At 43.0% G+C, this 70,848-nt stretch overlaps 6 protein-coding genes across 8 annotated transcripts in view; 2 read left to right on the top strand and 4 right to left on the bottom strand.

The window, feature by feature from the left end:
• The window catches only part of slc23a1 (solute carrier family 23 member 1), a gene marked incomplete at both ends in the record, with an annotated part of 14,359 nt that extends 10,533 nt beyond the window's left edge, over nucleotides 1-3,826 (top strand). The window contains 3 exons of the mRNA XM_083789620.1: nucleotides 1-142; nucleotides 982-1,077; nucleotides 3,513-3,826. The exon at nucleotides 1-142 is cut by the window's left edge and continues 2 nt beyond it. Coding sequence (XP_083645746.1) covers nucleotides 1-142; nucleotides 982-1,077; nucleotides 3,513-3,826 — 552 coding nt within the window. The remainder of the gene's footprint in view (nucleotides 143-981; nucleotides 1,078-3,512) is intronic.
• Nucleotides 3,827-4,999: 1,173 nt separating this feature from the next.
• Nucleotides 5,000-12,530, bottom strand: LOC310875406 (uncharacterized protein). Of its 2 annotated transcripts, XM_083788627.1 has the most exons (6): nucleotides 12,287-12,530; nucleotides 10,913-12,096; nucleotides 10,127-10,357; nucleotides 9,725-9,841; nucleotides 8,429-8,648; nucleotides 5,000-8,207 (listed from the first exon to the last, which is right to left on the bottom strand). In XM_083788627.1, exons 2-6 carry the CDS (start codon nucleotides 11,150-11,152, stop codon nucleotides 6,250-6,252), a joined length of 2,766 nt encoding a protein of 921 aa, XP_083644753.1. In that variant the 5' UTR covers nucleotides 11,153-12,096; nucleotides 12,287-12,530; the 3' UTR covers nucleotides 5,000-6,249. The 2 variants fall into 2 exon arrangements, with proteins under 2 accessions (XP_083644753.1, XP_083644752.1); XM_083788626.1 differs by having other exon boundaries at nucleotides 10,913-12,530.
• Nucleotides 12,531-18,962: 6,432 nt separating this feature from the next.
• On the bottom strand, nucleotides 18,963-20,786 carry fabp6 (fatty acid binding protein 6, ileal (gastrotropin); the record flags this gene model as incomplete). Its single annotated transcript, XM_083770733.1, has 4 exons — nucleotides 18,963-19,013; nucleotides 19,644-19,733; nucleotides 19,822-19,997; nucleotides 20,720-20,786. The coding sequence occupies 4 exons, from the start codon at nucleotides 20,784-20,786 to the stop codon at nucleotides 18,963-18,965; spliced, it is 384 nt and encodes a 127-aa protein (XP_083626859.1).
• A 7,617-nt stretch (nucleotides 20,787-28,403) lies between these two features.
• On the top strand, nucleotides 28,404-48,564 carry pwwp2a (PWWP domain containing 2A). 2 transcript variants are annotated; one of them, XM_083782175.1, is made up of 3 exons: nucleotides 28,404-29,748; nucleotides 37,128-39,491; nucleotides 44,521-48,564. In XM_083782175.1, the coding sequence occupies exons 1-3, from the start codon at nucleotides 28,469-28,471 to the stop codon at nucleotides 44,543-44,545; spliced, it is 3,669 nt and encodes a 1,222-aa protein (XP_083638301.1). In that variant the 5' UTR covers nucleotides 28,404-28,468; the 3' UTR covers nucleotides 44,546-48,564. The 2 variants fall into 2 exon arrangements, 1 of the variants encoding a protein (XP_083638301.1); XR_014570268.1 differs by having other exon boundaries at nucleotides 28,405-29,748; nucleotides 37,128-40,721.
• Nucleotides 48,565-50,008: 1,444 nt separating this feature from the next.
• Nucleotides 50,009-54,448, bottom strand: ttc1 (tetratricopeptide repeat domain 1). The gene is made up of 9 exons (XM_083769697.1): nucleotides 54,380-54,448; nucleotides 53,836-53,970; nucleotides 53,229-53,727; nucleotides 52,474-52,534; nucleotides 52,135-52,256; nucleotides 51,641-51,677; nucleotides 51,406-51,554; nucleotides 50,744-50,798; nucleotides 50,009-50,513 (listed from the first exon to the last, which is right to left on the bottom strand). Exons 2-9 carry the CDS (start codon nucleotides 53,958-53,960, stop codon nucleotides 50,380-50,382), a joined length of 1,182 nt encoding a protein of 393 aa, XP_083625823.1. The 5' UTR covers nucleotides 53,961-53,970; nucleotides 54,380-54,448; the 3' UTR covers nucleotides 50,009-50,379.
• A 2,838-nt stretch (nucleotides 54,449-57,286) lies between these two features.
• Nucleotides 57,287-66,324, bottom strand: LOC310859066 (cilia- and flagella-associated protein 298-like). The gene is made up of 8 exons (XM_083765435.1): nucleotides 66,238-66,324; nucleotides 65,685-65,858; nucleotides 65,051-65,218; nucleotides 59,601-59,668; nucleotides 59,322-59,480; nucleotides 57,800-57,931; nucleotides 57,562-57,657; nucleotides 57,287-57,406 (listed from the first exon to the last, which is right to left on the bottom strand). Exons 2-8 carry the CDS (start codon nucleotides 65,821-65,823, stop codon nucleotides 57,296-57,298), a joined length of 873 nt encoding a protein of 290 aa, XP_083621561.1. The 5' UTR covers nucleotides 65,824-65,858; nucleotides 66,238-66,324; the 3' UTR covers nucleotides 57,287-57,295.
• Nucleotides 66,325-70,848: the final 4,524 nt, after the last annotated feature.

Raw genomic sequence — 70,848 nt, 5'->3', positions numbered from 1 at the left:
ATGATCACAGCAGTCGGGCTGTCCAACCTCCAGAATGTAGATTTGAATTCGTCCAGGAACCTGTTTGTTCTTGGTTTCTCCATGTTCTTTGGCCTCATGCTGCCTAGCTACCTCAACGAAAATCCCGGGAGCATCAAGACAGGTATGACATACAAGCTCACACACAATCTGCATGTTACAATCTGTGCGTGAACCGTCTCCCCACCTTTCTGTACTTGAGAGAAGTCGTTGTGTAAGCCTAACCCATTTTGGGGCGGGTAATTTAGCTATTGAAAAATAGCAGATCTACAAGCTCATAGCGCGCCACCGAGTGGTGCGCTACGAGCTTGTAGGTCTGCTATTTTTGACTGACATGGAAATATAGCTTTTTCAGAAAACTGTCAGGATGTAGAAGACATTTATAGAATCTGATCTCAGGTCAGAATGGCCTAAGGTGTTTTCCTTCATCAGTGCTACCAAATGTTCCTACATGCAATAGAACCCGCTGACGGATTGTTGCAGCTTGTCAGTGATGCCACACAAGTTCTGTATTCATGCCAAGAAATACAAGTTCTTGTAAAGATTATTTTCACAAATCTAGTCTAGCAATTACTGCTGACCACAGTAAGAAAATAATTATGGTAAATGCTCTTCACAAGTTATCTGAACCCAATGCCCAAGTATTAAATTAACTTTTCAGGAAATGAAAAAATTAAATTTGTATCTGCCTCATCAAACAGTTTGAGGATCCAATGGAGTTATGCCATGAGGTTTAGTCAGAAGCGCTTTTTGAATACTTTTTTATAGCCGTTCAATAGCACTGATTTAAAAAAGAAATGGTTTCTGCACAGCGACAATATAATAATCTGTTTCGAAAATATAAGAATGTTTAATATATTTCCTGTTGAGTGATGGTGTAACTTTCTTTCATACATGTTGGGGTAGATTGTGGTCGGCGTGTGAATGGATTCAAAGCTCTTCCATCTTCATGTGTTTGCGTAGGAGTTTTAGAGTTAGACCAGATCCTGACTGTTCTCCTCACCACTCAAATGTTTGTTGGAGGATTTCTCGCCTTCTGCCTGGACAACACTATCCCTGGTACAACACACGCACACACGTGTGCACACACACACACACACACACAGATCGTATTAATAATTAATTTCCGAAAAATGGCTGCTCTAAAAGCTCACAATGCGTCACGCTGTGATGTGTTGTAAGCGTGTGGATCGGCTATTTTTAGGTGTGTGGAATTGAAATGGCGGCACCACAATGTGCTGAAAACTAACCCTAAACCTAACCTCTAAATGTCTAATCTCAATCATAACCCCAATCTGAATATTTTACTGATTGTAAGCCTAACTCCCCAAATCTTTTAAACCATGAAACAAAATAAGTCTTGTGAGTTCCAGGAAAATGGTCCTCACAATGTTTATTTCTCACATTCTCTCTCTCTCTCTCTCTCTCTCTCGCTCTCGCTCTCGCTCTCGCTCTCTGTATACTGTATGTATGTATGTATTGTATGTACAGTATGTATGTATGTAAACAGACATGCACGCACGCACACACACACACACACACACACATGCACACACCCTGTTGAGGAAGCTTGGCGAGTTGGAGTGCAAGCATTTCATTGCCTGCAAGCTGTATGGTATGTGGTTCAGTGCTTGTGACACTTAACACATTAAACCTTGAGCAGAGGCACATGCATGCGATGCAGCTCATAAACACAAATTGTATGCACACTTGCTAGAACGTGGGCTTATACCACACACAACATGAGCACATGCACGTGCATGCAGCCGCACACACATTCATGAATGCATCAATGCACATTGTTGCAAACACACAGACACACGCCCACGCACAGGCATGCACGCACACACGTAGATTATTTTTATCTACACAATAGATCGCACTATCCCTGGAATCATAGCTATGTGGTCTGTCTCTCTCAGCATATTAACACATTACACACACACACACACACACACACACACACACACACACACACCCCGAGTATTTACATAGGCACTAATGTAGCAACATACACACAAACGCAGCTATAAATACTGTATATGCGTTAGGCTATATACACATAATCAAGTTTACTGGAGTGAGGTTAAAGTTTGCATACAAGGTCAGGTCATTTGAATTAAGAATAAAGTACTCCATTTAATGGACAATTAATTAGGCAAAATACTAATAGTGATATAATTGTCCTAGTCATTCAAACTCAGGCGTTTGTGCATTGGTTTTACTTGTTGTGACGGTCAATAAAGGCTTCATATAGTCATGTTTAATGACCATTCCATTAACCAGACATTAACCGACTATGCCAGTCGCCATTCTCGACCTCGCTCTCGCTGTAAACCAGACCACTCTGTTATACCCAGAAGTGTATCACAGATACAGTACATGAGTGTAACTCATCAACCCAGTCTTATACTGACCACTGAGCTGATTCACTGGGGGATAATAAGCTCTCCAGGTGATCATGTGTTACTCTTTCATGGTTAACTCATTCAGAATGTCTGTCCTCTTGAAATAAAACCAGCAGTCTTCCAGTCACGAGCCTCTCTTAACGTCTTAGTAACCCGTTGCTTCACAATGACCATCAGCCACTGTCACTCAACCTCTTCAGTCTGTGCGAGTCTCTGACCCATGAACTTACCAAAGTGTTTTTCCTCCTGCTGTTTGTTAGACAGAGCTTTGCTGTCTAAACACATGATGGCTCTGACACACACACTAGCTGTTCACATTCTCATTCTTCCCTTCTTTCTTTCTTTCTTTCTTTCTTTCTTTCTTTCTTTCTTTCTTTCTTTCTTCCTCTCTCTCTTTTCTTTCCTCTCTGTGCCCCTTCTGTCTGTTTGTGTTTTTCTGTCACTATGGCATTAATCTGTCACTACACTGTCGCCCAAGGCAACAGTGTTTGTTTTTGTGTGTGTGTGTGTGTGTGTGTGTGTGTGTGTGTGTGTGTGTGTGTGTGTGTGTGTGTGTGTGTGTGTGTGTGTGTGTATTTGTGTTACCTTCATATAGTCTAATCATAAGAGTACTTAACATGTCACGTACACTGTGCATGAGGATTCATGTTACAGTCTGCACATTTGATAGTATGTCTGCGTTGCATGAATGTCAGGTATTTTGAGGTTCATATGTCTCAAGTCTCAATCTCCAGTTTCTTACCTGACTGTGTGTGTGTGTTACATAACAGTGGTGATATGTTTAGGAGCACTACATGAGGTTTCTGCAAATGGTGTCCTTAGTCAAGAGACTCTGATTCGCGGCTTAAATGAATGCTCAAAGTTAGTATCTATTTACTGTAGTAACCACTCACCATTTTATGGTGAGTGGTGCATTGCACGCACGCTGCGCGCCCCCCTCCACACAATCATTCTACAGTTGTAGCCCCCTGCCTAATCTAGTTGAATACCCTTGGCGTATACTGTGAAAGTGAAACACTGTTCAAGTGACTATAGTTTCGACTGTAAAAATCCTGTCTCTTTCCTTATCCCACTAACCGAATCCAGGCACCAGAGAGGAGCGGGGGCTGCTGGCAGGCTCTGCCTACTCCTCCTCTGGCTCCTCTGTCTCCGTCTCCACCACCTATGACTTCCCCATGGGGATGGGCATGGTGCAGAGAGCCCGCTGGCTCCGCTGGATCCCCATCTGCCCCAGCTTCCAGGGCTACCAGGAGCTGTTTCAGTCCACCACCACCACCAGCAGTGAGTCACACGATGTGGAGGAGTGCAAAGGAGGAGGAGTTGGAGACGTGGGAACATGTGGAGAGGAAAGAGAGGAAGTGGACGCTTCTGATGCCGGCATGCCGTGCACTAAAGTATAGCACTGCTGTCGGGATCCAAAAAGTGAGTATCAACAGTGGACATCAAGAAAAACATTAAATTCCACACACTGGTAATAATGTGCACACGGTTTGCTCTTCTTCGGGAAACTATTCCTATAGAAGATCCAGATATAGATAGCTAGATAGACTGAAGCCATATCTTCCCTAGGGATTATACAGCAGCTGATCATTCAGCACAGCTGAAGTGACAAAGCAATGATAGCGTGGTACAATTCTCAGCGGAGAAGACACTGGAGTTCATCCAAAGGAAGCAAAGCTAGCGAACATGCTGAGCGTAGGCCCACACCTTGTCAATCGCAGCGGCTCTACAAACTGTACCATTTAGTTCGCCAGGGACTGTCACCGTTGACAGTGTTAATCTATTAACTTCAATTGTTGATCAAATGCTGTTTTCTCATTGTGTTTGTGAATGCATCAGGCTAATGGGGATAAACCAAAATTGTTACCCAGCATTCCTTGTTGCCCTCTCATCCAACCTAGGGCAACGACAAATGCCAGGATGATAATCTATATTTATATAAGTACCGTATGTTTTGTCCACTCAAAAATGTCTTTCTTAAAAATAATTGTATATTTAAAATATGATGCATATTTTTCCATGGTATTGGTTTACAACATTAATTTTAGATGACCCAGTTGAAAAGTGTTTATGCTTGAATACAGATTAGTTACGAAACATCAATTTTGTAAAAGAAAAAAAAATAGTCTTGTTTGACGAGGTAGTTATTTTGAAAACAAACGGAAAAAAAGAAATCTGTGATCAGTGATCACAAGGAGTCACCAAAGATGTATTTTGATATAATCTTTTTTTTTTTTTTACTGCGATTAACTGTAAACTACTATAAAGTAAAGTCATGCTATCTGGGACATTTAGCAATGGATTAACTGTAAACTACTTTAGTAAAGTCATGCTATCTGGGACATTTAGCAATGGCGCAGGTTTCTTTCTTTCTCTAAGCAAAGCCAATCAACATCAGTAGGTCCATAGAGTTCTCCTCCTCCTAATGCTATGGACCAGAGCTAGTATTTACCAGGCTCTAGCTGTGAAATGTCATTTTCTGATTGAATTCATTGCCGATTGTCTGATTTATCTTTCACAGAAAGCGTCTGTATTTTATGTGCTGGATATGTAAAAAGATGCATAGACAAAAATAACTTTTAAAATTGAATATGTTTATTGTGTGTAAAAATGCAATAATTTATAGTCTACTAGTGCTTTTCAAAAATGTACATTATTTGAACAAAATCTTAAACTGAGGCATTGCTGTTGTGACACTAAAAAGCAAGCAAATGTATATATTTGAATAGAAAACAATTATGGCTGTTTACATTACAAGTGCCAATGAAATGTATACTGTAACAATGAGGTTGTTGTGTGGTGTCTCATGTATATAATATATTCATTATCTAACTTCCAAGTGCTATGAATCATCCACCACCCACTGAGCATCAGAAATGGTTTTATCGTACTGTATGTTGTATGACACTCCTCACCGAGAAGAATCCAATTACATGCAACTGGATTACAGTCATCTCAGTACAAACTATATTAAAATATATTGTGTCATTTTTATAGTTGTTAAAGTTAAAAAAAAAAAATCAGATGACTGACAGCTAACTCAGACAGGGCTGCAAAGTCATAGATTAGATGTGAAGAAGCTATTGAAAAGGATGTAATCTAAATTTGGTCATCTTCCAGTCCGGTATTTGCAACCCGCTACGGAGAACGTCAGTCACTTCCTTATAGCGTGTGCACAAACAGCCTGTCGGTATCACGTTGCACTAAAAAACAAACTCTGTTCTTTTAATCAGCCTTTTCTAATACAACCGTGAGACTGTCACAGTAAGTACACCGTGTTTGCTATCAGACATCGAAGTCATGTTTAATATAAAATGATCAGTGTAAAAAAAAAAGAAGCTATGAAAAAGGAAACCACAAGAATATCACTCATTAAATTCGGCCACTGTGCGAGGCGAGGCAGAGAGGTGGACACAGTAGAAAGACAACACAAGCACAAACTAGTCTAGAAGGGATCAGCATAAACATTCTATGTTGTCGACTCTCCCTCCATCAGACGAGCCCTGGCTGTGGGGCTCCGTCGGCTCACAGACCTGATTCTTTATTTCTGCATTCTATAAAACCACAATAGTAAATGATTGTAAGCAGGCTGTTTAGAGTTTGATAATACCTTGCAACTTTTACTCAGGTCGCCTTGGGTGAAAGTGGTGTTCTCCTCTGTGTGTTTTCCTGTTTGGAACTCGGATCCATCCAGTACATTGAACAAGATCAATATATTAAACAACTCAGAACTCCTCGAATAAGTATTGTATCCGCAGACCATATCTAGACCCACTTTTTAGCTCAAAACTCATTTGTTGATTCGGGTGCAGTGGGCCCGTTCTCATGGCGCTGTGTGTGTGAGATTTAGTGTGGGTGTCTGCAGAGTGAACGGTAAGTATTGAGGGGCATACAGCGCAGACATGGCCAAGGACGGATGGTAGGGCACTGCCCTGCAGCCTACGGGCAGGACTGTAGTGGTAGGGGCTGGGTTCGAAGACGGGAGGAAAACCTCGACATAACGGCCAGTCTCTGGATCAAACAACATCTTCCTCTGTGGCTGGGGAGGCACGTCCATGTAGAAGCATTGGCCACTCTCGGGGTCCACTAGCACATGGCGGGTTGCATGGCCGCTGTAGAGGCCTCCAGGGGCAGCGGGAGAGGGAGCCATGCCAGGGTACACAAACTGTGTCCTACCCTGTTGGAATTCGCCTCCTGCATTCGTGGGAAGGAAACCCTGTACGTTGCACATGATCTGCTGCTGCTGCTGTGGTTGCTGCTGTGTTTCGGGGGGGACTTTGCTGCTCTTGTTGTCTTGACTCGCTATCTTGTGAGGAGGAGAGTATTTAATGAGACCTTTGTAGCCATCTGGGTGGTAGGAAGATACACCTGGTGTTGTTCTTTCCTGCTTATCCTCTGACTGGGTCCTCTTCAGCGTGTGAATGGTTGAACTGGGCTGGGCCTGGACCAGGGTTTGTGAGAGCTGGACCTGGGGGGGAGGAGGGGCCTGGATATAGCTCACAGGGCCCTGGATGTAACTCCCCAGATGAGCCTGCAGAGCAGCCGTATAGCCAGCCAAGGGGGTGGGGGTATAGAAATAAGAGGGCAGCATAGGTTGACCCGGATAGCCCAGGATATGGTTCTGTCCCTGGGGTGTAGGAGGCAAGATGGTCTGCTGGGGCTGACAGGGACTGGAGCTGGGTGGGAGAGGTCGCTGTGAGTCCAGTGTAGAGGAGATAAAGCTGGGAGCCGTATGACGGGAGTTTGGGGTCACTGCCTGGGGAGGTTTTTGCTTCGGACCAGAATCTGAACGGATGGGCTCTGTAGACTGATCGATGGTAGATGTCTTGCTCGGCATGTTTGACAAGGTTTTAGGCCATGTCTGATTAGAGGGTTCTTGTTCAGTCTGAGCCACGGCTGGCTGGCTGGCTTTTCTTTGTTCTGGGATTGGATGACTGAATCTTTCACACTCTCTTCTCTCCAGTGATTGGCCGAGAGCTGCGGTTACCCTGGCAACATATCCTCTCGAAGCAGGAACGGGAAGTGACGGCTGAGGACCTGTTTGAGATCCCTTCCTATTTGTTATGGTTTCATCATGACCTTTAACCCCTACAGCCTGCTGGTAGCTCGGAGGTGGACTGTCTTCTTGGCCAATCACCTTGTACATTACCGATGGACTGTGATTCTGACCAATGCCGTTGTCTGTCGTCATAGCTGACGAGGCAGCCTTGTTGTTGTTGTTGTTTCTGAAGGACAGGTTGTAGGTGTTTTTCACCAAACTCCGCATGTCCCTCACCACGTGAACCGGAGCCTTGGCTTTAAATACACTGGTTGCTTTACCTCCGGGGCAGCTGGGAAACCTGAGTTCCTCTCCTCCAGCTTCCCCCTCCCTTTCCTGGTCTCCAGGCTGTGTGTGGCTATTGGCCTCAGGCGGCCTGCCCCCCTGGCTTGGTGGCAGAGGCCCTGAGCTCTGTCTAACAACAGGTTTCGTTTGGACCTGTAGGGGCTGAGCGGTCACGTCAGTGGAGTTGGACTGAGAAGTTAACTGCAGGTAGTTTTTGGTGTTGTTGGTACTTGGCTCAGTTGAGTTTTTCACATCGTTGTTGACTGAGTTAGTGTGTTTGTTGCAGCTGTTGTGACTATCTGATGAAGCGACGACGGTACTCTGCTCCACCTGCATCTTTTTCGACAGGACACTCTTGATGATACAGGAGGCCATCTTGGTTTTGGTCTCGTCCAATGAAAGGGACTTTTGTAGACGTTGCCGTGGGTTACTTTTACTGCGGACAATCCCGGGCAACCCTAGGAGCAGGAGACGGGGTTAGATCAAGCAGCTGTTAATGGTACTTTCAAATGCTAACATTCAAGTGGCAAGTGGGACCATTTGATGAGAGACATTAACATAAAATGTTACTATTATTACTGTAGGTGCAAATGTGATGAATGTGAAGCCCGAGCAATCCTGAGAAAGAGCAGGCATGCTCTCCGTAAACATTCCCAGGACAAAATTACCCTTTAATCACCTTGAGTCTGAGTGGCCCCTGCTATTATGCCCTTGTAGACCCTGTTGTTGTGGCTGTCCTCAGGGTTGGCCTGCGCCGAGCGCTGGTGGAAGGAGGATGGCATGCTGTGTTGCCGTAACAACCCCTCAGGACGATGATGTGGCTGAGGGGAGTGCAGCTTATTGGCTGACTTCTCTCCCTGAGCTCCTCCCCTTTCACAGGCTTCCTCCTTGTCTTTGACCTGCTCAACCAAAATCAAAACAGCCCAAAATCAAAGGTTTTGACAAAGCCTCTTACTGCTACAATAGAACATTAGACTGTATTATGTTATTTAAAAGATAGACTATACTGTTGCTAAAATAATGGCCTAAGTAAAAAATAAAAAATTGGCCTACAGTAAGTAATCCTCTGATGTTACATAACCGACAGCGTTACTTATATGTCAACTCAACAGTCATACATGGGTATAAAATGTTTGGGTGAAATGATTAATAAATATAACGTTATTGGTTCAGTTGTTTCTGTTTAATGAAAAACTTTACAATTACAGAGGCCATTGTTTTAGAAAGACGTTGATACGGTATACGGTATTCCACGAATCTCTGTTTGTCTGTGTGCGTATCTGTCTATGTGACGTGTCCTCGGCTTTAGGCCAAATATGGAGATGTCTGATGTCACAATACTGGAGAAGTACTCACACACTGGTAAAAGGTACTGCACTAAGCACCACTTATAGTACAGAATCAACTATTGAGCATATTTTGCACTTATTGTTTGACATCCCCCCTCTGTCCTTTTCTCCCTCCTCTGCCTCGATAGTCTGCCCTCAAATTTACTATTGACTATATTTTGCTCCCATTGGTTGCCATGTCCCCATTAGGTCTTTCCCAGAGTGAGTATAGGCAGTTGGTAGATGCATTATGAGTGTTTGGGAAGAAGGTGTGAAAGTGAGCCGCCAGTAAATGGGCCAAGTAGTAGTAGTAAGTAGCCTTGCCGAGCCATGAGGCCCATAGGGCAGGAGCCTATCTCCTGTTTCTGTAGCGTGAGGCAGCTTGATGTACAAGTACACCCCCTGGACATGACGCTAGTATGTCACAGGGACTTACCCCCGATCCAACCCTTGATGCTAAGTGTCAAGCAGGGAGGCACTGGGTCCCATTTTTAGAGTCTTTAGTTTGGTATGACCCGGCCGGGGATTGAACCCCAACCTCCCAGTCTCAGGGCGGACACTCTAACCACTAAGGCCACTGAGCTGGTCGAAGGGGACAGAGAAAAGGAAAGAGTGGAACAGAAGATAAGATAAGAGGTAGGTAATACCACAGATTTCTCCTCGCCGGCTGGGTTGAGGTTCTCCTCTGGCTCTGAGTCCCTCCTCCTCAGCTGAATCTGACGTTTAGGAACCATCCTCTGACCCGGTTTCTCCTGACCATTTGCCTGGGAAACAGAACAAAATCAGTAAAAGCAGTAAAATATAATGTTGTGAGATAGAAGAATGTATGTATACACATGCCCGCCATAACTGGGACTGCAAATATTTTTAATTTGTATCATTTGTTCTGCACTGTCATTTTAGTTTACTATTTAATTGTACTTCTTTTCTATTCAAACGTATTTATTGTGCACTCCTGTGGCCTTAATGCTTAATGTTTTGTGCAAAGCACTTCTAATTGCACTTCTTCTTGGTCATTATAATATTGTTATAATAACAAAATGAATGACCTCTTTCTCCATGGCCACGTCCACACATTCAAAGCCGCGGCCCACGTCTGAACCCTCTTCGTCAGATGAGAGGATGACAGAGGGAGAAAAGTGGAGGGAGAGGTCCTCCTCTGACCAGTCGCTGATGTCGCTGCCCTCGTCTGTCATCTCCTCTTCCTGATCTTCCGCTGAGGGGCGCGAGGAGGAGCGCCGGCCGGAGTACACCTCCATGTAGTCGGCCTCCGCCGAGCTCTGTCGGAACGCAGAGTCACAGACACAGGTTTGGGCTACATTACGCAATCAAGTCCTCAGTGTAAAACTATTGACTCCGAAAATGGGATGAAGCAATTTACCCAAAGCCACCCGTAATGGTGCATTCACACGGGCAGATGTAAAAGATGCAAAGCTACACGGTGTATTTGTAGCTGTTGTAGCCTTTGCAGCAGCTTCAAGCGTCGGATTTGCTTCGTAGCTTCACGTTGCCGGCTTCCATTGACAATGAATGATAGACTGCGTCTTTGCATCTGCCCGTGTGAAAGCAACATCAGTGTTAAGTTAACACTTGTGATTTTGCTGTGTGGTACATGGAAAATGTATTTAATCCCACATGGTATAATTATGTTTTTATATGTATACTGTAGTAGGTACATAATGTAAGAGGAAATAATCAATCTGTGTGTGTTGTGTGCATGCGTGCGTGTGCGTGCGTGTGAGAGAGAGAGAGAGAAGAAACACTGAAATGAGATTCATTGCACATGCACAAGCTAACTTGGCAAAGAAATAGCTTTCCTAATTCTGTTCTCTGACCTGGGCTTTGCGGTTGCTGTTGCTCTGGACGTCCCACTCCTTCACAGTGATGTCGAGATGGTCTCCTTGCGTGTCCTCTGCTTCTCCCTGCATGTCGTCTGTGGCATTGTGGCATGGTTTGGTCTCTGTGAGGTTCTGTGACAGCCGCTCCACCTCAGGGCAGCGGTGAGCGCTGAGGAAACGTCCCTCTTTTCCCTTTCCTCCTCCTCCTCCTCCTACTGTCCCTACCTTACTGCTCATGATCCACCTTATACACTCGGTCTCTCTTTCTTCTTCTCTTTCTCTGTTCTTGACTCAGTGTCTCCTTTTCCCCTGTTTCTCTTTCTTACCTACTCATTTATATCTTTTTCAAACTTTATTCTCTCTCTCTCTCTCTCTCTCTCTCGCCCTCTCTCTAAAACGTCTTGAACCTACTCTGAACCCTGAGATCCCACTGTCTTGTCTTCTTTCCGTGCGTTCTCTCTCTCTCTCTCTCTCTCTCTCTCTCTCTCTCTCTCTCTCTCTCTCTCTCTCTCTCTCTCTCTCTCTCTCCCTCTCTCTCTCTCTCTGTTCTCTCTGAATAAGGACCAGTCTTACCTGGTGTGAGAGGGAAAGTAGGATGACGAGAAGCTGTGAGGAGGAGGACCTGGCAGATGTGGGCCAGGGTGGACGTGAACACAGCAATGGCACCTGAGTCTTTCCTCTGAAGCTTAGCTTACACAGCCAGCTGAGCTATAGTGTCATGGATCCCCAAAGTGCCACATACAGGCTATATAGCACAATGTTCAGTGGCCCTGTTTAGGGAAAGCACTCTCGTGAAGAAAATCTAAACGGAGGTACACAATAGCCCTGTTTACAGCGCACGTTTCTACTAGTAGAAGCACCTAGAAAGAGGCTTGCTCTGGGGCTGCAGATCAGATGAAGCGGCTGTGCGTGTACTCCAGTAAAGAGAGGGTCACGTGTGTTTCAGCAGGGGAGAGTCCCGGGTTAGAGACTGCAGCAAGTGAACCCGGGCCGGCACCACATTCACAGGAAAGTCTTCATTGGAAAATCAGCCTGAAGGAAATTCTATTTTTCATAATCTCTCTGTCTCTGTCCCCACATCTGAATCTGGCTCCGTATAAGGCCACTTCACATACAGGTTTAATGTCGCCGAAGGCCCAGTTCTTGTGCACATAGGTTAACGTCCACATCTACTTCAGTGCCTGTTGAAAACACCACAGGGCGAATAAATTAAGTCAAAATAAGTTTGGTCATGGGTTTCTGTCATTGGAGTACATGGTCTGCTGGACTCGACATAGAAAAGTGCCTGCTGGAGCTTAAGATTTCTCAGAAGACTTGAAGTCTAAATTCAAACTGTGAATGCATACATTTTCTGGATCATTCTTCACTTGCCTGTTATTCCAAATTGCCAGCATGATTCCTAAGTCAATAAGGTTTGCATCCAAGTTGTGTCCACTGTGTAGGAATCTAGTCAGACTTCTGTATCCAAAATGTCTCTTTTCCTGTAGGTTTTAGCATAGTTTCAGCCCCAAAATTGACTCTGATTTGAGCCTGATCCAAGATGGAGTTTGAGTCTACATGTGTTCAGTTTCAGTAGGGTGCCGCACAAAATAATCCTGCTGTGATTGAGCTGAAGCCTCTGGAAGTTTGACTGCTGGCAGGTTGCAGAGGCAGTGGAATAACAAGCCTGGCAGAGGGGAGAGACATTCCTCAGAGCAGAGAGAGAGAGGGGGGGGGGGGGGGGGTGTAGAGGAGGAGAGAGACAGACCCAGGGGGAGGGACGGAGAAGTAGACATGGTTGTTGATAGGAGATGCAGTGAGTGATTAGAGAGCGAGGAGAGGCAGAGGGGTAGAGAGACATTGTGTTGGTATCAGATCACAGGCTGAAGGAAAGGAGAGCGTCAAGAGACGTGTTAGATCAGATAAGATACTGTAAGCTAAAATAATATTAGGGGAATAAGTTAAGATGAGATATGATACGATAAAAGACAAACATTTATTGATACCCGTTGGGAAATGCAGGTGTCATAGCAGCAACGGCAGTGAGAATGAAACACAGGAGTGGTACAGGTATAGGCACTAGTCAACAACAAAACTACAATTAATATGGTCAAATAGTGGGCTACTGCCTCTAGATATTTATACTGGATGTCCAGGTGAATGAGTGAACATGCAGTATACAGTCTATTCATCAATTCATCAATCCCTATGCATCTATCGCCCCTGAATATATGAATGAATATAATAAGTACAGTCACAAAACAGTTATCCTTAATGGTTCGACAATGTACCACCAGCTAATGGTTCATGTGCAAGTGCGCGTCAGTCCATGCAGGACTCAGGTAGTGTCAAAAGTCAACTCGGTAGCAGACAGAACATGTCTCAAAGCTGTTAAAGTCTTAAAGTAGAGGGAGAACGTGTCGGTGTACCAGAGGCGGTGGAGAGTGTTGGTGTCAGAGAGCAGGTTTCAGACACTCTGCTATTCCTGGAACTGAGTGACAGAACAGCCTGCTCCACACTCACTTTCTCTGCACTCTCTCGCTCTCTCTCCACCCCCCCACCTCTCTCTTTCCATCCCCCATATCTCTATCCTCTCCCTCTCTATTGACAGAGGGGGACAAATCCATGTGAATTATGTTTATTTGGTTTCAATGGAGTGTGCGCCTGCAGGGACCACCTGAGACAGAAATAGTCTGCCTGTTAATGGGTTGTTGGGAGAGGAGAGGGAACAGCAGGGTTGAGGGGTCCACTGCTGATATCCCATCTCTCTCTTTACCCCCCCCCCCCCCCTACATCTTCCCTCACTCCTATAACTGAAATATCAACTAAATCCATCTGTAAGCCAGTGGTAATTACAACAAAATATGATGTGCAATGTGCGTGCGTGCGTGCGTGCGTGCGTGCGTGCGTGTGTGTGTGTGTGTGTGTGTGTGTGCGTGTTACGTTTTATGTACTGTAAGTGAGAGGTTTAAGCAATCCCTCCACCTGATCTGACTTAAAGGCATTTTCTGCTGAAGTTTACGTGTGAGTGAGTGCGTGCACGTGTGCGTGCGTGTGTTGTACGGGTACATGAGACAGCAGGTTGTGAAAGAGTGTATGACAGCAAGTGTTGCACATGTGTGCTTTCATGCATGTTTGTTTTAGGCCTGATCTCTATTTGTTTCTATAATGCTTTCCCAAACCTCAAGAACACTCAACAGAAAACGGAAGAATGAAACCAAGTTTGACCCGGACGGTTAGCTCAGCCGTCTGGGCGCCTATGGGCTGCGGAGCCAGCCTGACGGCGTGCCGCCGGTCTGACTCCCGATCCCGACGGCCTTTGCCGCGTGTCTTCCCCCCATTTCCTCTCAGACTACTTTCAACCTATCAATAAAGGCAGAAAAAGCCCCACCCCCCCCAAAAAGAAAATGGAACCAAGTTGCAAAACAGTCAAAACATTAAAATGTACTACAAAAAGAAGAGGCCAACATTGGAAGGAGAGTTTCTCAATCTTTGATAATGTACTTGTATGTCCCTACCCACAACTGTATTGCCCACAAGCCATATTTAGATGAAAATATCACATGGCATGATGGCACTCAACTTCTGTTTTTGGAGGGGTTTTCCTGTAAAGACCCCCAGGGTTGAAATGTCAGCAAAGGCTTAGGGAAGTGAGTGGATATTTCTTTAATTGTACGATGATTCAGCTTCCTGGTTATAAATAGAGCTGTTTCAGATCACATGTGGGTCAGGGACATTCCTTGTCATTGTCATTGTCATCATCATCATCATTGCTGTTAGTATGGAAGGAGGTTGGCCTATACTTTACTATTTTTTTGTCAGGTGAAACTGAAACCTGACTAGTGAATGCTCATGAAATGTAGAAGACCTATAGTCATTGGTTTCCACACACGCTGCTGTCATGTAATGGTTACTCAGGTCACATGACCAGGAAACAGGTAACAGGAAGCAGGTAACAGAAATCTTTAGAGACACTCAGACACCCAATGTTATGTAACGTAATGTTATGATTGAGACCGGCCGGTTGAGAGGAGCGTTTGTTACTAAATAAAGAAACTAGTGCTTCTTTCACCTGACAAATATCACTACGTGATCCTTTCTAGTTTTAACATTACCTTACAAAGTACATCAAAGCGGCAAATTTAGCATGACGCTACTTTAGGACCCACTGAAGGATTCTACCTATATCTATTCGCCACGTCTCTGTTTGTATACGTAGTTACGTACGTGTGTACGTACGTCTGTAATCCCCATAACTCGAGAACCGTTTTCCCCACCGACTTCAAATTGAACACACACGCTCCACACCCCCACAGCGACGGCAGTGTCTGGTGTCGAGTCCGTCGGAATTCCGGTTGTCCAGAACCAGCACAAAAGCCTCTGCCCGGGGTCCGGACGATTGATCACACCTGATCTCCATATATGGCCTGTTCTGACATCACAGTGATGTTCTGACGTCTGCATAGACTCCATATTTGAGCATGCCTGACAAAGGCAAAAATCCATGTATGGGCATAATAGGGACACAGACATACCGGTAATAACTGGGTGGGTCATGCATTTCCAACTTGCATCGTTCCAAGTATAAAAAAGCAAATATCAAAGTAAAGTAAAAGTACCTTGCGTGTGTGTGTGTGTGTGTGTGTGTGTGTGTGTGTGTGTGTGTGTGTGCACACGCGTGTGGGTGCGTGTACAGCTAGTATTTAAGAGATGTTGCTGGATTATTTGGCAGTCTCTATTGCATCTGTCAGTAGGTTATTTAGCCAGTTCACCTGCCAACGTGCCAGCCGGTCATGCCAGCATGCCGGTCACTCAGTCCAGCATGACAGTAATTCTTCACAGGATTATTGGCCGTTATTTGTTTGTTTTTATCTCTGTGCTGCCTTGGTTTTCCAATCTGGGGACCAGTGGTCTCTGGTCACATGCCTGCTACTACTGCTTCAACGTCATCAACCCATCAGCACAGGCTCCAGTACAGTTAGCTATCAGCAAAGAGAGAGATAGACTGAGAGCTCTGTGCGTGCGTGATAGAGCCATTCTATCAAATGTATATGTAACCAAGATACACTAAGGTCTCGTGCTCTTCCACTGTAAGGAATGTGTGTGTGTGTGTGTGTGTGTGTGTGTGTGTGTGTGTGTGTGTGTGTGTGTGTGAGAGCGAGGCCAGTTCCCTCTCAGCAGTGCATGCAGTGCACGTATCGTGTCATGTATGTGTGCGTGGGTGTGCATGTGTGTGTGTGGGTGCGTGCGTGCGCGTGTGTGAAACAGAGAGATTTGCTGGCTGAACCTGTTAACCTACTGAGTCACACTCAGCATGGCAGCTATCAGGCCAACACTGGTCCTCTGGGGGGGACTCTGTCCTTCTGTCCCTCTGGAGCATTATCTCCTGACCTATATCAAAGGCCTGTATGTCACATACCAGCCATGGTGGACAAAGTATACTCAAGTAAATACTCACCAGTCACCAGGTATTCAAAGTACATTTTATTTTGTTTGTTTACTTGAGTACTGTAAGTACATTACATGCATTTGATGTACAATACAGTACTCAAGTAAGTGTATTTAGTTACTGGACACCAAAAGGAGGTCATTGTGATCCCAATGAGATTTGTAATTGGGTTTTTTTTTAAGGGGCCTATGCCTATTGTGTGTGTACCACATAGCGATGATTTGATTGGCTGAGGACAGAAAAGTGAGGATGCCAAACATGATTGGCCGAAGTGTGTGAGTGTGATTTTTTTTTTACCAATCAAAAATTGGCGTTGCCCATCTGCTGACCATTGGCAGAAGAGAGATGAGAATAAGAGAACAGAAGAAAGTTGATCAAACAGCTGTAGATCAGGATTTTGTGCTTCTCTTCTTAAACACTTTGCCTTTTATAATGATTCAAGTATGGTTGCATTTTACTTTTCATTCATTCATCGCATAATTGTAGTTCATTTGTTTACCCATTTACTTTCTCAAAAGCACTTTGCAACAGCTGCATTGAAAAAATGCAATGTAATTGGAATGTATCATCATTGTTGTTATTATAAACAACAAGATTAGATAGCATAATGGAACTGCACAGTACGTACTGTGAGGTCCTAGCTGGCCTTTCTGGGTCACACTTATTAAGGCCAGGCTAATTTAAGCCCATCTATTTATCTTTGGGAAATATTTTAGCAGTCCATTTGGCTCTGTTGCAGCAAACACAGAGCATATCATTATACCCACTGTCAACAGCTTGCATAGCTACCATACTATTCCCAGCCGGAGCCATATAGTCGATGCAGACACGCTGAACTATGCCACAATATTATTTATCCCCCTATACTCACTCTCTAGCACTCAAGTATTGGCTCAAGTAATATTAAAGTACTGTCCAGATGGCAAACATGAAGTATTCCAGCTGGCATATATTCCCCACTTAGCAACAGTAGTGGAGTGCAGAATGTGGAGCCAACAATGGCATCCAGTGAGAACTGTAATAGCCACCAATTTCTGTGAATGGACCGTGAATGGACCATGCTACAGGATGTGTTCAGGTTTTAATTACATATTATGCAGAGTATGCACAAACGGTTCTAGAGCATTTTCTGAAGTCGTGGTGTAAAACACTCCCCAGTGACAGTGAGAAGCCGAAGAATGCAGACTATTTGACAGTCATGTGCGGCCCAGCTGGCTCATATCAGCAGCTATCAACTGCTGTCCATCAGCAGAGCAGCTATTGTAGTGGTTTTCAACCTTTTTCATATCGGTCCATTATTTATTCATCATTTGAGCCACGGACCACCATTTCCTGAGATTTAGCCTCAGCTCACACTCACAACTAAAACTAAAGAATAGTTTGTTATCGTTGGATACGTTTTTGTCAACAATTCCATGCTGTATTGATGTGGTACCATAGGAGAGACAACAGGCAAACATTTATCAAAATAACAAATAACAATAACATAATTCTTCTAGAGCATAAACCCCTCCCGGGTCCATTTGGTTTCATTTTACGCTCAAGAGTTAAAGATTTATAAGGGTTCATTTGGTTACCAACTCTCCATCATTTAGCTGGGGCCCACCTAACCAGCTCAAGTACCACTGGCTGAAAACCACCTCTCAGCTGTCTGTGCTTCTGTGTGTTCTACTTTTTATTTTCCTATAGTGGTACCATTCCAAACTCAGAACTGTAATACCACTGGCGGTACACTAGTATACACATAGTTATACGTTGCACTATTATATTATTATTATTTTAAATGAGCAATATTATATTTACTGGTACACATATCTGTGTTTTGTTTGAAGCCAGTCGAGTGGTTTTATTTGACCTGCTGGTTGTGACCATAGAGTTATGGTTCATGTTGTAACTTGTTTCTACAGTTTACTGGAGGTCACAAGTCAACGATTATAATCGGTGCATTAGATTGGTAGCGACCTCCAGTGGTGAAAAGAGGTAGCATCAACCATGGTCACCATCAGATCAGTGATCACTCCACCAACCTCTTTCTCTTTCTCTCTCTCTCTCTCACTCTCAGGGCCCTTTTCCACCCAAAGAACTTTGGTTCTAGAACTGGTTCCATTCCAGATTCTTGGAACCTTAAGGTGCTTTCATGGAACCAGCGGACATTTTTTGGTTTCAGTATATTCAGTTCCAAACCAACGTTTAGGGTTCTGAACCAATTGATTTTCAGTGGAAACACTCTGAACTGGTTCAATATTAGGCGTGGAAAAGGGGCGTGCGTTTGTGTGTGTGTGTGTGTGTGTGTGTGTGTGTGTGTGTGTGTGTGTGTGTACTATGGACTATGAACACACACATGCAAAGTTGCACGGACGCAAACACACACACGCACACACGAACGCAGGCACACACACACACACACACACACACACACACACACACACACACACACACACACACACACACACACACACACACACACACACACACACACACACACACACACACACACACACACACACACACACAGAGAGAGAAAGTCACAAACATGAAGGCATGCTGTCTGTACGTTCTTTAGTTTATTTAGGTCTCAGAGGGTGAAGGTCTCTGGTTTTGGACTTGAAAGTTCAGGCTTTAGATCTTCTTACTGGTCCTCTTCAGAACCACTGAGCCAGCTGTGGAGGTCTGGAGAGTAAAAGGGACAATTTTACGTCGCTGTTGGGAGGAAACCTCATTTTAGATTTTTGTTTTGGCATAAATCAGTGCTATTGAACACCCTTTACTTCTGTGTACTCCACCACCTCTCCCCCTCTCATGGAAGTAATTGACAATATATAAAGTTACAACACCAACTTTGATGAGGCTGTATTGCTTTGTTTTAAAAAATATAAGGTTTTCTTTATTTCCTGAAAGAAATTATATTTTTCATTTCCTGAAAAAATGTATATTTTGGAGTTATGAGGTTTCCTTCCGACAGCAGAGATATCCTCTATTATTAGAATGGTTTATTATTTACATGTCATGTCATGTAATTATATGACATGACATGTAAAACAGTAAATAATAAAATATTATATCATTAATGATATAACAATATCATGTTAATAATAATAACAACAATATGAAAATATTAACTAACTACTAATGCTATGAAGGAGTATCCTGGCTAATAAGCCAGACTAATATCACACTATTCGGTCTGGCTTATTAGCCAGGCTATTGAAGGAGGGTGCTGCTGCTATAAAGGTTTATGTTTACAAAGCCAAACTCTCAGCCTCTATAGGTAGCCTATAAACAAGGTTAAAGTGTGTTGACCTCTACAAGCTTGTCCCCACAGATCTCTGAGGTGTGCTGATAGTTGGGGAATGCGCAACTCAGCTTGCCTCCCTCCATGTGCACTGTGGCCTGGGGAGACATATAACACAGCAGTAAGACACACAGACCGTATGTCATAAAAGTGAGTTAAATCTGAAATGCTAACTCTAAATTCTACCTTGAATTTTTTCCCTCCAATAGTCTCCATGTCAGCCTCTTTGTCGATGGTGAACTTGTTGGTGACAGTGGCGTTGGTGGGGTAGACCTGAATCCAGCAGAACTCATTGCCGTCCTGTGTGATCTCAGTGATTAACTTGTAGTTTCGCCCCTTCTCAATGATGTCAGCAGGTATGCCTGAAAGACGGCAGATGTGTGTGTGTGTGTGTGTGTGTGTGTGTGTGTGTGTGTGTGTGTGTGTGTGCGTGTGTGTGTGTGTGTGTGTGTGAGTGAGAGAGAGAGAGAGAGAGACTTGTACTTTTATTCCACTACAATTATTTGAAAACTTTAGTTTAGTTTACTTTGTAGATTTTGATATTACAAAACATGCATTAACCAATAACCACTTCCTTATTGCAGGACTTTTGGTGTGGGAGGATTTAGGGCAGGACTGTTTTATGGAAAGGCCTCAGGTATTTACATTTAATATTTTACTTTTACTCTTTCCAGACAAACTTAGAACAGAACAAATCTCAATCAAAGTGCTCAGCAGAGTAGACAAAAAAAAATCCCAATCAAGATTGAGCAGCATTGGGTTGTTTGAAATTATTTCACATATTTAATTAAATGTTTGAATTAAAGTCTGCAGCCTACTCTTATGAACTAGTTCACAACAATGTGATAAAGTACTTTAATAATACAGTAATTAAAGTTTGGTGGGATATAGTGATTGGCACAGCTGTATACCTCAAAGTAGCATCGACTAATGGGCCAAACCTAACTGGTGTTTTTTTTTAGAGCTGGTGTGCTACTGCTACTACATGCCTGCTGCTCAGTAGCTGCCCAGCTAGTAAACATCACATTTCTATACAGGGATTAATATAGTAAAAGCTAACTAAAGATGTCTTCTAAGTTCTTACCGACCAGCTTGCAGAATTCGTCATATCCCTCCTGGGTCTCAGTTTCCCATTTACCAGCGAAGGCCATGGTGTCTTGTGAGTAGAATGGTGGTTGGAGAGGAGGAAGAGGAGGTGCTGATGTGAGCCTGGGAATGGTTCAAGGTACTGAGGCGTGAAACGGCTTCTACTTATATACAGCTCTGGCCACCTCTCCTCCCCATTCACCTCCCTCCTTTCATCTCCTCTCATATTGAGATGACTATTTTTATTTGATTGCATAATAATGTTGTATGTTCTACAATGATGATCCCCCCTCCGTTGTAAGATTTAAAAGTTATGTATGAGATGATAAAAATTAAAAGGATCTTGTGAGCAAGCTGCAGTTACAGCATATCCACCTAGACCAGTGGTTATCAAACCTTTTTATTTTATTTAAAGTACTCCCATGACTCTCAGAGTTACAGAAGCTAGGGTCCATTTGGAAACCCCCCAAGGAACCCTGAGGGTCCCTGAACCCCACTTTGAGAACTGATGACCGAGACAAAGGTAAGGACAAAGAAAGGCAAAGCTCTCTGTCTACCGAGCAATCTTCATTCCTACTCTCACTTATGGTCATGAAGTGTGGGTCGTGATCGAAAGAATAAAATTGCAAATACAAGTGGCCAAAATGAGTTTTCTTTGACGGGTGGCTGGCATCTCCCTTAGAGATAGGGTGAGAAGTTCAGCCACACGAGAGCAACTCAGAGTAGAGTCGCTGATTCTTCGCCTGGAAAGGAGCCTTAGGTGGTTCGGGCATCTGGTTAGGATGCCTCTCGGGCGTCTCCCTACGGAGGTCCTCGAGGCACGTCCCACTGGGAGGAGACCCCGGGGCAGACCAAGGCGCAGTTGGAGGAAACACATCGACTCAGTAGCCTTGGAACATCTCGGGATCCCCCAGGAGGAAGTCACTAACGTTGCTCTGGAGAGGGAAGTCTGGAACACTTTGGTGGAGCTGTTGCCCCTGCGACCTGACTATGGATAAGCGGTTGAAGATGGATGGTTGAATAGATGACCGAGACACTAGTGGTGCCCAAGGGCCATAAAGTGATTGTAAAGGTTTATTAAGCCATAGAACAATGAGGAAATTGAGTCTGCAGTGTGTCACACTCTGTCCTCTGGGGCAATAACCTCTCCTCTGCAGTATACTGTGCAGTGCCTCAAAGTGTACTGCCAAGAGTCGGTACAAAATGAAATGTCACATACTTAACTTGAGGAGTTTGAATCAAAAAGAGATATGCAAAATCAGAAAAACTAAAAACTATTGGAATGTTCTTTACTTTTGCTTGTAATTTTGGTGATTTAGAATGAAGCAAATTCTTGCAAATGTGTGAAACAGGTTTAAACTCTGTAAAAAAAAGATTATTTAAAAGTTCCCCAATACCCATTTCTGAGCATATTAGAGCCAAAATCACCGTTACTAGTCAATAATATATGTTGCAAATAAAGTACATACTGCAGGCCACTGCCCAAGAAAATTGCAAAAAATGTATTTCTGAGATTACTGGATGAAGCCATTAGTTTCACTCATCCACGGGGCTGTAGTATTTGAGTTACTCATTCACGTTCTCTGATTTCATCATTGCAGGGTCACAGTGATTTGATTAGACAACGCAACAATCCATCATATCTTGATTAGACAACGCAACAATCCATCATATCTTAAATGTAAGTTTAGTTTTAAGGTATTTCTGCTTTATTGGAGTACTGTAGAAGTGTACTCATCTGCCCGGGCCCTCACCCTCTGAATACTGTGTAGAATATTCAGAGGATGAGGGCAGATAGTTGGGATAAGGCCACACAGGTTTCAATTCAATTCAATTCAATTCAATTCAACATACGCAGCTGAAAACAGTACTTGTGCTCTGCTCACGCAAATAATAAAAAAACCATGACAGGATTTTAAAGTAGTTTTTCCATGGGGTTAAACCATTTAGATTTTTCTAGGAGTGCTAGCCCCTCCTATGCCCAGCGCTGTGTGTCTGTGTGTGTGTGTGTGTGTGTATACCACAGAAATTATATGATTGGCTGAGCATGGAATGTGATGTATGATGATGTATGACAGTGGTTTTCAACCTTTTTCATCTCATGGCGAATGATTTATTCGGAATTTGAGCCACGGACCACCATTTGATGAGATTTAGCCTCTCAGACCCAAACTAAAGAATAATTTAATATCGTTGGATATCATTAATTGTCCACAATTCCATTGTTTATTGGTGTGGCACTGGTACCGTAGAAGAGATAACAGGCAAACGTTGATCAAAATAACAATTCTTCTACATACTCTAATTGTGTAGACTTCTTGAAAATGAAGTTATGCAGATGTTTAAAAATAATTAATAACTAGAACTGCACTCTGTCGAGTGCATACTTGCTTGTTGCACACTATATAGGCCATAAATGGCCTACTAGTGCGCAAGCAGAGCGCGCAAGTACTTTCGACCGCTACAAACTGTCAAATCTCAGTAATGACTACTTGTGCCTGATACGGCAGTGGTGCCAGATTACATACATGTATACTGTACATAGGAGCATTACCTTTAATCCTCCCAACACTAAAACATATCGTCATTACGTCACCATCGAAAACCAATTACACTCTGGCATTGGGTCCTTTAATCCACATCTTTTTTTACGTCATCATTGAGAGCTAGTTATACATATACTATGTGTATATGTAATTTGTAAGTTGATTAGCGGTATACTGTGGTTACTTTGCGCCGTACGCACCGTCCCAGCCGTCCCGCCAATTTTGATGCGTATGCACCGTCCCAGCAAATTGTGCCTGATACGGCAGTGGTGCCAGATTACATACATCTGTATAACTAGCTCTCAATGATGACGTAATAAAGATGTGGATTAAAGGACCCAATGCCAGAGTGTAATTGGTTTTCGATGGTGACGTAATGACGATATGTTTTAGTGTTGGGAGAATTAAGGGTAATGCTCCTATGTATACAACTCGCCGTCATTTAGCTGGGGACCACCTGGACCCCCTTTAGGACCACTGGTGGTCCCCGGACCACTGGTTGAAAACCACTGATGTATGTTGATAAGAGTGCACTCACTGTGCTTTCAGCAGTGAAATGATCTGATCTACATTACTTGGGTATACCAGTGACCAGCCTATACTCTATACACTCATGGTGACACACATGCACCCACATACAGTACGTGTGCAGAGATTCTTCACATTTATTAAAGGTGGAGTGCTGTGATTTTTGTCCAGTTTTTCATGTGTCTATGAGGTGACAGTACTTCATTAGACCCCTTGGTGTGGTTATTATGTGCAATGATGTCTTCCAAGAGGCTGAAACCTTGACCTTTATCCCCCTTTATCATACAACAACAGCTGTGGGTGCGGCTTCAGTTAAGGTTAAGGATCACCACCCATCACCACCCACCAGGCAAACCAGGCATACTTGATGAACTGGCGTCGTGTCCACATAAAAACGTCATTTTAACAAATACTGTACACTTTTTTTATATTTTTTGATATTCCTCCTTATTATAATAATAATACCTAATGATCATGTTTTAGGGTGGAAAATAATAATGGCACTCCATCTTTAAGTTATTAACTTAGTTATTATTATTATTAGTAGTAGTAGTATCACTACTGTATCTGTTTCTGTATCTGCAGTGTTTCATAACTGCGGTAAACCTACTGCTGTGACAACTGAATTTCATCAACCTACTGTATATCTATACAGAGAAAATTCACCTGCTAAGCATGTCCAAGAGAAGTCAAAAGGCAGCTTTTTGGATGATTTATTACAGAAAGAACTCAGTTTCTTCTTTTGCTTCACTCCAATAATCTTAGAATAGAGCTTGACAATTATGTTTAGCTAGTCAATTCATGTTTAATTTAAGATTGTCATTAAAAATAGTACACTTAAGTATTCAAGTACATTCTAGTTACATGAGCAATACTCTTTCCGGATCAGACACTAAACTCAGACTTGTGAACTGGTATTCCAAATGTCAAATTGTCAATGATGTGCAACTGCAAATGAATAATGAAATAATGGCAAACAATTATGGAAACCATTGCATCAAATAATGGGAAGATCATCATACCGGCGGCCACAACCAGTGACTTGCGTTATTGGTGCAACCACACTTGCAATTTCCCCAGAATTGCACCTTTCTGGTTCATTTATTGAAATCAATGGAGCTTTTCTGACTAAACGAGATTGCCACCGACTTTAATAAATACTTCACAAGCAAGGTTAAAAATATCAGATCAATAGGCCTATACAACTCCCTATGCTATAAAATGCCCTAAAAGAGATTAATATCTGGCCAAGAGATTAAATTAAAGAAGGTGAAACAGGGGAAGAAACAGGAAACATTAGGATATAGATAGAGATAGACGATACATAAAATAGACAGCAAATGTTGGAAAAAGTAGAACATTAAAATAAAATAAATACAACAGTAATCATAAACCAATCAAATAGTTAAACAAGAAGGTGAAATGGCAAAGGGATTAAGACTGTCTTATAAATGTACATTTTTAGAAGAGATTTAAAGGACGGTACTCTGTTTGCTAGTGTGAGATTCGCAATATGTAATTATGCTACAGTATCCTGGGTGTGGTACTTTAGTGAGCCATACTCGATGCCAGGTATATTGTGTAAAACAATTTAATTGGTATATGTGACAAATGTCACTGTTCATCAAAGATGTTGACCTTTGTATCATAGATGTCCCACTAATCATTATGGTTGTTTTATATTTACTTTGGCAGAACAATTCTCATTTAGCTTCTTTATATCCAAGCCCATTAAAGTGATAACACTTTATGTTATGTTCTCTGAGAAATTTACATTTGATATACTGTATCTACCATTCTGTGTACCATTTAATAGATGAGCCCTTATGGTACAATGCATGCATTTAATGTTTTTGTATTAGATAAGGTAAGATAAACCTCATTGCATACAGGAAATAATTAGGGGTCTTTTCTGTTACACAGAATCTACAACCATCTGAGTTATCCGGTGCATCTTCCAAAATAATGTTCTTAGAATTCTTAACATTTTAATTTATACACCCTATTCAGCCAACAAGCTCCCTTGAATTTTAACCTGTTCCATAGTTGCATGGGTCATGGATTACCTCACATGTAGACCTCAGTATACCATCTTGACCAACACAGGGGCACCTTATAGGGTATGATTTTATCTGCACCTCTGACTGTAAGCGTAGCAATGAATCATGCCCCTTGTAAATATTTTCTGACAATTATGCCTTTATGGCTAGTCTGGCTACATTTCAAATGACAACAACTCCGCTCTCCAGAGGAAGTGGACAGTTTTGTCAGATGGTGTGAGAATGCCCATAAGCAAGACTAAGGAGCTCAGTGTTGAATTTATAAAGAAGAAAAACAAAACAAAAAAAGCAGAGGTAACGTGATTAAAGGGAGGTAGTTTAGGTGGTTCCCTCATAAAAAATACCTGGCTGCTCATGTCAATAGCAAGCTGGACTGGAAGAACGTGTGATCTGTTTTTCCTCAGGAAGCTCAGGTTATTTGAAGTCAGCAGATCTCTTTTGTCTTTTTTCACATTTTCTTTTTTTTTAATGTTTTTTTTTCGTGGCTTTCGCCTTTATTTTTTCATATTTTTATGGAGGGATACAGTAGGCTGACAGGAAATGGGGAGAGAGATGAGGGGGTGACATGCAGTAAAGGCCTTCGGGATCTGGAGTCGAACCCACGGCACACTGCCAGACTGGATTACCAGCCAAGGTGCCTGGACCGCTGAGCCACGGGCCAGGCCTTTCAAGGTATTTTTAGCAAGCGTTATTTTATAATGCAGTTGTCTCTTGGGGTGGCAGCCAATAGTAATAGTAGCTGCATGAGGACAGGCACAAGATGAATGAATAGATCAATAAGGTAGTATTGATTATTGGTTTGACCCCAGTTTCTCAGGAGGTCATTACAGACCTGAGAACCAGAAGAGGGAAGCTTGAGAGTATCCTGTCACATGTTGACCACCCTTTGTACATTTTGTACATAGGCCCTACACCTCTTTGAAGACTACTAGAAGCTCCACTGAAAGTTTCAGGAGCTATCTTGTTCCTTCAGCAGTTAGAATTTGTTATTTTATTTATTATTGTATGTGGCAAACTGGCCAAGTGTACATTTTGCACTTTTTGTATTCTTTGATATGACTTATTGATTGCACATTTTTGCCTTTTGTTTACCTTTATTGTTGTTGCAGCCATTGGTCATATGGCGGCAAACCATGTGTCCGCTTTGCAGATCAATAAAGTTCATCCTACCTACCCTATCTTACCTTTATTGATTCTCGGGGGAAATGCAGTTATCATAGCAGCGGCAGAAGCGAGGCTGAAATACAGTGAGGGCATGGGTAGAGCAAGCTACAATTAATGTAATTGCAATAAGTAAATGTATTACAATTTACAATTAAAATGTAGGCATTTAGCAGGTGTTCTTTATCCAGAGTGACTCACAGAGCGGGAGGGGTTGTAGGGTTGGACCAAACTTGTTACTGTTTTGTACTCTGTACGAGCAGCAACTCGGAGTCAATGGAGGAAGGGGAGACATGTGAAAATGTTGGCTGGTTGAAGAACAAACGTGCTGCAGCATTCTGGTCTCTGGATCATTTGGAGTACACATGCTGGTAGGCCATGCCAGTAAGGAGCATGTTACAGTAGTTAAGTTTTGATATGACCGGAGGTCTGGTTAAGGAGCTGGGCTGACTCCTGGATGAGGAAGAGTCAGATCCTTTTACAGTGTAAACCTACAGGATCGAGTGACCACTGCAATGTGTGCCTTGAATAAGAGCTGACTGTCCATAACAATACCAATGTTCTTGGCCATGGAACAGAAGTCACCAGGACGTTGTCTGTGGAAATTAAATAGTTAGATCCTGCATTGGGCAGGACAATACCTGGCTACTACTACTAGTACTACATTCAAATATAAGTACAATGTAATGCACTTGGTAGTATGGTGGATGAATATATGGATGAACAGCAAAAACAGCAGCACACTGATTCCTGATTCCTTTGACATTTGATGAAATTACATTCCAAGCTGTGTTAGCCAGGCTTTCTTTGGAGCTTTGGTACAGGCCAGGGCATGTGCTCACACTGCACAGACATTATTGTACTACCATTGTTTATCTTATGCGACTGTGTGCACAGTAGTGCTTGTCTACTTCACACAATTGTCTTGCTTTCTTTGTTTTGCACAAGTGTATGATAAGTTTTTTGATAAATGTGCTATATTAATATGTTAACAGCCTATAGCCTATGTTATTATTTGGAAATTGTATGCCTTTGGGCAATTGGGGGGAAAAATGGGAATACATTTTCAAAATTAAAAATTAAATATCTACGCTGCCCATGATTAGTGCTTTAGGCTGTGTAACATTAATTAATGCTAATATCGTATTTTAGTAGGATTTGATACAAATTGCCAGGTAGATTGTATCCTTTGATGTTTTTGTTCCTTGTATTACCAGTTACCACACAATACAATGTCGCCCCTTGTGGACAGTTCACAGAGCCAAACAAAAGTGGCCAATCATAACAGAGGTCTCCAGTTGGCCTTACTTTGAGTGGCGTGAATACTAACCACTCAGCTACGACTCGGCAAGTCACTAACCAATAGTAAGTGTCATTTCGCTGCGGGGGGCGGGCTCAATCGCTATCGCAGGCAGAGGAGGGCCTGGCCACTAGAGCACAAGCGGAAGGAAAATGGCTGCCGTGGCTGCAGAGCCAGGAGCTGCAGTGGTTCCGATAACAACAACAGCAGCAGCGACAGACGACGAAGGCCACCTCGAACCGGGCCTGGGCGGGCCGTCAGACCGGGGAGCTGGCCTCGGGCCCGAGCCGGAGCATGAATACGCGCCGCTTATGGACCTGGTTGACCCCCATTTGAAGGATGGGGATGTGGTGGTAGAGGAATGCGGCCATGTCAGGCCGGAGCTAGAAGCCGCGGCGGGAAAAGCCTTCATCTCCCGTGCTGGTGGCGAGGAGGAAATCGTTAACGCATCCGACGGCGGAGAGCTGTTGTCGAAATACGCGCCGTCGCTCTCGGGCGCAGGGGAGCGTCTGATAGCCGTGGAGCGTTTCTCTCCCGCGGCGGCGGCGGCGGTGGTTGAAGCAGAGGTCGGCTCTAATAACGTGCAGGCTGTCTACCACCAGAGCATCACCACGGCGGACTCTCAGCCCTCAGCCGTCTTTCTGCACTCGTTCCCCGCTCACCCGCCCGTAACGGAAGCCGGGCTGTCGTTGGCAGAACCGGCGGAACCGACCACCACCAACGACTATTATCTGAACCGAATCGAACCTAGAATATCCCAACCGGTGGATATTATAGACGGATATAGGTCTTTGATAATGCCCGAGCTGGGGCCGCCCGAACCCGCTGAGAATAATCCCGGTTCCGCGATTTATAAGGATGTTGCGGAGGATGCTGGGCTGCGGGACGGTACCGTTACAGCGCTAAAGGACAGCCAGGTCCACGTAGCTCTCAGAACTGCCAACACGGACATGGACACAGCGACAGCTTATATCAATAATTGTGATTTCTCATCGTCTAGTGCTGCCGGAACCCAGAACAAAAACTATTCCGCTGTTAAAGACGAGCTCCCGGTAACGGGCCAGGCCGGGTCGGTGACTGTGTCCCCGGCTAACGTTAGCTCCTCGTCGGTTTCGGGATCACGGACTCTGCAGGACCCTTGTCCATCTTCGTCGCCTTGCCGTTCGCCCAAACGGAGGCTCATAGACGCCACACACTTGAAGCAGGAGAAGTTGGGCATGGGACTCGAGCCCGCCGCGGACCCCAGCAGCGGCGCCGAGTCGAATCCCTCCTTGCCATGCCATGTGGTTTCCGAGCCGCCTTCTGTGGACCAGCTGACTCCCGGTTCCGAGGTCCGGGTCTCCCTGGACCACATCATCGATGACGCGCTGGTGGTGTCCTTCCGGGTGGGCGAGAAGATATTCTCTGGGGTGCTAATGGACTTGTCCAAAAGGTAACTGGTGGTGACCACTGAAAAATACACGATTTGCACTAGTCACAATTCAATGTCTCAATGAATGGGGTGTGTGTTTCACTGTTCTCTCTATTCTCTTTACCGAGTAGTACCGACAGTATGGACCAAATCATATGATATTATTTATGATATCAAACAATACAAGCATTTTTAGATTGGGTCCTAGACAGTCCTAGAAAAACTGTTAGGTCCATGGCAAACTACAGATACTTAACTTGTACACAGTCAATATACAGTAAATGCCTGGCGTGATCTTACTTGTAATTCTTACAGGCCTACCTACACGCAGTCTAGTCTAGTGTGTAAGGAAAGACATCCATGCAGGAAAGAAATGTAATACCACCATCTGTGAGAATAAATCGTGTGATCATCAGTGGCATCAGATAAATACTTTGGTTACTATCTATGTCGGCCTATATAAGGGATTATTAGGCAAATATTGGTATATGCTTTTAATGCAATTGTATGGGGGTTACTGTACAACTGTAGGCTTAGTCCTAGGTCTAGTAGGTGGTACTGGAGAGAGGGGTGCACATGCCTGTGCTGCACAGTATGCACTCACACCTCAATAGTTCCTCAATAGGACACCCATGAGGAGATTATGTTCGGTCCATCCAGGAAGCTCTCATGTACTGTAGTTTGTTATACACGCCATGCATGTCATGTCCACAAGGTTAGTGCAAACATACCTACATATCAGCCATGTACATACAGAACAACCTAACACGCTTCAATGGAACGCCTATTTATTAGTTATGTACAAAATATAAAGGATATCAGCACAGAAGTTTTAGCTGTAGTCTAATATTTTTACATGCACTAGAGGGCAAATTATGTCTGTGTGTCCAGAGCACTTGAACACAGACTTGACCTACTTCCATAACTTGAATAATGCATTCACAGTCCCATCAGTACTTCCTTGGTCTCATAAATCTGGTCAAATGTTAGAAGTCTTTTCAGGTTGTGTATGTTTGTATCATACTTGCAGTGTCCACTCTCAAAATGTAATTTTTATTAACCCTATAACACTTCATATTTGTATAAGAAACCTGATGCTTATTGCCATGAAATAACATAACGTAGCTCTCTAACCATATGGCAGCCCATGTCGTGATTTAGTCAGATGATAAACGCTTATTTACATAGGCATGCAGTGTTCTGTAGCTTAATATCGGTAGGCTTGGCTCATGATTCATGGAATGCCTGAAGGGTGTTTGCTTCCAAATGCCTATTTCCTGGTAAAATGGTCTTCTGATAGTCCTGTTAAAGAGGGCATCACCGTGTAAGGCTTAAGCTAAGCTTATTAAAACCCTGTGTTGGTAATGCCAACCAACTAAATAGTGGTTCATGTGGTTTGCATCATGGGCCAAAGATGCAATTTTTTCAGTCCACCACCACAAAACTATCATTGCCTCAACTATTTTAAATCATGGCAAACATTCTAAATGAAGTGGTTCAGTGTATTATGGTAATACAAAAATGATATACCCCAGATAAGGAAATCCAGTCCTTGCTGTTGTGTCTACTAAAATGTGTGCAGCTTTCTTTCAAGAATCAAGTGGCTATTTGTTACACTAGTCTTATCCAAACATTCCTGACTTCAATGCCCCAAATGTAATGAACAACATAGCAGCAGCTGTGTGAAATCAAATATTTTCTGATCACTTTAGTCAGTGTATCCTAATTTTAGACACGTGAACAAAATGACCAGTGGGACAGGGCACTAAGAGCATTGAACATAAGAGACTATTCAGGTATGAACCCAAAGACTAAACACCAGGCCATCCTGGGACCTGGTGTATACAAGAACATGGATGCGGAAAGTTCTAGTTTTTTCTGTGAATTAACACCAACTGACCATCAACAAACATATTTGGTATAATTTGAAGATGTGTACTTTTTAGCACCATAACCTGCAGTCCATTTAGGCATAAATAAAAAGTGACATTATGCCCAAGCACACATGTTTTTTTTTAATTTACAGTCAAAACAGTGCTACTGGTTTGTTCACAGTTCATTGTGTCTTGTATTGGGAAGATGGAGAGAATTAAGATGCCACCTATATTCATGGTGCTACAGCTACACAGAATCACACTAGCTTCTCTCAGTTTAATTAATGGGCTGAATATAGAAACTAGCCTTGGATAAGTGAGAGAGGAGTGAAGATGGGAGGAGGGAGGTGTTGATGAAGGGATGTGAGTGGAGAATGTCAACAGAATTGAGGGTGTACTCAGTATAGTAATTGTGGTTATTGCTGTGTGCAATAACTGTTCGGCTCAGAATTTGATGTTCAAATTACCCTGAAACAGTCTGACTAAAATATTAATGTAATGAATTATGAAGAAAATCGATTATTTCAAACGGAACAAGGGTGGAAAATAAACTAAATCCATCTTTCGCAGCTCTTTAGTTTAAGTTAGCTATGAAGAGGAAGCTTTTAGTGGATGTGAACACGTGAATCTATTTTGTGTCCGAGCATAGACATGGTAACGCCCGCCTGCCTCTGATTGGCCTACCGACACTGCCCGTCTTGACTCTCCTCCGAGACGCGAGTTTACTCTGTAGTGGGAAATAATACAATAGAATGACAGCTTGGCACGCACGACAGAATGCAGCCTTTTTGTAGAAGAGGCAAACTAGTATTGTTTAATATGCCGTTTTCTTTGATTGAATAATTGATTGAGCACACATGTACATTGTACTATGATTTGATTTGGGTGTGTTCTAAATAAAGTGTTAGTGTTGATTATCATGTATTAATCTAATTATAGTAAACTAATACTATTATATATTATATTATATACTATACTTATATACTATTATACTAAAAAAGATAAAGATCATGGGAAAATAGACCATTTTACAGTACAATGTTAATGTTTGAAGTTTACACATACAAATAAATTACACAATAATCAACACAAACACTTTATTTGGAACACACCCAAATTAAATCATATTACGGCGTACATGTTCAATCAATTATACCATCAAAGCAAATGACATAAACAATATTAGTTTGCCTCTAATACAAAAATAAAGCTTACAGTTCTCTTCATCATACCGTACTTGTAGTATTTTCCACCATGGTGTAATCTCGCATCAGACTATCCAGCATAGCTATAGACCGATTCCGTAGCGGGTCTCATGGTCGCAGCCTACGTATTTCCTGTAGGCGGACTCGACGTAGCTGCGGGGGTAAAACCCTCACCAGGCGCACCTCTTCCACTACAGTGAACGGCAGAGTGACTGATGTTAGTTTGCCTCAAACTTTACTCCTTTACCTGCTTTTTTACTAACACTAACATTACAAAGATGCCCAGAACATCGAGATGAACCTGTGTAGTTTATGGCTGCTCCAACAGTAGTGGCAACATAAAAATAAAAATAAACGGAATGTCTAATATCCACCGCGGTGGCGGAGACCAGAGCCATTGAGTAATGGTTGAGACAAAGCAGTGAAAGATACATAACGCAAGTCTTACCCAATACCAAATATTTCTGTTTTATTAACACAAGGCTGCTGTACTTTATACCTCATACTTTAAATGCTTAGTATGAGGTATAAAATACAGCAGCCTTGTTCATCTTGATGTTCTGGGCATCTTTGTAATGTTAGTGTTAGTAAAAAAGCAGGTAAAGGAGTAAAGTTTGAGGCAAACTAACATCAGTCACTCTGCCGTTCACTGTAGTGGAAGAGGTGCGCCTGGTGAGGGTTTTACTCCCGCAGCTATGTCGAGTCCGCCTACAGGAAATACGTAGGCTGCGACCATGAGACCCGCTACGGAATCGGTCTATATCCACCTCAGTGGACAGTCAAGACGGGCAGTTCGTTAGTCCAATCAGAGGCAGGCGGGGCGTTACCATGTCTATGCTCGGACGCAAAATCTCACACGATGTCAACAGCTGACTGTAGCCCCCTTTTTGAAACTATCTCCTTGCCACTCACCCTACACTGATGGGAGGTGAATCTCAGTGCCGTCTCTATTATTTATATATCTATGCTCAAACCGAGTGGAAGTGTGTAGGGCGAGTATCGAGGAGCTAGTTTCAAAAAGGGCCTGACTGTCCCTTTTGTCTTCACCCATTGTCCTCACTTCCTGCTCCCTGAGAACTTCCTGCTTGCCTGTGATTGGCTAGGAGGGTTCCATGACATTGTTTTCATAAGGCATTATGTGTGTACAGTCACACAGGCAGGTAACATCATTGTCTTGTCACAGTATGTATAGTATGTAGTTATATTGTATACACAACTATAATAAATCATTAACCACAGAAGAATATAAGGATAATGAGGTGGAGAACAAAAACTATACTGGAGAACACGTATGCACAAAGAAAACATAAGTTGTTTGGATAACAAACGTCCATAACATTTTGATATACGCATTGTGCGTACATCTTAGAAGACATTTCATGTGCCTTTGACGGGGGCACAAGACTACAGCAGCCCACATGACCTTTCATGTATAGTGTAAACAGTGTATGCTTAGGCTGTCGACTAACATGTTCAACATTCAGATGTGATTAGACAGTGACGGAATAGATTTGTCATAAACTAGATTTCAACAGTATTGGTTGCAACAAAAAATAAACTTATATTAGGAAAGAAATCGAAACATTTTATTTAACTTTAAATAACTCTGGGCCTGACATGTAATTGTTTTAATTTGTGCAAAAGCCTTGTTTCTGTTATCCTAATATACAGTAAATGCACCACATCTCTGTGTGTACGACATACGTCTGTAATTCACGTAACTCGAGCGTTACTTCAAATTCGACACACGTTCCACACCCCCACAGGGAGTGCAGTGCCCGCTGTCGAGTCGGTCGGATAGCTGGTTGTCCAGAACCAGCACAAAAGTCTCTTCCCGGGCTAAACATTATAGAGAGTTGTTACTGTACAATACTTTAAAACAGTTGTCATGTTGCACACAAGCTTAACCCATTCTGAACGGGCACCCATTTTGGTGTCAGCATCATGTTATGCTTTAGCTATTTAAAAATAGCAGATCTACAAGCTCATATCGCGCCACCGAGTGGCGCGATACGAGCTTGTAGGTCTGCTATTTTTGAAAAATCGAAGAGCGACTGACATTTTTAGAATCTGATCTCAGGTCAGAATGGGTTCATCAGACCAGTGTGTGTCCGGCGGAAACCTCGTATGAATCTGATCTCAGGTCAGAATGGGTTAAAATAGCTCTTGTTTGCGCCGCCCTCGTTAAAAACAACGTATTTCCAACTCCAGCTTGGCTCAGTTCAGGCTGCATGAACAGCACTCGAGCGCTCGGTTTCTGCCCCCTCTATATCGTAACTTAGATGGCTCTGGTCTGAAGGAAGCCAAACAAAAATAAGTTTTACTCTTATGTACCTGTGTACACAAGATGTAACAAAGTACAACCTTGAACCTATGGGCATAAAAGGGACACAGACATAATAACTGGCTGGCGCATGCATTTCCAACTTGCATCGTTCCAAGTAGGCCAGTGCCCAACGGGCACCGCTCTAGTACAGAATAATAAAGGCGCTCCTGTAGTAAATACTGTAGCACATGGTCATTATTCCTCATTGCCTCTGTATTGTGATATGTATCGTATCATGTGGTTGCAGGCAATACCCAGTCCTAAACTATAGAGAGTGCGCAGCAGTGTCTAGTGATGACTTTATTACGACTTGCGTCTTCAGAATCATAACATTCCATTTCGCACTGTTCTACAGTGAAATTGTATGTAGGTGACGTGTAAGGCTGGAATTAAAGTATTTTTTCAAAGACTTTAAAAAAAGTCTTTCAGTGTATTATAATGTGAGAGGGTGGCAAACTTCAGTCTTTTAAAAGTCTTTCAAAAAGTATTTTAGTAGACAAATCCACAGAGCGCTGACCTGTAGGCAATCATAGCTGCGTTGCTGGTTGATTCATCTATAGAAGGCAATAAACACACAAACCATCAGACACATAGCCAACAGTACAATTTCTCCCATATTAGGACAGATCTTTTGAAATACGGTATCCTTTTATAGAAACTATTTTACCCTTTTAGTTCTCAATCTGCTCTTTCCTTCCATCTCCTTCAAGTCTTCCCTCCTGGTCAGATTGTGTGATGTATTTATTACTCACAATTCTTTCTAGACACATAAGTTCACATCAGCTCAGCCCAAAAGGCAGGGGAAGGCAACAGATGTCTGTGGAATAGACATGGATACTTGGATAGGGCTTTATCTTGTGCCAACCCTTATCCCTAAACTTAACTTATTTTTTTGGAAAAAACATTTAAAAATGGTTTAAATAGCTGATCTTCCTGAATCCTGGTCACTAAACTGCCTCCCCCTGGCCAGCCGGGGCGCCTGATGCAGGGGAAAGGAACTGGTTGGAATAACGTGTTCCTTCCACGCGCTACGTCCAACCAGGGAAACTCCCCCCTGTCAGGTGTAAAGGAGCAATTTGGACACTCGGGCATGAAGGAAGCATGAGTTCAAGTCCGTTGCTCTCCCCTTGTCCCCCATATATGGGGGACTAGGTTGGTGGAGGGTGTGTAGAGCCCAGGATCACATTAGATGATTGACACAGGGGTGAAAAATGGGTTACAAAAATCGTGGGATAAAAAATATATAGTAAAAAAAAAATAGCTGATCTACCCTCTTAGCAAGTAAGAAAGCGATCACACAACGCTGGTACCAACAGGACCCACCAACGAAAGAACATTGGATGGACATTACTGAGGAACTGTATGTAATGGAAAAACTAACATTCATACTTAGACTACAAGAAGATGAAAAGTGGGATCTCTTCTTTCAGCCTAGCGATAATGTATGAGTATTTCAATGAATGTATCCTGTAATATGAAAAATGCAGCCTTGTTTTAGTTTTTTCCTTTTTTTTTTATTGTCTCTTTTTTTGTTGTCCTTGTCTTTTCATCAATAAAAATTAAGTGAAAAAAAATAGCTGATGTACAAGCTCACGTGTCTGTAGAATGGCTAGTTGAACTACTTTAAAATGTTTTGCAAGATAGTAAAATATGGAAAATAAGTTTAGGAATAAAGGTTAAGGCGAGCCCAAGATGTGGCCAATAAAACACAGAACGGAGCTATCATCAGAGAGCCAGTATTATCCGTTTTATTACATCTGAATGTTTAATAATTGAATGCGATGGCCCTCCAGTGAGATATATTTTTAACTGAATTATGTGAATGTATCTTTTTGATTGATGAAATTCATGCGGTACATACGAACAGTACTTCTATACGTCACCTGTGGTATGCTCAGCCCAAACTCGCAGATCCCGGATTCCGAATGTTGACGAACTGTACCTTATACTTAACCTTTCTGTCTTGTCTTTTTCATCTGTCTTTGTTCCCCTCAGGTTTGGTCCCTATGGCATTCCCATCACCGTATTCCCCAAGAGGGACTACAAAGACAGACCCCAATTAACTATGCAGCTACAACCAACCCAGCAACAACAGCAGCAGCCTCTCCAGGAACCAGAAAGGCCTGACGGTGTCAACGCAAAGACGCATGCAGACCTGGACATCGCCTGCTCCGAAGGCCCCGACCACCAGCGTCTTAGGGGGGAGGGGCAGGCAGTGGCAGCAACCCCACAGCCCTCCCAAACTGCCCCTCCTCCTCACCCCTGGAGCTCCAAGCCTCCTCCGTTGTTCCAGGAAGGGGCGCCGTACCCTCCTCCACTCTTCATCAGGGACACGTACAACCAGGCCTTACCTCAGCCACCCCCCCGCAAGATCAAGCGGCCGAAGCGGCGGTATCGCTGCGAGGAGCCCACGTCCATCATGAATGCCATCAAGCTCCGCCCACGACAGGTGCTCTGTGACAAGTGCAAGTGCGCGGTGGGGAGCGGTAACGGCGGGGTCCCCCGGGAGGCGCGCAGGGGCCCGTCGGCGTCATCTGACTCCCGGGGTGAGGACGCCGCCAAGCGGAGGAGGCAGGCTGATGGAGGCTCTGTGGTTAGCAAACGGCTACGTAATGAAACGCCACGAGAGGACAAAGGAGCGCGAGGCGTGGCAGACAGACGATCTGCGTCAGGGCTACGAGTGTCTTCGGGATCTTCCTCTGGTCGAATCCCAAGGGGTGTGGCTTCTTCTTCGTCGTCTGTGTCCCACTCGGCTAATAGCAGCCGTGTCCATCTGAAGCTGAACTCTAAGCAGAAGGTTCTGGGAGCGAAAGGTTCTGCTGTGGAATGCTCCAAGGCACGGCATGTTCTGAAAAAGCTGGCCAGGACCTCTCAGCCCAGGATCCAGTCGACCCAGAGCGCCTCCCAGCAGCCTCCCCATCACCGGAGACAGCCAAAAGACAGCTCTGCCACCGCCAACTCTCCACTGACGGGGCCCAAGACCATGACACGCTCAGCATCCCTACAGGAGGCCAGCCAGAATCAGAAGATCCACTTCACGCGCCGACTGCAGCACCTCAACACGGCAGTTGTCGGGTCGAATCCCCGCGCCACACCGCTCCCGCCTAGGATGCGCATAAAGCCACAAAGGTATCGTACAGAGGACAACCAGGTTTCACCCCCAAATCCCCCTCCCAAACAGCAGCTACGTCTGCCTTCTGTCAGAGCGAGCGCTCGCACAACTCCTCCAAAGCAGCCTGCTTTAAGTTCTGACCCTCCCTCCCCTGTCCAGGCTGTAGCTCAGCCCCTCGTCCAAGTCCCGCCCCCCGCTGCAAACATATCTCCTGATGTGCCTATTTGCCCCCCTGTGCCCTCCCCGTCCTCTTCCCCGTCTGCTTCAGCAGGTGTCACTAGCTTTGCTGTGGAGGTGCAGGAGGTCTCCCCTAGGCAGCCGGAGGGGGAGGGGACAGAGGCAGAGGAGCATGATAAGCAAGGGATGGCAGGAGGTTGTACAGAAGGAGGAGGAGAAGGAGTCAGCCAGGGGAGAGCGAGCCTGGTTGTGTATGTATCTGCTGAGGCCTCGTCATCCCACCCGCAGGCTGACTCCTCCTCCTCTTCAGGCTCCTTGGACCTGGAGGACCTCAAGTCCACCAACTCTGAGTGCAGCTCCATGGAGACCTTTGACCTCCTGCCTCCTGGAGACCTCCTCATCCACTCATCTTACTGCTCCTCTTCCTCATACTCCTCCTCTTCCACCCCTCCCCCTCCTCCCTCCTTTTCCTCTCAATCCCTTCCTAGCGCCTCATCCTCATCCGCTGCTCTCACTGATACCTCTGCTCCTCCTTCCCTCACACTTCCTCCCCAAGGAAGTGAAGAGGGGCAGGGGGAGGAGATGGTCACTGAGGGAGAAGGAGAAGGGGTGGTTGGGGAGGATGGAGCTGGAGGAGGAGAGGAGCCCAAAAGGCGACGCAAGTCATCAACATGTTCTTCTTCATCTTCTTCCTCTTCTTCCAAAACCCCAACGTTCACCAAGTCGGTGCTGAAGTGCGCGGCGCCAGATGGCCGCACCGTCTGCGTCGGAGACATCGTCTGGGCCAAGATCTACGGCTTTCCCTGGTGGCCGGCTCGCGTCCTGGGCATCACCATCTCCCGGGGATCTGGCACAGGCCTCGCTGTACTGCAGGAGGCTCGAGTGTCCTGGTTCGGATCGCCCACCACCTCGTTCCTCCCGCTGGCCCAGGTTGCCCCCTTCCTGGAAAGCTTCCAGACTCGCTTTGACAAGAAGAGGAGGGGACCCTACCGACGCGCCATCACTGAGGCTGCACGGGCCGCCAAGCAGCTGACGCCGGAGGTCCGCGCCCTCCTTACGCAGTTTGAGACGTAAGGGCAAGGAGAAACGAAAGGGACGGGAGTTAAGGACAAAGGGAGTTGCAGGCAGAGAGGGTGTGTGTGTGTGTGTGTGTTTTGTGAGAGTTGAGTCCTGAGAGTGTTTGTGTAAATAAGGGTCTATGTTGGGGAGGGCGGGGAACAAGGTAGGGCAGGAAATGGCACTGGTCCACCATCACCTCACCACCCCACCTACCCACACACTCAGCCCCACCTCCTGCTGCTTCTAATCTATACAGTCCCTCCAACCCCCCTCATCCCTGGATCAGAGATGAACCCCCCCCATCCCTCACACTCTCCATATCTCCTCTTTGCTTCAAAAGACTGAGGCAACAGGATGTATAGATGGATGGAGTCGTGGAGAGAGAGAAAACCATGCTGTTGAATAATAGTAGTTTTAAATGTTTTATTTTTTTTCATGGTTCTTGATTTTCCTTTTCTATGTAAAGATTTGGCGGGCCCGTCCTCCCCTTTTAGTACAAGCATGTAGGCGAAATCACGATGGTGATAATTTTGTTTTTCTACATTTCTACATTTTCCTGCAGGTTCTGAGGTTATTACTGATGGCTGGATGGATGGTTAAGATGCACTTAGTCAAACACGAAGCTCGACACATTCTCCCCTGTGTCCACACCTTTGTTATTTTTCGCTAGCGGAGCTTGTGGGATGCAGTAGTGGTATGCTGTGGGCAGGTATCTGAGAACCACGTTTTACATCCTGTTCTGCTGTTCACACTTGTTTGTGCCGTTTGTGGAATCAGACATTCCCTTAGTTCTTCTGTATTCTTCTACGAAGAGGAAGCGTTAAGGTTGTGCTTTGACCACATTTAGAGAAGCTTACATATTAATCTACCCATCATCCTCATTCTTTAAGATAAATCATTTCTGTGCTCCCAGGATGATCTGCCTCTTCCACTGTGAACTTGAAACTTTTACATGTGCGGTATTATTATTCACACTAACAAAATTGGCCTTAATGGAGAAATAAGCGTATTTCACCTTTTGTTTTGGGGTTGAGGTCGGAGAGAGGACTTGGAAGGGAACGCTAAAACAGAAAAAGCAATTTCTGTACTTTGTGTAATATGGGATGTGACCTTCTCAAGCATTCAGAACCAACAAACACAACTGATGTTGTTTTTTAATTAGGAAGTAGCTGTGTCACTTCAACTGGGTCAAGGCCTGTCAATAGATCACAACTTTGCTGTTCCTGGTGGGTCCATTCAAGGTGAGAGAGTTTTCAGGTGCTGCTGGGAAAAGTCTAAACCCCTTCCCAGCTACACATACAGTTTAAAAGTAGATAAAAGTAGATTTTGTTACATTTAAACCTTTAAATGGGTAATCCATCCTACTTTGTCTCACCTTGTTATGTGGGGACTCACCAAGCATACGTCTGTGACCCATTTTGTAGCCCTGTCTCCTAGTTTGAGGAACACTATTGGGGGAATTGATGTAGAGACAGATTGTCGGGTAGGACACACTGACTATAACCATTTCAGCACGAGAAATGTCTTGTTATGATAATGATGGCTTTTATTTGTCCTCCCTGGTTTAATTTTTTTATTTTGTAATGTTTATTTTATGGACTCTTTTTACCATCTGTTTGCAGATCAGAGAATACTGTATAGGGGAATGACAAGACAAACAAACAAGAGCCGTTTGGAAAAGAAGTTAAAAAAATAAATAAAACATACAGAGAAAAGAGAAACCCCAGTTGAAGAATTGACTTGTATAAATGTTTTTTTTCCTGATGTTTAAAAAAAAAACTATTATAAATAAACTTGTCAAACTTCCAAAAATGCTGTTACCTAGTCGTCATTTTGGGAACTTTTTCTCATTGCTATTCACATTGACAGCAAGAGAACAAGGGTCAGCTATAGCCTCGACATGGCCTAATGGTCTGTACTTGGCCTTACTGGGGGTTGGGACAGGGGGTTTTGGTGGAGGTGATTAGGCGTCACTGTGCCTTTTTAAATCGGGCACTGTGACCGGTTGTACCACCAAGTACTGGTGTGCTGAATGAAATTGGAGCCACAGAAATCTATATTGGGCCTAAGCAGGAAGAGGGGCAGAAGCCGGATAACAGTTGGTGGGTGGGGGGCATGCTCTGTTGACCTATCTCTCACCTGCAAACAGATCTGTGGTAAATTGGGTCTTCAGGGTTGTGTGTTTCTCTCAAAGTATCTCGGCAATTTAACCATCTTATTTTTTGTTGTCTTTTGTTTATTTATTCAGTTGTTTGAAGATACTCCTGATATGAATATCTCGTAACTTCAATGTTGGGTGTGTTTTGGGTGTTTTATTGTAAGTTGACATCCTGACCCTAACTCCATCCTCTGCTATCCTAGAGATGGCATAATGAAGCTACACTCACCCAATGTCCTACAAAAAGTAATGAATTGGAAAGTGTATATTTTCCACATTCTTTTAAAGTTGACCTTTTGGAGTAATGAGTTACTCGTCTAAAAACAGCAGATTTGTAGGTAAAGCGGTGGTATTCTTGCCAAGTAGCTTTTGGGAGAAGCACAACTCTTATTAGCAGGCTGGGATGATGATGTTTGTATACTTAGTTGGAATGCAATAACGCATCATTTGGAGGTCCTACATGCTTCTGAAAACCAAACTGGATGGTAAAATCTAAAGTTGCAGGTGAATTTGAGTATGTGCTAGCTAGTAGTCCATACCAAAAGTTGTTAGTAAGATTTTAAATGACTGCTAATTCATTAGTCACACAGCTATAGATACATAACGGGTCTATGGTAGACCAAAACACACACAGTCAAAGCATCAACTGCAATGAACACATTTTGCCGTGGTCAAATAATAATAATATAATCTTTATAGAGCACCTTTCAGACACAAGTGCAGTTCACATGCAACAAAAGAAAAAGAATATCCCTATCACCAAATTAATTCCAGCTCTTTCCATAATTGAAAAACGTTGGTAGAAAAACAATGTTATTAAGGAGACAGTATGTCAATGAGAGTTGCTTGCACTTGCTTGCTGTAGGTTTAATTCAGCCCGTAGAAGTTCTACTGTTGCACAGGCACGTTGATGGCTTGAACTAATGACACATGGACACAAGATACAGGGGCAATATGTACCCAGTTGGAGTTACTTTCCAAAATCGAATGAAAAATAGAAAAGAAAAGAAAAAAGTGATGTCACGTTAACATTAACTTTGCTCTTTCTGTGCCAAAGGAATGTAAATGTAATACAGTGCATTACTTGTACAGAATACCCTCAAAGCTAGCACAAAATGACTAGACATGGTATTAAATGGAAGATGATAGGCTAAATAGAATAGAGAGGAGTACTGCGATAATGTCATTTGGCTATTAAAATGCTATTTCAGCATTAGAATACATGCAAAATAAAATAGGTTATATAATAAAAGTCTTAATAGTGAATGGCATACAAACTGCATTTTCAGTGTGCAACTGCGTGATTTTATTAGAACCCAAACAGTTTGTGAAAGTAATGTTACTTGCCATAGTAATTGAATACTATTGCCTAATTTCTAAAAGTAACAAGTTATATTACTTTCCTATTCATTAAAGTAATAGTTTTGTAATGGTTATGTAATATGTTACCCCCAACACTAGATACCTTCAGAGAAAAAATACTTTCTACTTTTAGACTGTCCACAGAAAGAAAGAGGGTAGGTCGGGTGGGCTCAGCCTCATACATTCCATGTGTGTGTAAAAGTAAGGGGACATATTCAGACAACCTGGGCATGTAAAAACAATGTCTTGTTTTTGCATATCCTTCCAAAATGTACATAGTTTATCATCCTGTACTGTACATATGCAGTTTAACAGTGGTCTGAATTCAGGATTGTTTACAGTAAAGTGTCCCTGATACAACTTTTGGGTCCAATGACATGCTTGTGCAAGAGCTCTATCAATGCAAATGTGCACCCACCCCTTCCTGTGTGTGTGTGTGTGTGTGTGTGTGTGTGTGTATATATATATATATATATATGATAGATATATAGATATGTGTATATATATATATGTATATATATACACACACACACACACACACACACACACACACACACACACACACACATATATAGTGTAGAGACTGCAGAGCAAAAGGCTATGTATAGAGCCCTTGGGAAGTTGGGAATCCAGTCAGCTAAGTAGCCTACAATTTACAATTTAGGCATTTAGCAGACGCTCTTAATCCAGAGCGACTTACATTTAAGCAAGAACAAAAGCATGGGAATACATCACATAAAAGCATTTATCAATATCATGAAACATGCGTAAGCTAAGAAAGTAACAGTGGAATATCTATATAATGAAACTATACATACACTATACATATAAACTATACATATTTACTACTATGCTATACATATGTACTATGGCGTGCTATAACTATATACAATACAATTATAGTGCTGTCTACATAACATCACTATAATTGTATTGTATATAGTTATAGCCTAGTTATAGCCTATAGTTAATGTTATGTATTGTTCTGTAAAATAAATACGTGTTGAGGATTGTGTGATGCAGAAAACATTCCAATGCTATGTGGATCATAATAGCTGGGGAACCAGCTTAGGAAGGAGTAGGAAGACTAGTTTTGCATTGAGCAGCATATCTTGTACTCCAGTGTTGCCTACGGTTTCTGCCTCAGCAATGGGTGCCTGGCTTTTAAATGCGAGACTGTACGTGCTGTGGTCGAATAGCTCACAGTTTAGCCAGGATGCTTTGTGAATGTGACATAGACTACATTCTCTTGTTTTAGCCTTTGTCTGTTTTATCTGCCGGTGAAGAGTGTACCACTACTGACTCAGCTTTAAAATGGCTCTGAATAGCACTCAAATGTCTTTGGAAACCTCAGACCCTGTAGGAAAACTAGGCGCCACCTCTGATAGTTATTATTATTTTTGCATCAGACGCTCTGAACTCTGCTTTGAACAATAACCGTAACTTGTTTTCTCTGTTCTCCCTTCATTATTTCCCTTTTCTTGTATTCCCTCTCTACTACCTCTCTGTCCCCCCTCCAGTGCTGCAACATTGAAGGGCTGCTGATGGGCGACTACACTTGAACACTGCCATTGGTGGAGAGACTGACGGGCCATGACAAGAGCTGTCCAATGAGGAGAGGGAAGGATAGCATAATGATATGGACATAATTATTATTATTTAAAAACAAAATGGGGTTGGGGCGGGATGAAGAATTCTATATTTATAAGAGATGCAGAGATACACTCGCCTACTAATCATGCTGTAAAACCCTGGGTTTGTTCTTGAAGGAAATTGCAGACGGTGTCAACATGTTTCAGGAGAGATTTGACTGCTTAAAATAATAATTGGCCAGATTGATGCAAATTATCACGCACATATCACAGGACACTGTGCGGACACAGTATTACAGTATATCCCAGTTCTGAACAGAATGTACACTGAGCTAGACGTAGGACAGACACCAAACTCAACCACAGTAAATGGTATACAGTGTAATTTTATTATAGCTCATGGCAGGTATAGTACCTGAGTTTGTGTTAAACAATATCCCAAATACCAATGCGCATAGGAACACATTAATTCCCCCCTCCTGTGTTTACCTTTCAGAACTTCTTAGGTAGTCGTTTTTACCCAGCTACATTGCAAAAAAAAGAAAACGGAAAAAAGAAAAGAAAAAGTCTATATTAGAATCTCATTCCTGAGTCTAAAATGACTAAATGAGTGTAACAATCTGCCTCTGATGTGAGATAATATCACTTGTTTCCTATGCAAACCTTTTTTTGGACACAAAAGTACAATAAACAGAGGATATTTGACATAATGACAATGATGTAGGCACATAGTTAACATAATTGGCATACAAAAATAATGGACATACCAACACGTGGGCAGACGGCAATCAGATTCAATCAATTTAGGCCAGAACATTTTGGGTTGTTTCGTCTTTTTATCATCTTTTTGACCTAAATTTAACACAATCAACAACCTATGAATGTCCACAACAGCGCACAGTCCAGTTTTCATGAAGGGCCCCTGAGAACCAAGGGCCCTGGGACCGCCGCCCCAATGGATAATATGGCCCTGGAGCATACTGTACATAAAGTCAGTGTTTACATACATTTGGGGAGATGTGGATAGTGCTCAGAGTATAAAGTACACTAAAAGATGGTGTCCAAGCAAAGGTACTTTGAATTAACTAATTTACTTGACTGAAGGAAATTCCACAAACAAGCAGATACATTTTCTCATTGATATTGATTTGAATTGATATTGAGTTAACCACGCATTGGTATATTATTTCATTTGTTTTATGAATAGGAAATGACTCCATACATGGCTACATTCAATGTGGATATTTGTTTGCAGGCTAGTGGTCAGTCTAACATTTATAGACAAATCAAACAAAATAGTCAATTTGTTTAACCCTCTATCTTGTGTGGTTGTGACTATCTAGATTTGCTATGCCTGAATTCTTCATAGTTAGTTGTAATCTGACTGAAGTGAAAACTTGAATAAAATAAATACATTTTAAATGTGGACAGGGAATGCACTTTAACTACAATCTGTTTGGTTCCCAACCAACCTGTGATCCATGTCATTTGGCATGGCGTCCACTCATGTCAACTTTGAACATTAAAATTATATTTATATAGGATATTTTGTTTGGTTTATTTGTAAAGGGGCAGATACAGTAGGCCCATTATCCCTGAAAGCACATATTCACATAAACATAGTTATATGACGCCACAACGATTTTGATAAATAAAACTTGCACAATGCAATATAATATACGGTTGTTTACACCAAACGACCATTAGCATACAGCATGGGAAAACAACAGAGAAAAAGCATGTGTTGTACGAGAACCAACTCCGTACTTAAAGGACCATACTGGAGTCAATACATGGCATTGTTTATTAACAGCCTCAGCCATATATCGTACATAAACAATGGGACAATTGTCCCTTCAATGGCTTTATTTTTAGACGTGTTTATATTTTGTCCAGTTATTTAAAGATGAAAGACGAAGATGAACCTTCCTGAATAGTTGATGTTGGATAATTGTGTGGTTATAATGTTTGCATTGCATTCATAAGAAACCTTTTCTCCAGGGTCTATTCTTTGTCACTTTTCTCTCACACACACACACACCTGTACTTACTGTACCTAAACGTCAATTACATTTTCATACCTCACTGACATGGCCTGAATTTAAACAAAGTCTTTGGAAAATGGTCTGCAGCAATGTATAACATGAGTCATAGTCAATGGGCTAAACACGCCACCACAGACCGCCAGTAAGGTCCTTTAATATACTGACTGACAGAGTATACTGTTCAAGACTGAGTATGTTGGTTCTCTGGTCAAGTTTATATGCAGGGTAGCCTAGGAAACTACCCAAACTTTCAGCCAACCAAAGTGGTTGCAAGACACCCACCAGCCACAGTCAGGATTTGGCTGTAGCTGGTATTTATACTAGTCGCCCTTGCAGCTAATCAACCACCACTTGAATTATTATCCGATTCTGTTTTATAAATTAAGTTGACTGAGAAAATGGTTGTATGTGCACAGCAAAACGCCCAAAGTCATGATTTTGTAGTGTAAATTAGGCACTATGGCCTGTAGCCTAGAGTGACTGAATATCACATTAAAAAAAACGCTTGAATTGCATTCTGAAAGTGTTCAAATAAACTCAGGATTTTACTGTGCATCTAATATACTGGTAGGCTTCATACCTACGTTGATCTGTGATCTTGAAGATGGAAAAAAGCAAATATGTGAACATAAAATAGGAGAAATAGAATATAATTAAGTAGAAAAATATATAAATAAATGCAATACGGATTGCATGTGCTATGCTATAGGTGCAGAGGGCTGCCCAAGCTTTGCTGTCGCTAAAATGTCTATAGAATGATTCCCTGTCCTCTTGACTGCAAACCCTTTCGTCCCACTGGTATGTCATGCTAGTTTTTGTGGCAATTGAGAGGGGTCATGTGCAGTCCACAGTGGAGAAATGGTTGTAAATGTGTGTTCCTAAAAGATAATTAAAGATTTATTATGAGGCAATTACTTTACCCATAGCCTCACTGGAGATCTTACAGTATGTATAACCTTTACCTTAAATAGAACGATGGGGGGGATTTGTGATTACAGTATCTACAATATATTATATATTTTAAAAGATTAATTGTGACCTGAACGTTGATACAGATAGCTGATTTTGTAACAAAGGTCATAAACATGACTACAGTATATACCGGAGACAAACAACAGTGTGTATTCTATCCTGTTCACACAGAAAGCTACATCAGAGAACTCATGGTCTGAAACACTTTTCTATAACTTGGCCATGTTGATCACAGCTGTGTCATTCATTTGCTTATGAGCATGACAAATTGGACAGCACTCGAGCAAAGTCTAAGAAATCAGCTGTCTCAACCCAGGCATTGACCAATAGAACGACTGCATCGGGCATTGTTGAACAAAACAATATAGTTGGTCATATAGTTCCTTTTTGTTGCCTTACCTGTGTATCACAGCCATGGCACTAAGGTAAAACGCTGTGTCCTTATCTTGTAGGTGACCTACACACACACACACACACACACACACACTCAAACATTTAGGAAGAAAAGCTACACAGACATACTGTAGGTTCACGTGTCCCCTCAAGGAGGGAGCATTTCATAGACAAAAACTAAACACAATAATAGCTGAATTATGGAACCCAACATTCATTCACTTAACACCGGTTTACATTTCCTTCAATTCAGACTACATTCGCACTGAACTGAAGGCACAGCAGGTGTTTCATATACTGACACTGTACAGCCCCACTGTGGCTAGTGGTCATAGTGTAGTCTATATTCAAACACTTTTCTTTCTTGCTCTTGACTTGTACATAGCAATGCGTTTGAGAACAATCGACAGGTCTGTGCGGGGTCCAGGTCATCGTCATGAGAATTTGTGAACCCAGTTTGTTATTGACCGAAGCTATCTGTATATCTCTAACAATCAGTAAACTTGCTTTTTGCCTTCGTAAAAGCTCTCACTGTCCCTTCTTTACAGCAATGCATCTATTTAAGGATTCTCGGATGTTCTATGCTCACATTGTTTTCTACTGTTAGGCATGAGCGAAGACTACCTTAACATCAGTAAGAATCAGTGTTTACTGTACATTAAGACATCATAACCTTTGTACATACAGTATGGAGTTGGGTAGGGTACTTGATTAGTGATTTATGTTGTACAGTCCAGTTGTCCGAAACCACCACTGCCAAACTGAATGTATTTATTCACAACAGTACCCAAGTAGCAATATTTAACGCCCAACCCACACTGGACACGTTTGTATCACAGAATGTCATGCTTTTATCATTTGGCAACAGTTATTGTCTGTTGGTTCTGAACGGGAACCCATTTTGGTGTTAGCATCATGTTATGCTTTAGCTATTGAAAAATAGCAGATCTACAAGCTCATAGCGCGCCACCGAGTGGCGCGCTACGAGCGGCGCGCTACGAGCTTGTAGGTCTGCTATTTTTGAAAAATCGAAGAACGACTGACATTTTTAGAATCTGATCTCAGGTCAGAATGGGTTAATCAGAACAGTGTGTGTCCAGTGGAAACCTCGTATGAATCTGATCTCAGGTCAGAATGGGTTAAGCATGTTGTTCAGAACCCATAATGCCCTGTACAACACTAGAGAGCTGAGTATTTTGTGCATGCATAGTGTAACACCAGCTCAGTGGCCTTGTGGTTAGTGTGTCCGCCCTAGTTTGGGAGGTCAGGGTTAAATCCCCTGGCAAGGTCATCCCAAAAACTATAAAAATGGGACACAATGGACCACCTGCTTGGCAGCATCAAGGGTTGGACTGGGGAAAGTACGAGGGGGTGTACTTGTACATTTTGTATGTACTTGAAGCCACCTCACAGTACAGATGGGCCACGTGGCTTGGTAACCATTTGTTCCCAAGGCTTCCTACTTATGGAATAAAGGCCTATTCATAGTCCAGTTTTCGGTGAAGAGGTGACCACCGAAAACTACATGACTGCAGACCACTAACCACCGTTTTGATGGTCTTAACTCTGGGAAAGAGGTTCTTTGTCGCCACCTTGTGCATATTGTTGAAGGGTCATTGACAAAATGGGATAAGATGAGATTAAAGACACAACATCTTTGTTAAAATGTACATTTTGTTGTCATGTCCATGTCAGGAAATAAGTATTATTACGCTGCAATAGACCATCTATTGCAGCGATGATTTATTCCATGTTTAATTATTCCAGTTTTCCTGTATATTATCATATTCTTATGAAAAATACTGGTTACCCCAATTTTCTCTTCTCTTTGCTGAAGGTTACACTGACCAATGATGATAACTGGATTGCCTTTCTTCCAATAATATCCCTCCATGGGAAGGAACTGATCTATAATAGACGTTCAGTGTGGTATCTGGACTTCTAGCAGTGAATTACCCGTAGACGTTTTACTACAAAAGGAAGAGATAATACCAAAGAGCAAGACACTCAGTCAACATTTTATTGTCTTAACACAGTAGATGACATTTCTCACACAGTGCTAGACTTGACATGCACACAATCTCTCACACAGGCTCACAATCACTCACCATGTCCGACAAGTGTATACATTTGTGTAGAAGAGGTAAACACACACCAGACAATAATATTTTGCATCATTAGCAGAAGCTCAGCCATGAGGTTCATTTGAAGTTCAAATACATCCCATCATCTAGCTCCAACAGAGAAACCATGGCAACTGTCTTATGCCGCATTTAAAGCAGGCATGTAAGAAGTGTCTGGCTATATTAAAGAGGTGTATTTGCCACTCACTCAAACATGTACAAGCAGCTCCTTAGGGCTTAGAGTAGGTTGTGTGTTATCTGTTGTTGTTGTCTTTTTGGACAAAATTGACAGAGTAGGATCCTGTGTTGGTATCCTGGTTGACCTGAAAGTTGTTGGTAGACAGTCCAAAAGGACGCAGGAACATGTTCCCTAGGTCCTTCAGCTTACCTGGAGAGACACAGCATTTATTTATTCTTTGAATTACATTATTATTATTATGGACAGTAAAACCTTACTAACTCCATAATAATTATTCATAATTTCTACATTATGAATAAGGGACAGATGGGACATTTTTGGGGGAGGGGACAGAATAAATTATGGACTTAAATGAACAAGTGGCTGATGAACAGGGTCACATTCTAGAACCTTGGATAAGGAAATAAAGTGGAACATACTCATCATTTCTTCTTTCATCTTCTCGTTTCTCTCATGGATCTGTTGAGGCAACCTCTGTAGAGGGATGGGAGAGTATGAGTGCATGTGTTGCTGTGCAGCTCACAGTGGCCAACAGAAAAAGCTGTTTTAATCACAATCACGATCTCGGCTTCCCACAACGAAATGAACATGAGCTTGTCGCTAAAATCAACGAATAATCGTGGTAAATAATCCTAATCTCAATATTGAGCAAAAATAATCGTAACTAGATAAAGTGCCACCCGGGGCACAGGTCTCCACCAGGCCAGGTCAGGTTGTGGCCTCCTGGTGGCGCTATAATAGGCCAATGTGAAAAGGGTGCCATTTCTTCTTACGCCTTGGATGGCAATTGGATGATTTGAGGAATTTTGTTCCAAAAATGTGTTTAGCAAAAAAAAGATTTGGGGCAGAGGTTCATCGTTGGCATCCAGGGAGTGTGTGTGCACAATTTGGCATCGACTGGGTGCAAAACATACTCTCTCCAGTCTCCACATGCCTTCGGCTTGGTGGAGACAATAATCTTTAGACGATAATTATGCAGCCCTAGGCAGGTTTAAAACGCAACTGTGAAAATTGTGAATGTGCAGAAGGGTAGGGCAAAAAAAGGCCAGTGTGCTGATAAAACATTTCTTAAAACACCCACCATGCATGCCTCCCTGGCTGTGTGCTGTCCTGGGTCTTTGTCCAGGACCGTCTTATAGTCTTCCAAAGCCTCATCCAGCTTGTCTGTTTTCTCATAAAGTTCTGCCCTCCTCAGGATAGCCCGTACATATTCTGGGTTAAGCTCTATGGCTGCAGTGACAATGAACATGGAATATAAAACATCTATGAAAGTATAGGAAATAATTAATCACACACAAGTATTTGGTGTTCCTCACCCCTGGAGCAGTCTGCAATGGCCTGATCTTTCAGATCCTGGAGCGGAGAGGGGAACAGGAGTCAGAACAGAACATGTTGATATTATCAAGTTACAAACGGCTCAAAGTGAGAGTTAAAATACCTCAAACTAAAGGCATTCCTGTGTCCTCTTTTGAATCTTATTCACATTTAGAGGTGGGTCAATTTCCAATTGACCCAATCCAATCCAGTGTACGAGTTTAAACCGGTTTGATTTCATGTGGATCAACTGAAACGGTATTGTCATTATGAGACATGCCGAGATTCCGGGAAGTTGAAAGTAGTATAGCCTATATTTTTTGCGTTGTCGCCCTCAAATTCTCCGCATACAAAACACACGCCTCTTATTGAAAATGAATCACTAGGTGCTCTCCCCGTCTGAAAAGACCTCAAGAGAGTGTGACCTGTGACGCCCTCCTTCCTAATCCTGTCTGACTGTCTATCTTAAAAATGCAATTCATTATCAATATCTTGCCTTTCGTACCAAGTGGATGCGTGCAGCTGCCCGGTTGGAGAAAAGAACCGCCCTCTCTTTACTGAAGCACACTGGACACACACCCAATGCCTCTGTATAGGAAAGCTCTGCCTCAGCATGCTCTGGGGAGAGACATGGATAAGAATGAAAAACACGTCAAACCAGTGTAGAATACATCTGAATTCACATCAAAGTCTAAATGTTTAATCTAACATGTAATCTAACATACATACATACATACATGCAGTAAATATGTCTCTGCATCTAAACAACAACTCTATGTCTGTCGTTAATTTGTATTCTGTGATTACAATGACAGACATACTCAGTATTACTCACCTCCAGCTTTGAACTGAGTGTTGCCTTTCTCTTTCAGACCCAAGCTCTCCTGTCTGCGACTCTGAGAAACACACAGAAAAACACTTGATATTCCTTCTTTCTCTCTGTCTGTCACCATCGTTTTCTCTGTATTCACTAATAATTTCACCAATATGTATTCAATTTAATTGACAGTGGTATGATCTCACCATTTAATAATTTTCCTCACTGTAAATGGAATGTGGCATGTTCCCAGATTCCCAGTAAGCTTGGTCGGTAGAGGTGAAACGAACATATGAACTTAAATTGAAGTAATAATATAATAATTGATATAGTGAGTGAGGCATCTGTGTAGAAACATATAATATGCATTTACGTTTGTGAAAACGTGAATGTTGTTCTATATTGACAGCTGAATAAACAAACATATGAAGCTATCTCAACATTATATTGAGAGAGCTAACGTTATGTGTTTCTTAGGGTTCAGAAAACACGAACAATTACAATCATTATGGTATTTTTATTTTATGCATTATTATTACTCTATGGACCCCCTGTGTGTCTGGAATAAAGTTTGAACTAAATTACATTATTGCATTGCCATTTTATGCTCTAGTCTAAATTAATCACAGATTAAAAGAAAATCAGCAGATTATTGCGACATGTCTGGCTACAGGAGACAGACACATCGATCACCGTTCCCTACATCAACATAGGGCAAAAACAGGCAAACACAACTGAAGTGTCAGTCTGCTGTTCTTAAGTCGTTCTCTCACCTCTCTCTCCTCTTCAGTCAAGTTCTTCTCCACTTCCCTCAAGTAGTCATCATCAAACTCTGGTGCCTTGTTCTCTTCTTCTTTCAACTCTGTGTCAGAATCCATCCCACCTCCATCCTCAGTGCACTCATCCCACAGTGCTGCCTCTGCTGATCCACCTCCAGCTGCTCCGGGATCATCAGCAGGTTTCTCCGCTCCTTGCCTGGCGCCCGTCTGTCCAGGGTCTGGGAGTTCGCTCTGTGTGTCTATATGTGACCGAGTCTGAGGACCTCCTGCTGCAAGATGGGTTTCTCCCTCAAACACTCTGCTCCTGTCTTCATCCTTTTCTCTCTTCGTATCGCTGTCACCCTTACCTCCCTCTCCTCCCTCTGTCCTTCTCGTCTTGTCTGAAAGCTCTAGAGTCTCCTGGCAGTCGTAGAAGTCTTCCTCTGCTAGCTCTTCCAGATCCAGGAGGCTGGAGACAGCAGGGCCTACAGCTCCCTGGACACCAGAACTCATACTGGAAGACAAAGAAGCAGTGTTGTTGGATCTTCCTAAATTGCTACAGACTACAGTCAGTCAGTCAATTCATTGCTGCCTCTTGACAGTCAATTTCATGCAATCCTACCTGCCATCTCCAGGACCATCTCCAGGTTGGCACTGTACGCCAGGGGAATCTAACCGCACAGCCTCTCTCTGGGACATCTGTTCTGACTCTGAGAGACCATCAGACCCTGCTATTGAAGGCTCCATCAGCAGATACCTGATAGGAAACAAAGACATAACCCCGAGCCACCAGTGAGGCCTTTGTCGACAGGAAAATAGCACTCAGAACATGTTTAATCATAGGATCATATTGGGACTGGTTAGCCAACTCTGGTCGCCAAAGAGGAAGGTTATCTCTGGCTTTCCGAGGTTAAAAATAGCTAGGTTAAAAGCCTTTAGATTATCACCGATCCATACAGTTCTACGGAATCTTCGTCCACATTACCTGCCCAAAACAAACAACTTCTAAGAAAAAGAGCCGGGGCGGGGAGGCTAACCCAGCCATTATTATGGTGAAACAAGGAACGTTTAATAGCGACTCGATTTAGAGGGTGTAATAATAATGAGTGTTCGCTAAAGTGCCAATAATACTAATATGTTTATTTGTTAAGACATTGTTTCATTACCTCTTTAACAGTAGCAACGCTAATGTTGTTTTGTACTGTACGATGACATTTCCTTCCTTCGCCAATATCACTTCCGCATTGATGCCCAATCAGAGACGTAGACGTCATTTGGAAAAGGCTCGCAGGGAAATGAAGTCTCCAAGGGAACCGGTGACCACAAACTGAAGGAGGTTTTGTTTCATACATATAAATACTATCGTATTGAGCCTGAGCCCCATTTATAATTGAGCCCCATTTATAATGGTTATAATGTTTTGTAGTTTTTTAGTTATTCAACTTAAACGCCCAATGCATTGTCTGTTTTTAAAGTTTCAAAGGGGTTTCTACTTTCTAGGTGTAAGTATGTAGGAGGTCAGGGTACCTTTAGTAGGCCTAGAATTGGCTTGTTTAATCTGAATCCAACATATATAAAACATATATTTAACAAATATATATTGTTTGTTCAAATTGGGGCGAGCCGTCTCTCTCTCTCTCTCAGAGAGAGAGAGAGAGAGAGAGAGAGAGAGAGAGAGAGATTTTTACCTGTACTGTATTTTTACCTGTACTTTGAGATTTTTCCTGTACTTTTAAACAGAGAGAGAGGGGGGGGGGGAGAGAGGTAAAGTGTCTAGTTATAGTGAGAGTTGAGGGGGCCCAAGGGGGGTCATCAGCCTCTTTTGTTTGAGTGTGCTGGGTCGTTACTACAACAACAACAGATCCACCTGTTGGTGGCGCTGTAACTGGCCAATGTGAAAAGGGTGGGATATATAATATATCCCACCCTTTGGAATCTTTCACAGACTTTCATACTAGGCTGAGGAATATCATATATTCCTCAGCCTAGTATGAAAGGGGCCTAGTATACTAGGCTGAGGAATATATCAAATACATATATATTCCTCAGGCTAGTATGAAAGTCTGTGAAAGATTCCACTTAAATTGCACACTGCCTTCATGATTTGAGTCATTTTCAAAAATCCACCTGTTGGTGGCGCTGTAAGTCTGTGAAAGATTTCACAGACTCTAACAAGTACTGTACTTTTAGGCAGACATAGAATAGTACACTGTACACCAATTGACAACAAACAAACAAACTAACTAATTTCAGTAATTGAGGAATGGAACACCTTTCCAGAATGGAATTTCAGGGTTGGCTTGAGCTGCGGTGGGAGGGTGTCCATAATAACGCACGTGCATGTATTTAAGTCATCAGATCTCTTGGTCACTAGCCACACGCCACACCACCACCACACACACACACATTGATTGAAATATTTATTAACAGTTTGTAGAATTTACAGTACATTTTAAGCACAAACTCAATACAAAGACTGTTAACTGTGAGTGGACGACTCAATTAAGCATTACACTTGTTTACAACAGGGTCCACATTGTTCAATTCATCAAAACATTTAGAGACATACAAATAGACACTTCTATGTAGCTAAAGAACAGAACAGGAATTCATCATATAGGAAGCAAAAAGGGAAAAGATACATATACAGTGAGGGGGGAAAAAAGGGGGGGGGGGCGTTGGGGGGGATTCAGATTCTACAGAGGCCAGTTTCGAATTGCAGCCGTCCGTAGGTGCCCTTTGAGAGCGGTTTTGAAGGAGTCAAGGGATTCACATGTCTTAATGACTGTTGGTAGGGCGTTCCACATTTTGGTGGCATAGGAGCGAAAATAATTTAGTCCCTTGTTTGTGCCGAATCTGGGTTGTACATGGTTTGTTGTACTCCCTCTGGTGTTGTGGGTGTGGACTTCGTTTACATTAAGGAAGTATTTAGACAGGTATACATGTGTATCTTGGTGGTGTATCGAATCTTGTGGACCAGACCCATTGCAAGATGCTGTACTCTGTCGTCGACCCTAAGCCATCCCATCCTGTCAAAGTGGGCAGGGGTGAGGTGGGTTCGGGGGGTGAGGTGTAGGAGCCTGACCAGTTTGTTTTGGGAGGTCTGGAGCCTTGTTTTAAGGGCCTTTGAGGTGCTGTGGTACCAAGAAGTGGATGCATAGTCAAAGAAACCTTGTACGAGGGCTCCTGTTAAGGTCTTCAAGGTGTTTTTGTTGACCAGTGAGGAGATCCTGTAAAGGAATCTTGTTCTTTGATTGACTTTTTTGATTACGTTGGTGGCCATTTTATCACCGGAAAGATTGGCCTCCAGGATGGAACCTAGGTAGGTAATTTCATCTTTTCGTGTGATAATATTGTCACCCACTCTAACCAAGAAGCCATCACACACACACACAGAACACAAATTATTAATTAAATAATAAATTACAGATACGCCTCATCTGTGACGCCAGCACAAATTAGTGACTCATTGACAGCATTATCAGCTAAATCAAACAGTGTTCACGCTTCGTGATGTCTCTCAGAACATGAGATGGCGTGGCTTTCTCTTGAAAACCTCTAGAATCGTAGTTCAGACCTTCAGTTAAACCTCTCAACCGATAGGAGACAGAGACCATTTAGGCGACAGGTTTTGTACTTCTGTGTGCGCTTTTTACTCTTTGTACACTAGTAAACAGGCGTTCAACAGTACATGTGGTCATTGGCAGGGTAATTAGTGCTGACGACAGGCACAGGCAGCGCGCCATGAACACAGTATACACACCATAGAGGCATAGACAGACTGTGAAACAAGGTGGTAAAGATAACAAGGAAAGGACAGTGATGTCACTGTTATGCAACAGGGAAGTATTATGGACTTGAAGCTGTTTATAAACCAGTCAGTCAGTGACATCGCTGGCTAATCCTTGGTGTTACTCTTCCTGCGACCGATAGCCCCTGAAACCAGGCTTGCCTTTCACCGTCGTCTCGTCCTGACTCTTTTTCTTCTCTTCTTCTTCCCCCTTCATGGGCCCCTAGGGGTCGCTGGGCCCCGGTGCACCGCACTGGCTGCACTGCCTTATGCTACGCGCCTGGTTCATCCGCTACCTAGGCCCCCATTTGATGTTATTGAGACCCTGGAACTGTCTTTTCAGAGCCTGTCTGTCCGACCACTGCGAATCCAGATGGCTGTCATCGTCGGCGTCCTCAAGTTTCTGGAACAAATAAGTGTCACCAACTTTCAGAACCACATTGGCCACAACCAGGAGTATGGATTTGTAAAAGACTACCGGTACTCTGCAGTCCACATTGCATTTCAACCGGTGTAATGTTTCAGTGAACATGTTGCTTGGTCCTGCCCTGCCCTCACCTTCAGATCCTCCTGTCTCCTGTACTGGTGCATCATCATTTGTTTCTGCTGCTCTTCTGTGATCAGAGGCTCTCTCGCAGGCGCCCCCTGGCCACTCTGAAAGGAACAGCCGCACATACGGTACATGTCAATATACACTACAGACTACAGTATGTATCACACAATACCTCAATCAGACAAATTAACTGTATTATGACTAAAGGCAGTTAACATTCATTTAGGCTGTAAGAGGCCTCACCTTTTGGATTTTAACAACAATCTTGGTCTTCTCATTTTTGCCAATGTAGTCTTGTAGCTTTTTCCCTCTCTGCATCTCTTTGGCAGCCCACCATAGCTGACACTCATCCTCTGTGATCACCTGCAGAGCAGCCTGGAGAAGGAGACAATAATGGGAGGAGTAGAGATTGATGGATTGAGAGAGAATTCAGTATTTAAGTCCGACGTCATTTTGTAGTGCTACGTTATGTCCGGGTCCAAGTGGCACCAGCTCCCGTCCGCATCTCATTGTAAATTGAATATCTAAACGCGTGAATCTTTTTACAGTGACGTTATTTTTCAGAAAGGAAGCCATTGAGGGTTAAAATGGGTCTTAATGCTTCCAACTCGAGTGGAATTATGAATGTTTTGTACAAGTGTCCATGACAACAAAAATATATGATGTGGAGACAATAAAGACTATTATTATCATTATTATTGAAGGTGGCAACAGTCCATTTGATCGGTACAATATTTCTGGGGTATATTTAGAATGTGTGCAGGCTTGAGTATGTTGAATCTAGTTTGCATTATGAGGATTTATTTGACACAATAAAATAAAATGGCGATAGTATTCCATGTGGGACAGACGGCCTGTCACTGTCAGATTTGGGAGAGCAGCGCAGCTCTGTTGTTGCGAGGAAAGCGGTAAAATTAGACTTTCGTGGTTGTTTTCGTCTCAGATTTAGTCCGACGGAGCGTCACAGTATAACTCCATGGGGACACAAAAGCGACACAAAAGTAGGACCCGGAAGTATCTCAGGAGGGGGCGCTCACGTCACAGCTAAAATACTGAATGACTGGCAGAGAGAACTAGACTAAAAGCTAGAATAAAATGGATTTCCCTCCCTCCCCACAAAATCCATTATGCAGTCACAGAAGTGCAAATTCCTGGAGGGACAACAGTGATGGTTAAAATTGTCAGTTTTTTTATGATTACTAATTTCACTTGAATTTCACATTTTTATAGGTCACACAATGATAAAAACATTTTTATTTTTCTACCAAAAGAAAACTAAGAATATTCACATTTATTTCAGGAATAAACATTGTGAGATTTTGTGAGCTTGATAGATCAGCTATATTTGTTTTTGAGGTGTCAAGCTGTATTTTCTTTTAAATTAACACTGATTTTACATGTTACCCACTAAATATCCCATATAATTTGTGATTCCTGCAATGCTATGCAGTGTTTTCCCATGCAGTGGGTTGAACCTAGCCTGGCTAATAAACCAGACCGAATCAGCCGTTGGCAAAAAAAATTGCATCCCGCGACAGTGTTGTGTGATATTAGTCTGGCTTATTAGCCAGGCTAGGTTGAACCCAGCAACAACTGTTCCTGACTGGAACACACACAGGAACAATCCCTGCTGAATAAAATGGATCAGACCACAATATTGTTTTAGTAAAGCTACATTCATAATGCCTTTCCTGGAGCTAATACATAATTAGACCTATTTGATCCCCATGAGAAAACATTGATGAAACATTGTTGAGCCATTTACCTGAGTCCCTGAAAGGTCTTCCTGGTTCTCAAACTCCATCCTGATTGGGTCGTGGGGAGGCAGACCCATGGGGTAAACAATCATGACTGCACCCCTCAGCAGGTCTAAGGCTTCCTTCACCACCTCCATGGTGCTGCACACATTGGCCTGCACTTGTTTCTGAAGAACAAAATAAAGCAATATGAAAGCTCTGGAGCTGTGAGTGTGTGTTTTATGTTATAAAACACTGAATATATAACTGGGGGCAACTGCTACTTCCACAATAAACACAAAACTTACTTTTGAGATCAGTGCCCTTGACTCTTCCATTGTCTTCAACAGTACCTCTTTCATCTTCTCGTTTGGAGCTGTTAGAAAGTAGGCGGACATGTTTTTATTGTGAGACGCTCATATGGATAGCATGTACTGTCTGACACTCTTCAAAATCACATTCCCTCTTTCAATAACCAAAAACATGCAATATGATATTGTATGCATTATGCAACACTATTTCAGAATAATTACAGTCCCCGCAGAAATAATTATAAAGCTCACAACACGTTACATCACTATGCATTGTGAGCTTGTACGTTAACAATTTTCACTGTTTTAAAAAGTGTAAGAGCCATGAATTGGTTTGGTTATGTTGACTATACATTTGGTCAATGAAATGAGTAGGCTGTCACTGGTGTTGATGTGGATGATTGACGGGCATAGGGGCGGACCCAAGGTTACCTTTAACATCACCTGTTCACCTGCTGTGGACACAGAGAGAGAGGGGGTGTGTGGGACGCCATACCTTTTGTTGACCGCTTTATTTCATTTACTTTATTTACTTTGTAGCTGTGGTCATTTTGCTTTACGTTTGAGCACCATTATGAGTTACCTACATTGCTTTAATAAAACCCTTAAAATGCATCATTTGGATCCAGCGAATTCCTTTTGTTTGCGGCGGAGCGCGTCTGACAACATGGCCCATCCCATCGCCTCTCAGCGACTTTAAGTTTATTTTACATGTCGCTATTACATTGTCAACAAAAGTGGCTCATTGTCAACGGCGGCATCAAACAGCAGAAGTTCGAATCAAATGAACAAGAATTGAAGAAAGACGGTCGGAGACAAGGACGGAGGATCACGGTTCTGCATGGCTGCTGACAACAAACATTCCGTGTCCGTGAGTCACGGTCAAAGTCAACGAAAGTCAGGTAGTAGCCTACGCTTGTAAACTGTATTAAGGAAGGAACGCAGTCTGCACAAGTCCATTGGGGACGAGTAACCTACCTGATCACGACACGGGATGAGTTGACGCATGAATAAAGTTTGATTAATCCTCTCGTAGCTGTCAAAGGAATCCGCCGTCGTCTATTTCAATCCGCTTGGCTGTCAAACTGCTGTGCTGTTGGTGTGCGAATATTGCCGAATACTGATGGATGATGTTCTGTGGATAAGTTCCCTTTCAATGTGTGCAATGTGGATGTGTTAAATTGCACGAATAACTTGGAAATTAAGAGGAAAATGAGTCAAATAAATACTGGCGAAGTTACCAGTTCTCAGTCAGAAATGGAAAGTGGAAAACGAGAAATTGTGCTCACGGCCAAGGCCGCGCTGAATAAAATTGACAAGCTTGAACGGGAGCGCCACCTTTCTGTCAATAAAATGAAAGCACTAATACCACAAATAAAAACCTTCATGGAGAAAAGGGCAAATGCTTTGACAGTGAAATCTATGTTGGTCACTTTGGATGAACATTACGCAAATGCCACAATGTCTCACAATACATTATTGCCTTTGTTGCCCGACGAGGAGGAACGGGAAAGACAAAACGAGTGGGTTTTCAATATTACAAAATACAGCAATACATTTAAAGGTGATGTGGAAACTTGGTTGAATGAAACAGAGGAAATGGGAAATGCTAACACTGGTGTGCAAACTCCATTTGTTAATGAAACGGGTTTACAGTCTGAAAATGTGGCCACTCCCCCAGTAGGCCTAATGGATGAAACTCATTCAATAATGCAATCCGCATCAATAATGTCACATGACTTACAAGATTATGTGCATCCAAATGACAGTGCGTCAAATGTGGGAAGGAAATCCATAATGCAAAACTCTGATATAGGAGGGAAATCTACCACTTCTAGAGTTTCTTCCGAATGTCTGATTGTTCAAGCTGACTTGGCAGCATTGCAGGTCAAACACAAACTTTTAAAAGATAAACATGAACTTGAAGCTGAGGAGGAAAGGTTGCGCAAGAGAAAGGAGCAACTGCAAATGGACGAAGACATTGCAGCACAAATGGCAAAATTAAATGTGCTACAATCTCAAACTGTCATAAGTGGGAGGTCCTCAAACATAAAACATGTGGATGGAATGAGTTCATATTTGGAAAAAACACAGAGAAATGCAAACCCATTCACACCAAAAATGTCACACAATCATGTGGACACAGGAACAAGGCCTAAAGACAAAAATAACACTCAATCCATTCATTCACAATCACAGCCACTGTCAGTTATGCACCAGGTCCAGGAACCTATGCCACACCCAGTTCAACAAATCCCCCATGGAAATGCACCAATGCAACATGCAAATGTTAATTCTGGAAATGAAAATGCAAATACCGGTCAAAATGAGATGCTTGGCATTATGAGAAAGCAGAATGAAATAACCACACTGTTGATACAGCAACAATGCCTCTCATCTTTGCCAAAGAGAGAGGTGCCGATCTTTGATGGGGATCCATTAAAGTATCATACTTTTGTGAAGGCTTTTGAGAACGGTATTGAGAATAATACTCAAAATAACAGTGATCGTCTTTATTACCTGGAGCAGCATACAACGGGTCTTCCCAGGGAACTGGTCAGGAGCTGCCAGCACTTAGACCCAGTGAGGGGGTATGTTAAAGCCAAGGCTCTATTGAAGGAGGAGTTTGGAGACGAGCAGAAAATTGCATCTGCATACATGGACAAAGCTCTTTCATGGCCCTCCATTAAAATTGAAGATGTAAAAGCTCTTCAAGAGTACAGCCTGTTTCTTAAAGGCTGCTGTAACGCCATGGAAGAGGTGCAATATATACATGAGCTGGACATGCCTGCAAATATGCTGACCATCATTAGAAAGTTACCATACAAATACCGGGACACGTGGAGAAGTGCGGCATGTGATCTGCAGGAAAGACACAGATGTAGAGCTACATTTATGGACATTACTGATTTTATTGGGAAACAAGTGAGAATACTGTCGGATCCAGTATTTGGAAACATACAGGATGCTCCATCACCAGCAACAACTAAAGGTGTGAGCAAATGCACTTCACAACCTCATCATGGAATGAGAGGAAACAGCTATGCCACTAACGTGACCCCTGTAAAACCCATGACTCAGCTTGAAGTTGCAGAGATGGAACAAATAATGAAGACATGTCTTTGCTGTGGAGAAGATCATGTGTTAGATTTGTGCCCCCAGTTGGGAAAAAGACTTCACCAAGAGAAGATAGGCTTCTTGAGAGAAAATGGTGTCTGTTTTGGGTGTCTGTGTATTGGACATGTAAACCAATTTTGTAGAAAGAAGATGACCTGTCAAACTTGTGGTCGTAATCATCCTACTGTACTTCATATCACTCGGAAAGAATGGGACAAAGGGTCTGACCAATCTGATCGGAAGTCAGGAATATCAGTGGACGGCACAGTGGTATCGAGTGGCGTTACTGGGGCTGGTGACGACTGTAAACTGCCTATTGTTCCAGTACACGTTAGGTCCAAGAAGGGGAGCAAGACTGTTACCACCTATGCTTTCTTGGACCCGGGAAGCTCTGCAGTGTTCTGCACCGAAGCTCTGATGCACAAACTTGACCTCACAGGGAGGAAGACAAATATTCTGTTAAGGACAATGGGCGAAGAGAAAGTTGTTTCTAGCTACAGGGTGTCCGGACTGGAAGTGGCTGGTCTGAATGAGGGGCACTTCTGTAACCTTCCTAAGGCTTACACACAGATGTGCATGCCTGTCCACAAGGGGAATATCCCAAAACAGAAAGATCTCTTGAGATGGCCTCATTTACAACATGTTCAGCTGCCTGAGATCAATGCTGACATTGAGCTATTGATAGGAACAAATGTTCCCGCAGCTTTAGAACCATTGCAAGTTATTTGCAGTCTAAATAATGGTCCTTATGCCACCAGGACGATGCTGGGCTGGACTGTGACTGGACCGCTAAGAGGAGGCAGCAAGGAGGATGCAAATGATTGTCAGCCGCCAGAGTTATCTGTAAACATGGTGTCTGTCGTGAACTTGGATGAACGGTGGCAGCATCTGTTTAAGACAGATTTCTATGAATGCAGCACAGATGAACAACCTGCGCTGTCGAAACAAGAACATTCATTCACAGAACGGGTCAATGGCCATTATCAGATCGGCTTACCATTCAGGAGAAGGGACATCACCATCCCACAGGATACTCATCAACTATTATCAGATGACGCTGAGGTCAAGAAAGATGTTGTGGTCAAAGCTATACATACCAAGGAGGAGGTTGGTGCACTGACTCACGAGATCCCATACTTGGAATCTTGGACCCGTATGATAAAGGCTGCAGCTTGGATCTTAAGTTGTGTGATCTGGCTCTTGTCTCCTTTTGAGAGGAGGAGACAAGAAGTGAAAACGGACCTTGAACTGTCTGACGTGAACCAAGAGAGATGTTCAATGAAAAGGGATATGGAGACATTTAAGAAAGAAACGGTTTCAAGTTTCCTGTCAGTGGAAGCGTTTGAGAAGGTGGAACTGGAAGTGGAAATTATGGAGTTCACCCTAATAAAGAGGATTGCAGAGGACGTCTACAGGCCTCACAAAGGCAAAGGTGTGAAGGAGGATAGCCACATCTGCCTACTTTGCCCACTGATGGAAATGGAGAATGGACAGCTGCCTGGATCTGCCAATGTCCCAAATCTGCTTGATCCGAGAGGCAGAGGAGGACTAATGTCTGGACACTTCCATTGCCTGTTGGATTCAGGTTGAATAAGTTTACAATTATCATTCCGTGGATTACAGTCTCTCTCACACACACACACACACACACACACACACACACACACACACTCGAGTGTTTACCCGGAAAATGACTATTTGCGCGGGAACATCTGGCCTCATGAACAATGAATCGTTTTTTTTGCGTTCGGCTGAAGAAGGACTTATATGAAAAAAGTTTGGGATTTCATGCCTCCTATGTATTTGAATGTAATTATTATGTAATAACCTAATAATTAGGGGCTGGCGTGTAAGAGCCATGAATTGGTTTGGTTATGTTGACTATACATTTGGTCAATGAAATGAGTAGGCTGTCACTGGTGTTGATGTGGATGATTGACGGGCATAGGGGCGGACCCAAGGTTACCTTTAACATCACCTGTTCACCTGCTGTGGACACAGAGAGAGAGGGGGTGTGTGGGACGCCATACCTTTTGTTGACCGCTTTATTTCATTTACTTTATTTACTTTGTAGCTGTGGTCATTTTGCTTTACGTTTGAGCACCATTATGAGTTACCTACATTGCTTTAATAAAACCCTTAAAATGCATCATTTGGATCCAGCGAATTCCTTTTGTTTGCGGCGGAGCGCGTCTGACAACATGGCCCATCCCATCGCCTCTCAGCGACTTTAAGTTTATTTTACATGTCGCTATTACAAAAAGTATTCAGCCATTTCAAAATAGAATGTCAATTTGGGCATCCCTGATATGAAAATGTATTTGCCTTACCATGTCCATTCCTCCGCCCCATCTCGTCCTTCCTCAACACTGGCCCTCCACTGGGGACACACTTGTCTTCCCACTCGTCTCTCAGTCTCAGATCCACAATCTGGTCATCGGTCAAGCCCTGCATGTTGGGAGGGAGTGTGATGCCATGGTCCGCCAGCTCTGGGATCTCTGAGAGAGTTTCAATGAAAAGACGCAAACGGTTGATGATTTCTATGACATTCTGTGATGTACAGGATGTGACTTGGACCCTCACAACAAGTGTGTGGTGTGTGAACAGACCCTTAGCGACAGTGCAGTGACTGGCTCCCAACCTTTTCTCTTTTCTACAGGGCCCACATGAAAATCTTGAAAGTGGGCCGCAATTGCCATACAAATACAGGTTGAATTGAATATAAATGTACATTAATAGAACAGTATATTTAAACAGTAAACTCCACCGTGTTCATTTATCAATTTGACTGAGTGTATATGGAACCAAATGGAACTGTAAGGGTCAGTCAGTCTGATTTTACAGTGCACTAGGCAGACTCAGCGTTGTCTGGTATTTCACTGTCAGGTCAGGTTTTTTGGGGGGTGACTAAAAACATTACATGAACCCAGCAGTGCTCCCCAGCATGATCTCACCAGCTTTTACCTGAACATATCCTGTCCACTTTGAGTCTCCCGTTGTAAATGGCTGAGATCTGTTGGATGAGGGTGTCCAATAGGACTTCCACCGTGGTGTTGAACAGAAACTGACTTTCATCTCCTCGCTTCAGATGCAATTGCACCATTTTGGAGTCAACAGAAGGAGCCTGGTGTTTACTCCCTGAAATATGAGATTAATAAAGGTGGAAACATAAGAATCGGTTTGTAATCGGTTTGTTTTTTAGAGTAAAGCTTCTCTTCGGTCAGTGGTATCCATAGCAACATCAAACACTGCATGGACGCTTCCAGAAACAGCTCACTTTGATCGCTGTTGCACCGAAACTAGTACTCGAATACCGTGACTGTAACAATAATATTAATACCGGTAATACATAATTATAACAGAGCAACAAGTCACATTATGTAATACCTTACCAATTTAGGTATAATAACGCCACACCAATAACACTGGTACAGTATGTTTGTTGACATCGTTTCTACATTATTGACGCCTGTTCGTCTCAACACTATTCTGTATTTACTTGAAAATAGTAACATACCTGCCACGTAAAACTGCAATTAATAGGTTGGGTCCACTTCAGTGATATAAAACACACAGTTCTTCCTCTTACCAACACATGATTGATCATTGATAGTAACTAACAACAAGAAGAACCTCAAGTCAAATTAGCATCCTCCTACTCCTAGCCTCGTTCCCACAGACCCACAGTCATCTGGCGAAGAGAAAGTGGTGAACGCACATGCGCAGCGAACCTAGTCGGAACACTATCGTTTCTGATTGGTGGAGGCGCTGCGCGTTGTAACCATGGTAGCGCCGCAGCGCGTTATTTAAGTTGGGCCAGAGTCAGGCTGTTTCCACACTAAAGCCCCGTTCACAAAATAGACTGTAAAAAAAAAAAGGTTTTAGCACGTAGTCGTAGAAGCTGGGTGGGCGTGTCTCAACTTGACCGTGACGTAGCCCCGACCTCGCTGTGAGGCGCCGCGTTGCCATGGTTTGTCAACAAGACACGTCACGTTAAACTGCCATGCAGTTTTAACGTGACGTGTCTTGTTGATGGAGTTCGATGTTACCATGGTTTCCACTTCGTTTTTGTTGATTTTGATTCACTTAAAAGGACAAGTGACAGGATACCATAACTCATTGTGAAATCAGCAGCTGCATGTTAGAGTTTTACAATAGCACCTACTGTACTTAAACTACAAAGTGAGCAGAATGATCGAATCAAAATCCCACAAGTTGGAGAACAGCACAGATTGTCCTTCTGGTTCCATTGAAGAAGGGGAGACAGGAGAAACAGCAGGGTTCCTGAGATGGGTGAAGAAACGTTTGTTCAAAGTGCAGAACAGCCCCGATCCAGTAACGCTACTGCGTTTCTCCAGAGTGGAGGACATCATCAGCACAGACACCCATGGGTCCAGTGAGGTGGAGGAGGGCAGAAGAACGACAGCAGGCTACCAAGTGAACAGATCGCTGATCAAATCAAAATCGTACAAGTTGGAGAACAGCACAGATCATCCTTCTCCTGGTGCCAGTGAAGATGGGGTTACAGGAGAAACAAGGGGATTCCTAAGAAGGCTGAAAAAACGTTTGTTCAAAGTGCAGAACAGCCCCGATCCAGTAACGCTACTGCGTTTCTCCAGAGTGGAGGACATCAGCACAGGCACCCATGGGTCCTGTGACTACAAAGTGAACAGCAGGAAGGAGAAGAGTTTATTTGGAGCATCAAAGAGTACAAGCGGTTCTTCACTCATCATCAGCGCTCCAATGCAATCACCTCAAGCCCAGGATGAACCTTTTGCTGAAGATGGCTTCAGCAAAATCTGCACTCCACCACCATCTGATACTGAGCAGCCATCCACTGCCACCAACATCATCACAACTGAATCATCCATCCAGGTTGTAGCATTAGTTCATGCTACTGAGCATCCATCGTCCACCGCCATCAGCATCATCATCACACCTGAATCCAGTGAGGGAAAGCCAGCAGTAGTTCAAACAGACCATTGGGAAGAGGGTGCTGGTGGAAAAGACAAACTGATTGAAAGTCTCCTCACGCAAGAAGAGATGAACGAGATGACGGCGACAACAAAGAACAACAACAAGGTCCTGAAAATGGAAGGAGAGAAGAATGGGGTGTTCAAGAAGAGAACAACAAGCCCCAAGTCTCTGCCCAGAATGGTGGATGAACCCTGGGCTGGAGATGCAGGGAACTTCACTTCAGAAGATGATTCAAACCTCATCAGCACACCACCTCAGGCCCAGCTTGAACCTGGGCCTGAGGATGAACCTGCTCCACCACAACTAGTCCAGGAGATTGGACCTGCTCCACCTCTATCATCGTCACCTCAGTCACAGGATGGACCTCATGCTGCTGAAGATGCAGGGACCTTCAGCACCTCAGAGGCAACTCCTAAAAAGAAGAAGAAAACCTGGAAAGTAGTGAAGGAAAGAATCAGGGACACTTTTGCTAGATGCATCATCACACCTGAATCCAGCAAGGTGAGGCCAGCATCAACACATTCAGACGACTGGTACGAGGCAGAGATACGACAGATACTACAACTAGATGAGTTGGAACGCCAAGCATCTCAACAAGCCCAGGAGAATGGATCTCCTTCACCACCTCAGTCACAAGTGGAGGTACCCTGGTTGGAGGAACCCTGGTATGTCCAAATTCATCAAAAGTTGGTCAAAGGTTGTCAAAGCATCTATGACGCTCAAGATATGGCATTTTTGGGCCTTTTTGGAGATTTTTTAACCGTAAAAGAGTATCTATGCAGAAAAACAGCAACAAACGAACCGCATCTTTCAGAGGCTGTAATAGAAGCATGAGAATGCTTCGCCCCGTGGGCACCTACTGGCACAAGAAAAACTGACTAGCATCTCTCCCAGCCTGGTATCCTATCCCAACAAGTCTCATGTTTTCATGTGTCTTTATACCTCTCTCCCAAGCCAGGCACCCAGGGGTCCCATGAACAAGAAACAATAGGTGTGGCAATGTGTAGCTCTGTGTACACACTGTTTGTACCCCCTCCAACTGTATATATTTTCTCCATTTTCAACAGTTTTTATATTTTGACCCTTGCTTTGACAATGTAAATGTATGTTTTCTCGTGCTAATAAAGCTTCTTTGAGTTTAATTCAACTGAATTGAATTGCTTTATTGTGTATACAGGTGGGGTGTGCCCACTGAAAGGACGTCAGGCAAATGACAACTTGTGATATGCTTATTCAAGAAATGGTAGATCAATAAATGACAGAAATTGCCATAACACTCCCTCCTCTTGGCACCTTTTGCATACATGAATTGTTAGATTAGTAAGATAAACAAAAAGAAAATTGCAACATAATAGGCCTACAACAATACACAAACATATTACATATCCATACGTTATTGCGCACAATGTAAACAAATAGCCTATAACCGATAATCGAAATTGAAACATACAGTACATGTTAATGTGATGCAGAGTACACGAGAACTCTGCATTGATGCTTGTGTTTTTCTATACATGCTTGTTTTGCTTATTTTAAGCACTTTACAGTGACATAAAGTGTGTCACATGGACACCCCCCCCCCCACACACACAAACAAACAAACACACACTGGTGGAGTAACAATGTTCTGGTTTGAATCTATACAGGTTTTAAGCCCAGTCCTGGCAGGCAGTCCTCTGACCCTTACTAAACAGGGGCAGGGCTACCATTTTATCAAAATCTGTTTAAAACCTTATATGCATCAGGAATTTGACAAATATATGAAACCTTTATTCATTCTCGAAAAGAGTACCAATGAGGTTTACCCTCATTTGCAATCTTTAAGATTTTGAATTTGTGTTTTATACAGCCTATATAAAACACAGAAATGACAAAAGACCACAACAGAAAATGAGTAAGTAAAAAAGAAAACTATTACATAGTGAGGTCCCTAGAGATTTAAGAGCAGGTTATTACATTTTCCCTATGTTTGCCTAATTTAAGACTAAAGGCTTACATTGTGAGCTTTTTCAATCATTCCTCCAGGAGTTATCTAAAGCATAAGGTTGCATTTAAGATTGCATTTCCTATAAGTGGGGATTGAACTCACACAACCTTTGACAAGAATCTTCTAATGCACAGAGCCATAACCTGTGCTAAATGCAGTGTGTGTTCACTTTGAGTAATTTTAAGCAATAGACAGACAGGTACCATGGAAGTATATAAAAAAATCACACCCGTGTGAAGTGAGTGGTGCAACTCCGTGTGGGCGACCCCGGAAGTTCCAGACCCACAGGACCACAGCCAGGGTGCCGGCCCGGTTCCGGCGAGCCGCCCCACGTCCGAAACGGTTGAGAAATGACAGTTACCGTGTGGGGGTCCCTCTGCTGTACCCCCTTTTGTACTGTACTGTCACTGTACGGTACTGGCACACCTGAAATCATCATATATATACAGTTAATGTGTGTGTGTGTGTGTTAGGTTGCGCACAGGTGGTGAAAAACAACCATGCTATTTTCGTGCTCATACCCACCCACCCAGCCAGCCAACCAGCCACCGAGCCACCCACACACATAGCTCGAGTGGTTGCACCACTCAAAAAGGGATGCACACATATGAGCAGAGTTTTGTAACTTGGAGTGTAATTCATATGTATAGTTTACAAACTTTTAACCATCTCCAAAGCAGCTATCAAAACCCAACCCTACAAATGTAATATACAAATGCAAATAGCTCCATTTAAGATTCAACAAGGTCATTTTAATGTGTTGGTATCACAGTTCATTCATGTTTTCTTGGTCCCAGTGATGTACAGTATAATCAGTCCAAACCTTACATAAATAACCTGTCTACCTGACAGAGTCCAAATGTATATTTGCAACTATTTATACAGTGTTTGTATTTAAGAGTATAGCAGGTTTGTAGTATTGAGGACCAATGCAAAGTTCAGACAGGCTGAAAGTCAATAAGTCAATTCACTAGTTGGAATAAACACACCATTGTGGAAGGTTTAAAGATTTTATGAATGAATTAATGAAATGATGAGGAGGAGAGTGGGGGGAGCGGGGCGTGGGTTCCGGGGGGGTAACCTGGAGTCTTTGGGGAGGGGGTCGTGTGGCGGTCAGCCCGCGGTACACGTGGAGGCGTGATCCCCCCGTGGGAACTGCGAGGA

Source organism: Protomyctophum parallelum (genome assembly GCF_964188405.1).
Source record: "Protomyctophum parallelum genome assembly, chromosome: 1".
In the NCBI taxonomy this organism is placed as follows: Eukaryota; Metazoa; Chordata; class Actinopteri; order Myctophiformes; family Myctophidae; genus Protomyctophum; species Protomyctophum parallelum.
This window is presented reverse-complemented; position numbering and strand designations above follow the sequence as displayed.

Excerpts from the sequence above, each read along its gene's own strand:
- LOC310875406 (XM_083788626.1), bottom strand. The coding sequence starts at position 11,152 with ATGAGCAGTAAGGTAGGGACAGTAGGAGGAGGAGGAGGAGGAAAGGGA. Across the intron at positions 10,358-10,912 it reads ACAGCAACCGCAAAGCCCAG|AGCTCGGCGGAGGCCGACTA; the intron begins GTCAGAGAACAG and ends GCGTTCCGACAG. Across the intron at positions 8,208-8,428 it reads AGGGGCCACTCAGACTCAAG|GGTTGCCCGGGATTGTCCGC; the intron begins GTGATTAAAGGG and ends TCCTGCTCCTAG.
- pwwp2a (XM_083782175.1), top strand. The coding sequence starts at position 28,469 with ATGGCTGCCGTGGCTGCAGAGCCAGGAGCTGCAGTGGTTCCGATAACA. Across the intron at positions 29,749-37,127 it reads CTAATGGACTTGTCCAAAAG|GTTTGGTCCCTATGGCATTC; the intron begins GTAACTGGTGGT and ends TGTTCCCCTCAG. Across the intron at positions 39,492-44,520 it reads CTCCTTACGCAGTTTGAGAC|TGCTGCAACATTGAAGGGCT; the intron begins GTAAGGGCAAGG and ends TCCCCCCTCCAG.
- ttc1 (XM_083769697.1), bottom strand. The coding sequence starts at position 53,960 with ATGGAGCCTTCAATAGCAGGGTCTGATGGTCTCTCAGAGTCAGAACAG. Across the intron at positions 52,257-52,473 it reads CACTCAGTTCAAAGCTGGAG|AGCATGCTGAGGCAGAGCTT; the intron begins GTGAGTAATACT and ends GTCTCTCCCCAG. Across the intron at positions 51,555-51,640 it reads CATTGCAGACTGCTCCAGGG|CCATAGAGCTTAACCCAGAA; the intron begins GTGAGGAACACC and ends TTGTCACTGCAG.
- LOC310859066 (XM_083765435.1), bottom strand. The coding sequence starts at position 65,823 with ATGGTGCAATTGCATCTGAAGCGAGGAGATGAAAGTCAGTTTCTGTTC. Across the intron at positions 57,932-59,321 it reads AAGACCTTTCAGGGACTCAG|GCTGCTCTGCAGGTGATCAC; the intron begins GTAAATGGCTCA and ends CTCCTTCTCCAG. Across the intron at positions 57,407-57,561 it reads GGAGACAGGAGGATCTGAAG|AAACTTGAGGACGCCGACGA; the intron begins GTGAGGGCAGGG and ends TATTTGTTCCAG.